Raw genomic sequence first — 72,089 nt, 5'->3', positions numbered from 1 at the left:
GATACAGCTAGGAATTATAGAGCCAATGGCAGAAACCTTGAGTGCATCGACGGGCAGAGGGATCTGGTTTTACTGGTCCACCGGTCACTGAAAGTGGCAACGCAGGTCCACAAGGTAGTCAGGAAGGCATACGCCATACTTGCGTTCATTGGCAGGGGTATTGAGTAGTAAAGCTGGGAGGTCATGCTACAGATGTATAGAACCTTGGTTAGGCCACACTTGACATATTGCATCCAATTCTGGTCGCCACATTGCTAGAAGGATACGGAGGCATTGGAGAAGCTGCATAATAGGTTTACCAGGAAGTTGCTGGCCTGGACGTTATTAACTATGAGGTGAGCTTGTAGAAACTCGGATTGTTCTCACAAGAGCAATGGAAATTGAGGGGCGACTTGATGGAAGTTTATACAATTCTGAGTGGCATGGACAAAGCAGATAGACAGAAGCGTTTTCCCAGGGTGGAAGATTCAATTACTAGGGGACATGGATTTAGGCTGAGAGGAGAATACTATAGAGGAAACGTGCGAGGCAAGTTTTTTTTTTACGCAGAGGAAAGTGAATGTCTGGAATGTACTGTCAGAGGAGGTGGTGGAAGCAGGTACGATAGTGCTGTTTAAGAGGCAGCTTGACAAATACACGAATAGGATGGAAATAGAGAGATACAGAAACCAGAATTGCTAAATGCTTTACTTTGACAGGCAATATGATCGACGCAGGCTTGGAAGGCTGAAGTGCCTGTTCCTGTGTGGTGTTTTTCTTTGTTCTTTGTGGTTTCTATTGAAATAAACATCCAATAACGTCTTGAACGCCTCGATTGAAGCTGCCAAAGCAACACTTCCATGCTGTGCATTCAAAACCCTAATTTTTCACTGTTTGAAAAAGCTTTTTTCTCACTTCACATTTGCACTCACATAGGTGGGGTTATAGGTGGCAGCATGGACCCTAATTACATCTGACTTTTTCGGGGGTGGTCATGTTCTACGTTTCTAAATAAACTCCTAATCAGTCCCAATCCCAGAATTGATTCTTTTTTCCGGAACATTGATGACCGTTTTGCTGCCACTTTATGCTTTCTTCTGGACCATGGGGAAAATAAAAACAATCAAATTTGCTTCCAATTGCTGACCTTTCTCATCTCCACATGTTCCAACTCCGAATCTTTCCTTCCATGACTTTTCTGTCCCAATTGCTGGTGATCGGCTGTGTACAAATATTATATAAAAACCCACAGATTTCCGTAGATACCTCGGCTGTACATCCTCACATCCTGCTTTCCAATATCCAACATTCCTGCCTCAAACATATCTCATGATGTTAGATTTCACGTTTAAAATCCCAAAATGACTTCTTTCTTCCCCTGCCAAGCAAGCTCCCACCTTTTGGCCCCTTGACCATGTCCGACGCATATCCAGAACTTCTGCATTCATTATTTCCCCTCCCTTCCTGAAGCCATGTGGTTCCCCTCGCCCTCCTTCTCCACCCAGCAGCCTGTGTCACATACACGAAATGTAGCATGAGGTCAGGAGCAAACTTATCATCCCTTCTCTAATCTGGCTTCATTCCAAAGGAACATTTATTTCTGTAACCACTTGGACCAAACAACTAGCACCATTAAACCTTCATTGCCATTCACCTGCACTCTCACTTGCAATAGCTGGAGGTGTAATACCTACAAATTTACGTCCTACCTCTTTACCATTAAAGCCTCAGGAAATCCCTCCAGGTGAAGCCATGATTTACTTATACTTCCTTCAAAGTAGTCTACTATATTTGCTGCACAAAACGCTATGTTGTCTACATTGGGAAGGCCGAGATCAGAATGAGTGTACTCTTTGCGAAAATAAATGAATGTTCTATGTCAGACATGAACCTTACCTTCTTGCTGCTTGCTATGTCACTTCACCAGCTTTGCTCTCACGCTCAAATTTCCATCTTCAGTCTGTGGGAATGTTTCAATGTAGGACAATGCAGGCTGGAAGGACACCTTCTTTTGCAGTTAGGCAGTTGAAAGCCTGTTGGACTCAGCATTGAGTTTAACATCTTCAGGCAAAGAATTTTGTTCAATTTTTTTCTGATTTAATTCTACACACGTGCAAGTCTGTAACTTGTTTCTTTGTTTTTGTTGTTGTTGTTTTCAGTCAGAGCTAGCGCGTTTGTTTTGCCATTTTGTGCTAATTCGTTATTCTGGCTCAGGCAGTGCTCACATTTATTGTGCTATCGGCGTCTGGTCTAGACCTAATGATTAAACTTCAGCATTTCCTTGTCGTTCCCATTGTCTTGTGTTTCAGTACATTTTTCTAATGATATTTCTCGTGCCCTCTCACATGTTCCTGACCTCTCAATTTGTGCTCCTGTCCCTTCTTTGCCTGCCCCTTCTTTTTTTATTAAAACAACATTAAACTGATCAGATTTCCACCTCTCTCCTGTTCCTAAGCAATAAGAAATATTGGACTCCTAATTTTATCTATGTTTCCCTCTTCCCAGATGCTGATGGACCATCAGGTATCTTTTCACGTATTTTCAGTTTTTATTAAAATTGCAATATGATATGCTCTTCATTATTTTCCCTGATGACGAGATATAAGTTGACCATAAAACAAAATAACTAAACTGTTTTTCATGTGTGATAACAGTGGTTTGGTCATATTTTGAAAGATGCTTTCTGAAGTTACGTTGATCGCATGATAGCAGGAGTAGATAGAATTGTCGCTCTGATGTAATACTCGCTCGGCAATGGTGAAGTGATGAAAACCTGAGATGGACAAGTGAGCAGTATTTGAGGATTCGAGAGATCTCCGACCGTACTTTTTTTTGTAACGGGTAGAGTCCGAAATGAAATAAGGCTACATGTAGGAAACAGCTTCATTCAGAGAAAGACCTGTATAGAAGAGACAGTAGACAGAAGGAGAAGGAGGCAGTGGCGTAGATAGCTACTTTTCACTCTTTCTGATGCAGCCTTCCTCCACAAGGAGGACTTCTCCCCATTCATGGATACACGCGCCCTCCTTTGGCACCACCCACACAGTTAAACATTAACAACACAGAGATGTCTCTCCACACAGATCTGCCACCTCTCCCACTCTTACACAGAAACAGCTGCAGGCTGAGTTTCTTCAGCAATAACAGACTCCACATGCATGCAAATTCAGAGCAAGGATAGGTCATCGGACAACCTAGATCATCACTGATGTTATTGTGGACTCTACTCCACATTTCACTTAACCTGATCGGCTTCGGCTCCCTTCTTAGTTATGTATGCATTTACATCTGCCTTAAAAATAAATTACACAGGCCCCAACGACACGGCTGGTTGGGCAAGAGAGATCGAAATGCTCATGAAGATCTGAGAGAAACATTCGTCACACGTGTGTCTTAAATCTGAGAATCCAAGTTTTTTAACTGATCCACCGAGTTCTAGACTCTCGCAAGAGGACAGACGTCAATTCACCATTCACCCTGTCAAGTCCTGTCAGGATCTTATATGTGTAAGTCAAATCATCTCTCTTTCTTCGAAATTGGATCCTGCCCAAGACTGATCAAACTTTCTACGTAAGATAACTTGCATTTCCTCATCCCCTCACAAAACAATTAACATATCAATGTTAGTTGCTTTCTTTTCAAAGTATGCAGTAATTGCAGAAAATTGGGTGTACAACACATAGTTTAAAAGTTTGCCAAAAACAGAAACGCTTGAAGGGTTACTTTGTTAAGACGATTGAGTTTAGTTTATTGAGAATCACGTGTATATTTTAAAGTGGATCCGAGGCAGAGAGGGCTGTTTTGTTCCAATAAATATGTGAATCTGACAGACTAAGATGTTGAATCATACAGTCCTTCTGTTTTATAGGAAGAGAGATGAAGCTTAAGGGAAAAACAGTCATGACAAACATGTGAGCAGCAATAGTTCAGATTCAGCTGTAGTGTTGTGCACAGTGTTTAACAGAACACAATAAGAATGACATGAAGGTATTACAGAGGAAGCACAGACTTGGTTCAAAGTGGAGGAATTCAATTATCTGATTAGGTGTGTGAAATTTGATCTGTTCTCCTTGAAGAGGAGGCGATTAATTGGAGTTATGATATTGGTCTTCATAACAATGTGGATCCTGTGCAGGCTGTACAGGTAGAAAGTGTTCTCCTTCGCTAAGTTTATGGACGCTGGGATTAAAGCAAGGGCGAGCACTTCTGGTCTCCAACACAATCCCTGAGATTCAATCATCTCCAAGGAACCAGTCAGCAGTGTGATGGTGTACTCCACATTTGCCTGTGTGAGTGTAAGTCCAACAAAATTCGAGAAACTTGGCAACATACAAGACAAAGCAGGCCGCTCTTTGCTTGCCTTTTCCACGAACATTCATTACCTCCACCAACGACGCAATTTGGCAGCAGTGTGTACCATCAATAGCAAAGACTGCAGGCTCCACAACCCTTCTTATACAGCACCTTAGAATCTCACGCCCACTACAGCCTACAAGTGCAAGGGCAGCTGACAGATTGGAAGACCGCCACCTCCATTTTCCCCAGCATGACACACCATAATTACATGGAAATAAACCGCCTTTTAATGACTTTCGCTGTGTGAATTCCTGGAATTCTACCTCACCGCACTGTAGGTGTAACTACACAACATGGAATTCAGCGGTTGTGGAAGGCAGCTCAGCACAAAATTCTCAAGGACAATTAGGAATATCCAATAATTGTTGGCCTTGCTATCGATGCTCAAAGCCTATGGCTGAATAAATGGTTAACAGAGAGCACTGTGGACACAAAGACCCTTACTTCACAGCGTCACCTTTAACATAAATGGAACTGTCCACTCACAGAACAACTCCACTTTCGCACAACACGCCCATGACTGACTGAGATGTTCGAGGATCAAGTAGCAGCTCAAGCATTAACCACCACCCACCAAACCTCCTCCCCCACATTCCGATCCATCTTGCTGAGTTTGCTCTTCTTTGATTATGATTCAGTCAGTCAAAACCATCACCATCATCAGGCTCCAGTATTCTTGGGCGAGGATCTCACACAGCTAGATGGCCATCATTCGAATCGAATTTTCACCCTTTTTGGATTAAGGTTGAATGGGCGTTTTACATCGTTCACCAACTCCTTTCTGAATTTAACCCGGGTAAGAATGTGAATACATGTGTTGGTGCAATTATTGTGACGCTGCAGCATTGCTGCTCTGATTTCTGTTATATTATCAGTTTGTGAAAATTCAGATAATTGCTATAAACAAGGTAGAATGCCGTTAACAGAATTAAACTGCCAGAAATTCTGAAAATTAAAATGGTGGAAATCCTTCGGCTCAACAGCTCTAGTTCCTAGCGATCCTCTTTCTTATTACAGCCCTGGAGACTTCATCGGATACTACTGGAAACCACAAGATGTCTGATCATTGGGAGATTGAGAAGCAAACTCAGAAGAACATCAAATATACGGATGATACGGGTGAAGTAACAATATATTATCAAGTTTATTTATTGGTTCCCGAATAAAGTACCACGAGATCATTACAAAGCAGCCCACCACGCTCACTGTTCCGAAATCGACATCTTCAGTTTTCTCGGTACAATACTTTGTTCTCAGTTTTTTGCAACAAATGGCCATGAATCGGACAAAGTTGAAAGCGACTGTGAAACATATGGAAAGCGCTGTTGCTTCAAAGGACAAGGTGATTATGAGGTAGCACACAGGAGTAATTTTCAGGAAGTAATCTAGGAAATAAAGCGCCCCTGTCCATTGCAATATCGCTTCAGGTAGAACGACAGGGAGATCGGTCACAGCCTTTCCCAGCTGGTGCCCAGTGATACATTTGGGCAGAACGCATTTTCCTCTGGAAAGGATTGCAATCGCCGCCATGTTGACTTGGAGAGGGGGAAAGATTAAGCATAGAAGTTATTGTTAAGATGTGGGGCCACAGCAGGAGGTGGCACAATCTGTGCTTGAAGTTAGTACTTTACTGGAGCATCATCCGATTCACGCTGTTTTTTTTTTAACCTTTGATTGGGTTTTATTTTTAAAACAAGCAATGATTCATGAAATCTTGAAACAATTTGTATCAATTTTATCGAGGATGGGGAAGGGATGGGTGAACGCTGGGAAGTCCAGTTGAAGCAGACAGATAGTTACGGAGTCCCCTGGGGTCCCGCTCGCAAATCGGTATTCCATTTTGGAGGCTGATAAGGCCCATGGGTCACCCAGGGAGTGCAGACAAGGCAAGCTTCTGTCGCCACAGGCAGCCTGTCTGAACAGGAGGGGGGAAGGGAGGTAGTAATAGGGGATTCTGCTGTCAAGGGAACAGATAGGGGCTACTGTGGCTGTCAACGTGGCTCCAGGACGGTGCCAGCGTCCGGGATGTCACTGAATGGCTGCAGCGAATCTTGAAGGGGGAGAATGATAAGGCAGTGTTTTTGGTACATGTTGGTACCACTGAAATAGGTAAAAAGAGGGATGGGGTCTTGCATCAAGAATTCAGGGAATAAGGCAGAATACTAAACATCAAGACTTCTCCAGTTGTAATCTCAAGATGGCTACCAGTGTCACATACTATCGAGGTCAAAAAAGGAGAATAACACAGATGAATACGTGGCTTTAGCATTTGCACAGGAGGGAGTTTTTTTTAGATTCCGGGAACACTGGGACCCTTTCTAGGGAAGTTGGAATCTGTATAACGGGACGAACTACATCTGAACCAGAGCGGGAATAACATCCTTGCAGGTGGGTTTCCTAGTGCTGTTGTCAGGATTTCAGATTAATTCGGCAGGGGGATGGGACACAGCGTTATCAGGATAAGGACACATCATACTAGAGTACAACAATAAAGTCAGAGGAAATACAATTGCATTACGCTATCAAAGGAGTAAGGCAAGGCTGGATGGCCTCTACTTTAATGCCAGGAGTATTACAGGTAAAACTAATGAGTTAAGAGTGAGGATTGACAAGTGCATTTGTGATATAGTAGCCATCATTGAGACGTAGTTGAGGGAAGGGCGGGATTGCCAGTTCAACATTCAGGGATATGGAATGCTCAGGTGAGTCAGGGGAGGGGTTAATTGAGGATGAGGCATTCCATTATTAGTTAAGGAGTCAGTTACTGCAGTAAGGAGAGATGATATTTCGGAGGGGGCATCGAGTGAAGCTTTGCAGTTAAAGCTGAGGAATAAAAAAAGGGCAGCAACATTATTAAGTGTTTATTATAGACCCCAAGATATTCAGTGGGAAATTGAGGAGCAAGTATGTGCAAAATTTGCGGAGATGTGTAAAAGCAATAAGAAAAGGTTAACTATATTAGGTGATTTCAACATTCCTAGAATTTCAACCATTGAACCGGAGAAAAGTTGCTGCACAGAAGGAGGCCATTCGGCCCATCATGTCCATGCCAGCACGAAGACAGCCACGTTCTCTTTCTAATCCCACCTCACGCCACCAGTCCCATAGCCCTGCAACTAACAACACTTTATGTGCAGATCCAGTTACTTTTTTCAAAGAGTTTAAAGTTCAAAGGAACAAAGGGACATTGGCAGCCGTGTCCGTAGATCTCAGAAGGCAGAGGGTGATATTAGTGGGGTAGTGAAAAATGCAAAACCGCAATTGCCTTTATCAATCGATGAATAGCATGCAAATGCCAGGGACTCATGCTGGAGTTCTATAGAACCTTATTTGGGCCACAGCTTCAGCATTGTGTGCAGTTCTGGTTGCCACATTATAAGAAAGATGTGATTGTACTGGAGTGGGTGCAGAGGAGATTCACCACGATGTTGCCTGGGATTAAATATTCATGTCATGAACAGAGGTTGGACAGACTTAAGTTTTCTTCTTTGGAGCAAAGAAGACTGAGGGGCGACCAGATCGAGCTGTACAATATTATGATGGGCATGGACATGGTGGATAGTGAGCAACTGTTCCCCTTTGTTCTAGGGTAATTCACAAAGTGGCCTAAGTTCAACGTGAGGGGCAGGAGGTTTAGGGGGTAATGAGGAGAAACTATTTTTACCCAGGTAACGGTCTGGAATGCATTGCCATTAAAAGAGTATGTGGATGAGCACTTGGCACAATATAACTTTAAAGGTTATGGGCCAAGTGCTGGTAAATGGAGTTTAGATAGGTAGGTCAGGAATTTCTCACCTGTCGGTGCCGCCTCGATGGGCCAAAGGGCCTCCTCTCGATTTCTGCTGGTCTGAAAACGGCACCTCAAGAAGGAACCCTGAAGAAAAATATTCAACTGGGCCCTGAATAATACGTGGGATGAGTTCCCACCAAGAGAAACATGTTCGATCGTTGCTCGAAGTCACATTCATTCAGTAGCTTTGAATTATTTCTTTCAAGGCAGACATATCTAAATACAAAGCATTACCTAATTCAGAACTTTCCTGGCAAGAAACTCAGAAGTCTGCATTTAAGGGCTGATCCCAAAAAAATGAACAGGTACTTAGATTTTTTTTTTATTTTTGGATACTTTTCGCTCCTTCAGTTCTAATTATAAATATGACTGGTATCGCTGTATTACGGTGAATCATGGAGCAGTGGAACCAATAACTGTGTGTCCCTGACACGGGGTCAATTACAGTTAATATTCAGGATCCCAACCGAGTATTTGTTTTGAAAGATATTATGCACAGGCAATGACATTGTCCTATTGACATACCCTCCATTGCTGCTTCACTGCAGAGTTTTTCTTCTTCTCCTTGATCAGAAAATTATCCCAGCAAAATTAGAAGTGTCCCTTTCACCAATGACCAACCATCCAAACTTTATCCTCCGTCAACATGTCCCACACCAACCAGGTTCCATTCCCTCACTACTCTTCCTCTCAATCACCCAATCTTTGTAATTTCCACTGCGACATTGGACTTGGGCTACAATCCCAAAAAGCGTTTCGCCTTTCCTCACCTTGAGCCTCGTTCCTAAGCCTGTGGTAAACCTGCTTTGATCTCTGAAAAAAAAAAACGGACAGTGCATTATTTCGGTGGGGTTTATTTAACATTACGTCCTGTGGCGTCAGCATCACTGGCAGGTTGAGCCCTGCTGTTCACAGCTTGTCATCATGAACTGATTACCTCCTTTGCCTGCCACCCCACCTCAAACCCCCCGCTCTTCCTCCCTACACAAAATAAAACACACACACACACACACACACACACACAAACACACACACAGACGCAAACACACACACACTCACACACACAGACGCAAACACACACAAACACAAACAAACGTCGCTCCCGTACCAAAAAATAAAGTTTCACTCACCCTGCATTCACGGCTTTGGCTTCCTGTGGGGACCGCCCCTAATGTTCGCCACTCCCAACTTCCACCCTCTGTGCCAAGTGGTATAATTTAAGTTCCGCTTCACTTATTTCAACCTATCTTTGCTTAACTGCTATCTACCATTGAACACAATCCATTTTAATCCCTTTCCAAATCTCTATTCCCCATAACGTGAAAAAGTGCACGAAAAGCTCTACCTGTGTGAAAACTCAACAGAGTTTTGTAATTGTCAGGAAAGCTTTAGGAGGCTGGATGTTATTTCCTGAATATACAAAGTTGCGGGGTGGCATGGTGGATTTCATTAGCATTCTGAGTAAAACATGCATATTGGTAGATGTTGATGCTCTCGGGTCGACCTCATATTCAGCTCATAATTCTTAGGGTACATCTAGTATTCTGATATGGAAATTCACTTCCAGTTTCCGTTACCCAGGAATGATGTAAAACTATAAAAAAAAACAGGCAATGCTGCAAAAGCTCAGCACGTCTAGCACAGATGTGGAGAGAGAAACAGAGTCATCACTTCGATCCCTTATGACTCTTCTTCAGAGCTGAAGAGAAGTGGGACCATGATGAAATTTAAGCTGTTTAAGGGGATTGGGACACGTGAAGTGGGATAGAAGGCCAGCGATAAGTAAGGTCAAAGGAGAGATTGACAACAGTGTCAGAGCTACAAGGACACAAGGATTCTTCATTGTAGTAGTACAGCTAAAAGCGGTGCTCATTGTAGCAAACATATCATAAATCAGAATGCGATAATAGCAGAGCAAGAGTAGCATTGAGTGAAAGAACAACATGTAGCAATTAACAATTGAGGTCTTTGGGGATGGTGTTGGGGGAGCGGGCAGTGCTGCGGGAAAGGGATAGATAATGGGAAAGAAGGGTGATAAAAAAGTTCTACAACAATGGCTAAATGACGAAAATAAGTTGAAGAAATAAAAGTGAGTGTAAAAAAAATGGATTATACATGTCGATAAATTTAATGGGCTGAAGTTGTGAACTGAATCTGAAGTTCAAACATCAGAAGTTGCCTAGTCAGGAGATGAGGTACTGTTCCTCCAGATTGCTTTGGGTTTCAGTGAAGCATTGCAGGAGGCAAAGAATGGACATGTGGGCATGAGAGCAGAATGGGGTATTGAAATGGCAATTGGCTGGAAGGGCTGTGTTATGCTTGTAGACAGAATGGAGGTGCATCGCAAAGCGGGCACACAGCCTGGGTTTGGTAAACATTGTGTAGCAGACCAAATTGAAGGAGGTGCATGGAAACGCTGTTTCACCTGCAGGCAGTGTTTGGGCGCTTTGATGGTGATGAGGTAGAAAGGAAAGTGTCAGATGTTGCAACTTCTGCAATTGCAATGGAAGGTGCTGTGGGAAGGGGATGAAGTGTTTACGGTGATGGAGAAGGGTACAAGAGTGTCTCAGCGTAACTTATTCCGACGTGATGTTGACAAAGAGTTGTGGGGTAGTTGTGTTAGATGCGTTCATCGTGCTGGAGCTGGAAGAAATGGCGGTGAAAGATTATTTGAATGTGGAGAGAGTTTGGTGAAAATTCAGGACCAAGGGTGTTCCATCACGGTTCTGGCAGGGAGAAGATGGTGTGAGGGCAGAAGCGCGGGAGGTGGTTAGGGACTGGTTGAAGGCCCTGTCAACAACAGTGCCTGAAGCACCTCGGTTGGAGAAGAAGTGGCACATGCCCGAAGTTCTGATTTTTATTGTGGAATCAAGGGAACAGGTGTGAAGTAGTTGAAAGAACTGGGAGAATGGGATGGAGCCATTATAAGAAGCAGAGTGCAGTTTAGGAGGTGTGGAGGACTCTTTGAGAGTCAGTGGGCTTGCCATGAATATTGGTGGGCATTCCATCAACAAAAATGAAGACAGAGGTGTTAAATAAGGGTCGGGGAGTGCCGGAGATGGAGCATGGGAGACGATGAGTGGAAGCAGTGGAGTGAAGATCTCAAGAGAATATAAGGTAAGTGACAGTCCTGGAATCAATGGTTTCATGTTCCGTGGTGAGGCAATGGTACAAGGGGAGATAGGTAGCATTGTCTGCGAGTTGGCGCTGAGCTTCTGTGAGGTAGTGGCCATTGTGCCAGGCAACAACATACCGCCCTTGCTGGCAGGTTTGCGAACAAAGTTAGTGTTAGACCTAAAACAACAGAAGGTTCAGAAGGAGACAGGCTAGAGTGTGTGAAAGGACCAGAGAAATTGAATTGGCTGACGTCGCACTGATGATCTCAATGAAAAGATCAAGAGCAGGTAATATGCCAGAAACAGGTGACATGGTGGAGGGAGGGTACTGGAGGCAGTTGAAGTTATCCGTGCAATGGCTGGCCTACTCCTTGCCCAAAGAAATGAGCACAGAGTCGGAAGTAGAAGATGGCAAGTTCAGCATGGGGCCGAGCCCAAAATAAATTGTGGTAAGGATGTTAGGTCATGCAACTGAGTCATTGGCTGGGTACTGGACGTTCAGTGTCATAGAGGGGAAGGCCAGAGAATATTGTGAATGCGTGGCAAGGGCTGGGAGTATGAGACAAGATGGGGTCAGAGGGACACGACCAGTGTGGTTTCTGGTTATCAAGTACTTGTTGGAGGTTGCGTTCCTTAACACCTGAAAAGAAGCTAAAAATATTCCTCTTACCATGTCAGATCAGACGAAAAATGAAATCAATCAGATGGCCAGGGCAGCTTTGAGATAGGATGAGTCAATGCTGATGCGGCGGGAGGGCACCTGTATACATACTGATTGTGGACCTTTGGATGCAGACAGAAGTGCATTCCAGGCTTTGCTGGAAATAGCGCCAATTTTGTCCACACCTGACTGCAGTTTCGAAGGTTGACCATATTGATGTAGCCCATTAAATGTAACTATGGTGCACTCTCAGTGATTTAAGGGTGTATTCTCTAAGATGTTGGTCCAGTGACAATGAAGACATGGTAATATGTACACTAATGATGATGCTGTGCGCTTTCAAGCACAGCATGCAGCTAGTTGTGTACTCATGCTTCTGCTGTCCTGGAGGTAATTGTCGAGGGTCGCCATGCATCCTGCAGATGGCACTCCTTGCTGTCATGTACGCAGGTGGTGGAGAATGATAATGCTTAATGCACTGAGTAAGGTACGCTTTGCTTCCAATCCTCTCGAGCTTGTGTGTTGTCTGAGCTTGGCTGATCTAGGAAAGTGGGAATTAGTCTGTGGAAATGAACAGTTGCTACTTATTGATGGATGAGCAAGCTTTGGGGATGAAGGTGATGAATTACTCGCCACAGTACATTCAACCACTTACCTGGACTTGCCAGCAGAAAATTTAAATTGCTCGCCGGTTAAGTAGCTACATATTAACATTCCTTAGCATATTTCAGGTAGAAGATCTGTTGGTGTTGATGGCAGTGAAATGTAAGAGGAGATGTTTCGAATTCATTTCGTTGGAAATTACCTGGAATGCGCATGGTGGAATAGTCGGTTGCCGCCTATCGGTCAAAGCGAGAATGTTGTCCAGACATGGTTTTATATTGGAATGGACGGCTTGAGAGCCTGTGGAGATAGGAATATTGCTCAATATTGTGCAGCCTTCAGCGAACATCAACACTGATAACTTTATGTTGGAGGGAAAATACTTATAAAGGACCAAACGATGGTTGGGCCTAGGAGACAAATGTGAGCAATTACGAAAACGCTGCCCTGGGGATCAGAGGGTTGTCCACCGTGAATAGAAAAGACTCTGTTTTTTGTGTTAGGTGCGACTAAATCCCGTGCAGAGTGCGCAACACCATCCCACAACCTCACTTCTTATAAATTTACCCCCCGCCACCCCACCTTCCACGCCATCGACTGAATGTATTGACTGAGATTTAAAGAAAGTCTGAAGCTAATTGTTTAGAGAAAACTGTTGGAAAAATCAGTGATCCCATCGGATGTACCTTGCTTTAAGAGAAGAACTGGTATCTACGACAATTATTTCAAATATTTGTTTCCAGGCAAGCATTTGTGATGCAAGGGGGCTTCTGGAGGAAGGTAGGTTCAAATGCTTCATCACTGTCATTTAAAAATCCTGGAAGCAGATGGGTCAGCGTGGACCAGCCTCAGAATGTTGGTTGCTTTATTACCTACGATCATTCTCGAATGATGGGGGAGGCCTGCCGAGTTTTGCGCTGATCCATTGGCTTTAGCATCGCTTAGCTCTGCACATTTCATGCTGATTCCACAATTCAGCATGCAATGAGACATGTGTTGTCACTTCACCGTGTTGGCAGCTCCATTTTAGGTGTACGTGGTTGCTCATGACTCACGTCCTGTTCTCATCACTGAATCAGGAACATTTTCCTTTGAACGATTGGGAGAGTGAAGTAGATTTCGAGGCTGCATGTTGGAACAATGGGGATGAATACTGTTCTGCTGTTGTGATGATTTATATAACCTAATTGATCTCCCAGTACTGAGCTGTCATATCTGCCCTGAAGGTAAAAATAGGAGAAGGATTAAGCTATTCAGACCTTCGGGGGCTCCCACCAACCAATGAAATAGTTGGTGATGTTCGCATTTCACAAGATTTTGCTGCATTTTCTCGTAACCCTTGATTAACCTTAGAAACCTATCGACATCGGTCCTTTGGATACACAATAACTGAGCCTCCACAGCCCTCTGGAGCAGAGATTTCTAACGATTGTACACACTGTCCTTTCAGAACTGCTTCCTCATCTCTGTCCTAAATGGCCTGTTCTTAATTGAGGTAAAGCGTCACCTGTTTCTCGACTCGCGATCCAGGTGAAAAGTCCTTCCAGCATCAGTCTTGGCTAACATTATTAGATTTTTTTTTGTTTCAATGCGATCTAAACTCTGGATATTAAATGTATTTTTATTTAATAATTCCTCACATGACAATCCCTCCATTTAATTAATTAATTTGGTGAAACTTCGTTGCCATTCCCATTCTGCAAATATAACGATCAAATTGCATAAAGAAATATTTTACCTTGCACTCCTTCTTTTTCTTTCAAAAGCCAATATGCTATTTAGCTTCTTAACTGCTGGCTGTGCCTCCATGTTAGATTTCAGTGACTCATGCACAAGTATACCCAATTCCACACTTCCCACTCTCTGGACACTTTAGAAACACTCGCTATTTCTCTTTTTTCTGACGAAGGTGGATAACCTCGTATTACTGCACACGGTATTCCATCTGCCGAACCTGCACCCACTCGCTTAGCTTCTGCAAACCTCCTTGCATCCGTCTTAAAGTTGCGACTCCTACCTTGTTTTTTTGTCATCTGTAATTTTGGAAATATTACCTTTAATCCCCAGATCCGAATCATTGATATAGATTGTAAATAAGTGAATCCCAGGGAATTAATCTTGCAATTCCAAATTAGTCACAGCCTGTCGACCTGAAAATATTTAATGATTCCTGGTCACTGTTTTCTGACTCTTAAACAGTTCACAATGCAGGCTTGAACACCACACCCTCTCCTACCCCCACCATCGCCCCACTCCCGCAATTTCATGCCTCTAATTTTGCTTACCATCTTACTAAAACCTCCTGAAATTTTAAACATACCACTTGCAGAGTTTCACCGTGAACTGTTCTGCTTGAGCACATTCTCAGAAAATTCCAACAAATGTATTAATCGCAATTTCCCTGTTATAAATCCATGTTGACTCGGGCTGACCCTCCGATTATTTCCTCGGTGTATAGTGTTCACGTTCTCCGTTAGGAATACTAGAATTTTCCTTTCTGCTGATGTCAGGCTAACACCTCTTGTTCACCATTTGCTCTCTCCGAATTTTCATAAATAATTTGGTTACATTCGCCACACTCCGATCAGCAGAACTCATTCCAGAATCTAACAAATTTGAACGATGATCGCCATTGCATCTCCTATCTGTAAGCTACATTTTACAATTTATCTGGATGCAGAACCTCACCTCAAAGGGAACCATCTTATTTAAAGGCCTATAATTTCTCCAGTGTTATTTTCAAGACGAATATTAATATCATGAATTTCCTCGCTTAGAGTAGCCCCCTGCTCCTCCAGTGTTTTTGAGAGGTTTTAGCATTTTCCAACATAAGGACATGCATAAGATATTTGTATAGCTTCTCGGCCATTTCCTTATTCTGCATTATAAGTTATCAATAATCCCCGGGTAATGGGCACATATTTGACGTTTATTCACAAGTATTTTCCTTTTTGCTTGCCTATAGGATATTTAACAGTCCATATTTTAATGTTTGACGCTAGTTTAGCCTTATATTCTTGTCCCCTTAATTAATTCAGGTGTTTCTCACGTGCCAGTGCAGATTCGATGGGCCGAATGGCCTCTTCTGCACTGTGGTATTCTGTGTTTCTGTGAAGATTGTCTCTCTTTTTGATGCATCTTCGCTGAATTTAAAATGCTTCCAATTCTCAGGCATACTATTTTTTTGCAAATTTGAACACTTCTTCCTTTGATCGAAAGTAATCCAATATTTAATAAATTAGTCACGGCTGAAACACATTCCTTGCTTGGCCTTATTGCGTTAAATTAATGTATTTTTGTTGTAAATTATGCACGCGTTCCTTAAGGTTTAGCTATTGACTGTCTACAATCATGCCTTTTAACGAAGGTTTGCAATAACAAAGTCAATTTGAAGATCCTGCCCTTACATATTCCTTTGTTTGCCTTTTAGATGAATGTCCCATTGAACGAAAACACGTTGTGAATCAATACTTTTTTTTTTTTAGCAATTTATGGTCTCTCTTTCCTAACGGGTAGTTTGCAACAAAATTATTAATTCTGTCCATTAATTGTTCAATACTAGATCTAAAATTGCCAGTTTACGAGTTGGTTCTTCAATGTGCAAGTTCAGGAAACAATCTTACATGCACCCCAATATATATAGTCCTACACAACATTAGTACTGATTAGTATTTCCCAGTTTATTGTACCTTGAACATCCTCATGATTACTGATATAAGCCAGGGAAAAACAGTCCAGTGAGTCTCAGGTCAGTTATAGGGAAACTTGGAGAAAGTTCTGAAGGAGAGTCTCTCTTTCCACTTGGAAAGGCAAGATTTGCTCAGTGATAGTCAGCATGGCTTTGTCAGAGTGAGGTCATGCATTACAAGTTTGATTGAGTTTTTTGAGGAGGTGACCAGATGTGTAGATGTTGGTGCAGTTGGTGTAGCTTAAATGGATTTCAGCAAAGCTTGTGACAAGGTCTCACTTGGGAGACTTATAAAGAATGCAAATGCACATGGGATTCAGGGTTATTTGATAAGGTGAATTCAAAATTGCTTAAGGTGAAGGAGGCAGAGCATGATGACAGAAGGATGCTTTAGAGGCTGGAAGACCCGTGCATCCAGTGGTTTACCAGATGGATCTGTGCTCAGTCCACCATTTTTTGTTAATAATATAATTGACATATTTGACTATGCGGGGGCTATGATTAGTAATTTTGCGTATGACACAAAGTTTGGCGGGCTAGTTAGCAGTGAATCTCAGTGTCTTGTGGATCAGGACGATATAGACGGGAAGGTCAAACTAGTGTAAATGAACTCCCTAGAATGTGCCTTTCCTGTTTTTCCTTGTTATGATGAGCAGTGTTGGTGTCACTCGGATATGAAATTTGATAATCTGTATATTTGCAGCAAGACATCCCCCCTCCTTTACTCGAATCTTCCAGCTACGAAGGCCGACACACCATCCGCCTCCCCCATTGACCACTGCACTCGCATGCTTACCCTCAGCGGCCAGTGCACAAGGACACCCATAACTCTTTGCCCACTCCCCTCACTCAATTCAAAGCCATTCAGATAACGATCTGCCCTCCCATCCCTGCGACCAGAGTGGACAAACTCACATCCATCCCCAGCACAGTGCTTCTGGCGTGCAGCTGCCCACCCACTCACCCTGTCCAAATCACACCGAAGCATCTCCGCATCCTCCACAAAGCTCACCCTCCCAACCAGCACCATACCATCTGCAAATTCGGAGACACCACACCCAGCTCCCTCATCCAAATCATCGACACACACCCTGAATAACCTGGTTGGCAGCAACGACCCCCGCAGCACTGCTCTATTCACTGCCTGCCATTCGGTAAAAGACGTGCTCATGACCGCTCCCTAATTCTTGCCTGCCAACCAGTCTCCTGTCCATCTCTGACTCTGTCCGATTCTGCCACTGCTTCCCAAGGGCTCACCTACCAAATATTCCAAATTCAACTCCTGAATTCTCCACACCACCGATGTCAGCCCGACTGGTCAACAACTCCCTGCCTTCACTCTAACTCCCCTTCCAAATTATGTCGTTCCATTAGTTAAACTCCAACCCACAGGAACTTTACCTGACTCTATAAAATCTCGGAATATGACCACCAGTGCATCCACCACTTAAAGGGCGACCTCCCCAAGTACACTGGGACGTAGAAAATCAGGCCCCAGGATTCCACCGGCCATCAATCCCATCAATCCCTCCAACACCATTTCTGTGCCCATACTGGTCCCTTACAGCTCCTCCCTTTCACTCTTCACCCTGCTCCCCAACATTTCTGGCACGTCACCCGGGTCCTCCTTTGTGAAGTCAGAACAAAAGTATCCATCTAGTTGGTCAGCCACCCCTTCGTTCTCAATCATAAATCACCTGTTTCTGACTCTAGGAGACCCGCAAATGTATCCACCAACCCTTCCCTCCTCACATTCTATAGAAGCGTTAACAGTCAGCTGATATTTTCCCACAAGTCTACTCTTACACTCCACCCAAGCCACTTAATCAATCCCCTGGTCTTCCCCTGATGAACTCTAAAGTGCTCCCAATCCTCATGTCTTTCCCTTTTTCCCCTCCAACTTGTCTGCCTCTTCCTTGGATCCAGCACTAACCCCAATTTCCCCTGTAAGCCATGGATCAGACAATATTGCTATCTCTCCCTTGCGCCAGACATGAACAAACAAGTGTTGAAGCCACAGAAACGCCTCCCAAATATCCGTCACTGCCCATCCACCGTCATCCCTCCCAAACAACGTTTTCAAATCCAGCACAGGCAGGCCACACCCCAAACCATCGCAGCCTTCTCCATTACATTTCAGGACCCTTGTTTCAGAACCGAATGCATCACTCTCTGTCCTCATGAAGAACTCCACCATATCATAGTCGCTTAACCTCACTGGTGAGGGATGAAAGTGTAGAAGGACTGGATGTCCGCGGAAGGAGAAATGTAGAGGTACCAGATGCCAGGGGTGAGTGAGGTGGCCTGGACAAGCTGGATGTCCGGCTGAGTAATGGGAATGCAGTCTTACTGTGTGCCAGGCTGAGGGATGAATGTGTAGATGGAAAATGTATGTTGTTGAGTGTCCGATGCGCAGAATAACTGCATACCCTGTGATGAATGGAGCTGAGGAGTGACTGCCAGTCATATTGCGGGATGGAGGTGAAGAGAGATTGGTTTTCCTGGTGAAGATGAAGGGGTAGAGGTTATGAATACCCTGTTGGTAGACGAAGGTGGAGAGGGATTGAATTTCCTCTTGAGGCATGGAAAGGTGGAAAGATTGTGTGCCCTAGAGAGGGATGGAGATGTGGAGGAATTTTATTTCCTGCTGCGGCATTTAGGTGAAGAGGAACAAGATATCCATTGAGGGTCTGTTATGCAGAGGGAACTGCAAGACGTGGCGAGTGATGGAGTTATAGAAGGACTGAATGTCGTTGTGAGGGATGTTGGCATAGTGAAACTGGATGTCTTGTTGAACAATGTATGTTCAGAGGGACCAGTTGTATTGCTGAGGTATGTGTGTGTAGAAGAACTGGATGCCCTGCTGATGAATGGATTTGCAGGGGGACTGAATGTTGTCGCGATGCATGAGGCTTACAGGGATTGGGAGACCTAGTGAAGATAGAGTTCTATGGGGATTGGCTGTTCTGCTGAGGGAAGGATGCATCACGTTTTTATTCTTTCGTGGTATGCGGGAGTCGGTGGTAAATTCAGATTTTGTTGCTGATTCCTAATTGCCCTTTAATTATAGAGTTGTAAAGAAGGGAATTCCAGGACCCTTCCATCAACATGGAAGGAACGGTGATACAGATGTAGTGGTATGTCCTAGTTGCTATAGGGGAACTGGACGTCCATTGTGAAACAGAATTAGTGAAGGCCAGGATACTGGAAATGGTTAAACATGTTGCGTATAGTCTGAAGAGAATTGTAAATGACTTTCAAAATATTAGTGATAGCAAGAAGTGGGAATGATGTGTCGGACAGCTACACCATTTTTATAAAGGCATTTGTGTGATGTTGCATAACTAGCTAGGCCACTATACCCTGCCCATTGCCAATTGCCCTGATATTTATGGTGGGAGCCAAATTCCTGTGGTGTAGATACATTCTCTGTGTGGTTCGGTGGGATTTCCAGGATTTTTGCGCATCGGCAGTAAAAGAACGACAATATACTTCCAGTCCATACGGTGTGTGAGACTTGGATGGGAAATTGCAGGTAGCATCACTTCCATGTGCCTGCTGCCCTTGTCCTTCTATGTTGCAGAGCTCGTGTGTGTGGAAGTTTTTGCCAAAATAATCTTACTCAGAATTTGCAGTGTATCTTTGAAATGGTACACACTGCTACCACTGTCAAAGGGAGAGGGAATGATTTATTTAAGGCCGTAGATGGCAGGTGGTGTGGCAATCAAGCGGGTGGCTTTGTACTGGATGTTCTTGAGTGTCTTGAGTGTTATGGGAATTCAGAAGGATGTAGAATATGCTCGAGTAGAGTGTGGTGTGAGGGGGAATTAGTTTCCTGTGTGCATAACTCCAGCATCCATGGTGTCCCGAGAGTGTCTGGGGAAGGATGTCTTGATGTCAACTGTTGGTGTCTCGCTCCAGGTGAAGACAGGACGAAATTCCAAACAGCTGGTGATTCGGTTCCACCAGCTGGAAGATTGGCGACAAACATCAAGTGTGATTATTTTTCCACCAGCCTTTCAGAGAAGGAAGAATTTTGGCCCTGAGCGCACACAGCACAGCAAGTTCACAGGGACAGAACACAGAGTGCTAGAGCTGAGGGTTTACTTAATCAATCCGGCCCATGACCCTTTCACAGACAGGAAACATAAGCACTGTTTCTCTAACAGTCTATGTTATGTCATTATTTGAACATTTTTTCTCTATTTTGTGCGGTATTTGTTATAATGGTGGCCCTCTGCATGTGGTCATGCCTGATACAATCGCCAACCTCATGGAACTAAAATAAGAGCTGCTGGGGGATAGTGCACGGTGAATTGTTTCTCCTGAGTCAGTTAGATCTGAGCTCCAATGATGGATAACTAAGCAGTTATTTTACAAAAGTAAAGTATTGGAGACATATTGAATTCTGAATGTTTTCCTCCCTCCAGACTCAATAACCCGAGAGTTATATGTTGTGCTGTCAAGCAACATCGTGCTGTTTTGAGCTGCTATGAGAATGCAGCTCTCTGTGTCCCACGTATGTGGCAGTCTAGAGAGAAAGCACACCAAATGGATGTAAAACAGATATTTCATTTATTTCCCTGTTCCAACCCTTCATTTGTAAGGCATTTGGAAAGAAAAAACTATTACAAAATGGAGCTGAAAATAACTTTTAATGATAGTCATCGGTTCTTCAATTCTCTTGATGGGTTGTATTGTCGATACAGCGGGGTGTGGTACAGTTTTATTACATACATGAAAATGCACGAAAAAAAAACCTTTGTCCTACAATTCTGATTAGACAGTATTCATACTTTTTAAGATAATTTATAGATTTAAGAAACGAATCTAGATGTCTCCACACAAGGTAATGTTTGCTTTTTTTTTTCTCAAAGCTTTTTCATGTCGGAAAGTTAAGCATCTTCCAGATGGATATATTTATTAAAAACTTAAGGGCGTTCCCTCAGATATTACACAGTTAGTCACATGCGTGGGGCGTCGGATCCTCGATTTATCGATGTATTTTACCTGAAAGATGGGTTAAAATAATATTGCTTTAGAGAGAGGGTTGCAACTATTTCCACCATCATCTAAATGAAAATGATGCATTCATTTTATTCTTCGGACTATTTCCAAATTAAATAGTTTTTTTTTTGTTATTTGTTGAATTGAAAATAAAAAACAGCAAATTGTCATTGATAATTTCAGCATCATTAAAAGCATCGGAACAACTCCATGTAATGATATGGTAAAGACCAGAGAGGGCTGCATAGACCCCAACTATGCGGAACAAGCTTGTAGCCGGTAATAAAGCATTGCTTTCCCAGTTTAATGTATATGTTGTAAAGTTTGAGCAATACCCTCACTGCTTTCTGGGGACAGATTGGGTGGGTTTGTGAATGTTTCACAGAGGACATTGTCATACATATCAGGAATGGGAGGAACCGATAAGGCGTAATCAAAAATAACCTGAGTGTTATGCACTTAGGATGAATATATTATTGGTTGATAATGGGCTGAGAGCGGCTGCATTTCCGGTGTCTGGTGTGTTTGTGCACAAGGGAGTAAGCATGTGTGTGGGGGTGGGACAGCACCATGAAGAAGTTAGAATTTATTTATTTATCAGTGAAAGAGAAATGATGTTTATTTTTGCCTGGGCTGTGTTGTGCTGCTGGGACGCAACAGACGACGTCCTGCAAAGCCTGATGTTTCATGTTGAGCACTCGACGTATTCCTGCTAGGGGTCTGAACAAGTGAGAAAATCACAGCAAACAGCATTAATTTTATTAATGACTAAAGCCAACTCGATCCCAATCAGTCTACTCTCCATCATCAGTAAAATCAGAAGCGACTCATGCTTAACAATCTCCTGCTCAGTGTCGATCAGTATGGGTTCATTATTATTTTCAGCCTTGGATCAAACATGGACAACAAACCTGAACTGCCAAGGTGAGGGGTCAGTGACTGCCTTTGACATCAAGGCGTTATGTGACCGCAGCGTGGCTTCAAGTAGCCCGAGTGAAACTGGAGTCTTTGGGATCCATGGGAATGAAAAAAAAAACTTGCCGTTGCTTGGAGTAATATATACCACACAGGAAAATGGCTGTGGATTTTGGAGGCCATGGATCTCAGTTATGGGGCACCACTGCAGGAGATCCTCGGATTAGTGCCCTCGGCCCAGTCATCTTCAGCTGCTTCATGATGACCTTCCTTTCATCAGAAGCTGAGAATAGGGAATGTTCGCTGTTGATTGCACCATGATCATCACCATTCACAACAGATCAGGTTCTGAAATTGTCCTTGACTAAATACTGCACAATTTTGAAAATATCCACTCTTGTGCTGACATGTGACAAGTAGCATTCACTCCACTAAGGTGCCAGACAATTACCATCTCCCATAAGGGAGAATCTAACCTTGACATTTAATGGCATGGTCATCTCTGAATCCCCCGCTATCAAAATCTTGGGGCTTACAATTGACCATCAATTGAACTGGAATAGCCAGGTAAACACTATGACTACAAGAGCATGTCAGATTCTCGGAACCCTGAGGTGAGCAACTCAACTCCTGACTTCACAGAACCTGTACATAATCGACAAGGCACAAGTCAGGAGCCTCATGGAAAACTCATCACTTGAGTGGACGATTGCACGACTAACAACACCCAAGAAGCTCATCAACATACAGAACTAGGAACTGTGCTTGATGGCTAGCCCTTCCACAAACATTCACTCCCATCACATCGAAGAACAGTAGCATCAGTGTGCACCATCTGTAGGAGGTACTGCAGAATCTCACTAACTCCCCTGTGGCAGCACCATCTGAGCGCTGGACCAGGGCCATTTAGTGGGACACGGGCATAGCATACATGAGATCACCGACATTTGGAATGTCCCTCCAAGCCACAAGCCTTTCTGACTTGGAAATTTATTGCCTTTAATTCAGTGTCACTGGCTCAGAATCCTGGAAAGCTGTGCTCAAAAGCTTTGCGCGGGTACCTACAATAGAGGGGCTACAAAGCTACAAGAATGCAGCTCACGACCACCTTCGCAAAGACAATTGTGTTCGGGCAATAAATGCTGGCCACGCCAGTGTCGCCCATATCCAACAAATTCATGAAATAAATGGTATCAGCTCAAGAGGAGGATACTCCTAACAAAGCTTTGTTCAATCGCCAGTATGAACGGACTTTTAAAGAGATCCAGTTCATTGAGCAAATGTGAGCAGGTGATGGAAGGAATAATCACAAGTAATCATCTACTCCGAAGTCAGTGGCGGGAGATGCAGGAGGCAGATTTCTCCCAGAAGGAGGAGGAAATTCAATTCAGGGATTTTTCCAACGCATCCCTGAAGACACTCAGCTAACCCCGCGACTTATCTGAGAACGCGGTTGGCCGCAATCCAGCAAACACAATCGTGCATAAACTAAGTCGAGATGATGGATGGAGCGCACAACACTTCGAACAACCTGTCCACCCAACCATTCAAGCAGCGCATGTTCCATTAGTGAGAGACTCCGCAGATCATCAAATGGACTATCAAGCATTTCAGAACCGATATAAGCAGTGAGCAAGAAAGTCACCAACAATACAGAGAGACAGTCTGAGAAGATAAATAAATCTCTATTTCACCCAGAGTTCACATATCACCGCCGGCACTTTCCCGTGTGACGAAATCATCATGAACACGGTCCAGCAGCAAGTCATCGCCCTTAGGATCATTGTCTGTAGTCTCAGCATCGTCGTAATCACGGAGAGCTGGGAGGAACAAACGACTTTCATTGAGATTAATTGCTAACAATGAACAGTTAGAATAACATTGAGACTTGTCAACAAAACATTCCGAGGAGAGAACAGTGGTTCTGTTGCACTAACAGGGGAGGGAGTTTAATGTGTGGATATTTTTTGGAACAATTCGCGTCACAGTATTATTATTTTATGTTTTGATGTCACGTGTCTCACTGACCCAATGATCTCGAAAGCCTGCATGCGCATTTCACATTTCACAGGTAACTGGGCCTCGTGATGAAACTAATAATATGATATGTACTCTAAATGAAAGCATTTCACTCCATTATATTATTGAGTACAATCACATGATCTTGATATGATATTGTATCAGCCTGAAAGTATTGCGGAAGCGTTTTTATCTAAAGTCACTGTAGTAGCTGACATCATCGTCCGTGCAACTGAATGGTGTTTTTGTTCTTTTTAATACTTCATATTCGATTGTTGATATTACTGAGTGTGAAGGATGAAAACCAGATGGTCGGAAGTAAAACTTTACCCACCCTGAATACTGGATGAATTCTCGTCAGGATTTGGCGATCCAAGACTTTTGAAATCCAATGTGTGGCTGGTGTAATATTCGATATCATTGAGCGAAACAATGGAAGCAGAAACTGTTAAAGAAAGGGGCAAAATATTTTGGTTCTTGGAGTATTTATTTATATCATTATAGTCTGCACACGGTAAAGAAGTGTTCGGACCTTTGGAGTAGAGGTTAAAATAAATAATCCCCTGCCCAAAACTCCCCTTCCCTTTCATTTTCAGAGACGTTAATTCCGCCCCGTTTGACGGAGGAGAAAGGAACTCATGGGCAATGGAACCAAAAAGAGACCAAGAATTTTATGATCCTTATTTTCAGCATTTTTGGATTCCTTTTGCTCATGACTCGTTTCTCGTTCTTGTAAAGTGCTTCGAGCCTCATCAAATACTCCTCTATATCTTATAATAATATGCTGATCAGAACCCTAAATTATAATCCAAATTCCCTCTAACTAATGTTCGATCGAGGTCCAACAGAATAATATTGTTATTTAAGCACAAATTTCCAGAAATAAATTAGTGTTTGTTTTGGTTTCTTACAACCTGATCATTCTGCATCGATTTTCTTTCTTTATTCGTTTCCCTGAACTCCTGCATTCCACGATTTTAATATTGAATTCCGATTCATTGTTACAGACCGAAAATTAATTCTTACTTTTTATACTAGATTGAAATTCCCCATAATTACTATGTAGGGATTCATTTGCCAATCTTATGTTCTTTGTCGCAAATTTATTAATGTCTGTTTTTAAAATGCTTTCACTGCCCCCAGCCCACCACAATTTGGTCAATAGATAAATTTAGAAAAAAACATTGTTTTTATCCAAAATCTAAATCGTTCAGATTAATTTGTAACAACAGTAATTCCAGCAGAGATGTGTTTTAAATACCCATCCCCACTTTCCTCCCCCTACATAACTACCTTGTATACCACACTCTGTTTCTTGTCTTGCAGGCAGCAGGCTATTCATTCCCATAGGTGTCACTTGGCTCCATGTAAATGTAATGAATAAGAGCAAACAGTGCTTTTCATGATCACCATATGTCCAACGTTGTTTGCAGCTAATGGATACTTGTGATGTATCGTCACTATTGAAATATGGGGAACGTGGCAGACAATTTGTAAACAAAAATTCTTTCCACGGGCAACCACAGCGATGTACTAATTAGCAGATAATCTGACTTTGTGATTTTGCTCAAGATATGCATATTTGTCAGTATACCAAGGGCATGTCTAAATTTTCCAGGAGAAGATATTTTGGTCACCACTTAAACAATGACTCTGAAAGAGAACACTGCCAAGAGCGCATCGGCTGCTCATTTCTGCTCCACCGTGTCTCCTTGATATTTCTGAGCAAGTACTGGAGTTGAACTGGATGCCGGAAGATATTGACTCAGAAGCAAGATTGACATCCACTGGGCATTAGCTGAGATGTAAGCACTTGTCTTATCCATCGGTATATGAAGTGCACAGTTCCAAAAATTACTTATCAAATCCACAGAATGTATGTCCTCACTGCTAACCTTATCTATGCTGTTACCTTTTTGAACATTTTGCTGATGTTCCTAAAGTGAGAGTTCCCATTATCGAGTATTTGCTGGCTGCTATTTTGGTTGTTTGATGCTAATTTGTACCCTTTTAGTCCTTTGTATCAATTTAATAAGTTTTCCTCCCACCAACGTTCAGGCAGCGGATCCTTTGTCCCTGGACATTTTTCTTCTCCATATTTAATTGCACATTTAATTTTAGTTATCTGCCAGGATCGTGGCACTACCACCGCTTGAAATGAATTGTTTAATCAATGTAAATGTGCCTCTGCTATCTTATATTTTTTTCCATAATTAATGGATGCAAACTGTTCTGACCCATGCTTTTTTTGGTAAGATTTTCTTTTTACTTTCTTTTTAAATTGATTTTAAATGAAATGTTGTCACTCCTAACCTAATTTTCCAAAGTCATGCCCTCTTACCCCTGGTGAATACTAAAATAATGTTGTTGATTAATATTTCTGATATTTCATGAATGCTGCTCTTATTCTTTCAGTTCCTTTTTGGATCACTGTCATGCCATATTGACCTACCCTTACTTTGTACCGTTAAATATTCTACTAATTTGCTAGAAAATCCACGAGCATTTCATTGACTAGTCATTATTATCACCATAACTACATTTTTCATCTTTCTTCACGTTCTCCCTTATCCTGCGTGCCACCACTATACATCCCATCATTGTTATTCTTCCCTAATTTATCGTTATTTCTTTTTTTGCCGTGTGCTCTTCTTCCCAATGGTTTGCCCCAGTGTTTAGCATATTCTTATTAGTTATTGAAGTATGTTCCCGTGGATTCAGTTGAAAGTAGTTTGAATGTGTTTTTCTTTTCATTATAGATATTCACAATGTTGGATAAATGATACCCGAATATGATTCTCAGCCCCTGAGATCAGCGGCCCTGTAGGCTATCATAGTTGATGAGAGTGGATTGCGTTTTCTGTTCAATAATCCTCTCTTTGCATAATTTTGTCAGTCAGATACCTAATGGAGGCAGTGAGCAGTCCCTTGGGAAGTTGGAAACACTGATCTGCTCGCTGTTTTCCGCCAAACAGCAAAACACACTTTGAGTAACACAGAATTTTGGGAAATTTGAGAAGCTCATTACTCTTCTCACATAACAAAAGTACACGGAGATAGGAAACTTTCACATGAGTAAAGTGAGTGGAATGCCTGTTGGGCCCATTCATTGCCCTGACTTTTAATGGGGGTAAACGGAAATGGAGTTCCCCAGTGCGCATTGGCTTTGCAATGGAAGTTACAAACCTGAGCCACGGGTCAGAGCTGGATCCTTGACAGGTGGTATATTTTCAATTTCTTCGTAAATTGCTTGGTACAAATCAATTGGTGAACCCCAAATGCCAGTGGCAAAACCTGATGGAGACAATGCGGAGGGATTAACATTTTGTTGCATTTTACTTTGCTGAATATTAAAATGTTTGCAAATTATAACACAAAACAGATGGCGAATGTGAGTGCAAAAAGTCAGTGAGCTGGCTTTGAATGATCTTTTGTTAAGTACGTTTCATTTTACGAGAGAGTGAGTATCCAAATGTGTGTGTGAGAGAGATAAAATGAGAGACAGAGAGAGAGAGACGTTATGTACATGGGGCTGTGTCTGTGTGGGCGTGTGCATGTGTGGGTAACCGCATGGAAGCATGTTCAACTCCATCAGACTAGGGGAAATTTAATTAAGGTCGGAAAAGACGAAACAAGCCATTTCTGGGAGGAATGAATTTCAGCTGAAAACTCTGTTGTGAGACCCAAGGGGATTTTAGCTGAAGAGAAGCAGGGGAAAAATGATTGAGTTCTGCTGAGAGCATCAGGTTGGAAAGACGAGTGAGGAGCTGACGTTTCTTTTATGTATCGCATCACCATTAAAATTAATTTGCTGTGCGCATCAAAAAGGAGTGTGATGGTTGTTCAGATCAGAGTAGTTACTCATGTCAGTGTACACAATATTTAAAAATTGGTGCCGAAAATCCTATCAAAGTCTCACATCTCAAAATTGTGGATCGATTCTGGCCATGGAGCTCGAGAATGGGCATCAGGGCACGGAAAAGCAAGGAGTGGACGGACACTGATTGGATAGACTTCGAATGATGGAACCATCATGACTGGGCACTAAGTCTAAAATGCTTCAAATAACCTTCAGATCTATGGCTACAACAATTGATTGACCTTCAGACGCAGTAGCGATGGAATAATTAGGACTGTGAATGTAGACAGGCAAGTGACTCTTCAATTTAAATGGCACATTTCAATGTTTGACCAAGTACTTTGAACGAAAATTCTCGTTAAATCGGTTAACATTAGTTTCCAACATGACAAGTGACATTCAATGGAAAAGGGCAATAAAGTGAATTCTCGCCAGTGTATGAGGCATGAAGGCACCTGAAAAAAAAAACACTGGAGCCAATAGGATTCAGGGGGGAAATCTTCACTGCTTGAAGTCAGAGTGAGCACAGAACAAGGGAATTGTGGTTGTTGGAGGTCAATCATCTTTCAGTAGTTGGACATTAATGCAGGAGCTCCTCAGCATAGCGTGCTAGGACGAACGATCTGCACCTGTTTCATCAATGACCATATCTTCATCTGAAGGTCATAAGTGAGGATTTCTGCTGATAATGGCACAATGTTTATTACCAGTCCCGAATCCACAGCTACTGCAGCAGGCCATGTCCACATGCATTAAGACATGGACCATATCCAGGCCTGACATTCATAGTGGCGACTAAAATTCGTGCCTCACTAGTGCCAGGAAATGACGATCTACAACAAGGTGCAATCCAACTGTCAGCCTTTGACCTTCAGTGGCATTGCCATCACTGATTCCCCCACTAACAACATCCCGGGCATTTCCATTGACCAGAAACTGAACTGGGCTTGTGATATGAATGATGCGGTGACAAAAGCAGGTCAGAGACAAGGAACCCTTCTGAGGAACTCAACACCAGACTAGGCAAATCCTTTCCATCATCTGCAAAGGACAATCAGGAGTGTTCCTGAATATTCTCCACTTGCCTGTTTGAGTGCAGCTACAACAAAATTCTAGAGGTTTGCCGCCATCCAGAATAAAGCTTTCTGCTTTTTTGGCAGCATATCCACAACCAATCACTCCATTCATCATCCACTTACAGTGGCAGCAATGTGTACTGTTTATAAGCTGCACTTGAAGAATCCAGTAAGGCTACTTAGGTAGGACCTTCCAAAACCACATAAACAACCAAGGGGAACGACAAGGGAAGCAGAGATATGGGAAAACCACTTCCTGGAAGTCACCCTCCAAGCCTGTCACTATTGTTATTTGGATATTTGTCACAGTTCCTACACAGTCGCTGGGTCAAATCCTTAAAAACCCTCCATAAAAGTACTGTGGTGTACCTACGCAACATGGACTGCAATGGTTCAAGAAGTCATATCATCACTACTTTCTCAAGGGTAATTTTGGATGGCCAATGAATGCAGGGCTGCCAGAGAGTCTCAGATATCATTCATGAATTGAAATAAAAAATAAAAATATCCGAGATTTAATGTGAAGTGAGTGGTAATATTTGTCCTCACCTTTCCTTGATGATTGCCTCCGCATTACCACAATTAGTGCGATGAACTCACAGATCAACAGGATACTGATTGTTATACCAATCACAAGAGGGATGGAAGTGATATTGTCTTCATGTTCTTAATGAAATGTTAAAGAAAGATTCAACTAGGACACAGGATGCCTTGTATTGTTAAACGGTCCAACATTCTGAAACACTAAGATTAACTTCAGAATTTTTTTAATAAAAACAAGCAAATGCCAATTATATCAGATCATTCTGGACATTAGCCTTGACAGGAATACTCATTATTCATAAGACCAACCTGCGGGTGTGGGCGGAAAAGCAGCCGATGACAGTTCTGGACCTATGGGTTATTATGCAAAAAATATAGAACTTTAATTTAGAATGTTTTTCATCATTTACGAATTCATGAGACGTATTCAGCAAACAATCACCAACCGCCAATCTCCCGACCCCAACCCGCACCATTCTGCACTACCCTTACCGGAACAAATCACACTGGCGTCCTCCTTGTGATCACAGTCAGATTGAGCAGATGCTAAGGAAGGACAATCAGAGAGAAAGGATTCGCTTCCGGTACACCTCACCTCATCAAACCACATGTCACCTTCACCCTGTCCAAATGCAGCCCCTCCTGTGGCCAATAGAGCAGAGCCACAATGCAGCTGTCTGCAGACAACATTGGCATCGGCCATATCCCAAGAGTCATCACACACTGTGCTCCAGTTGTTTTTGCACATTATCTCCACTCGCCCGGAGCAGTTGGTGTTACCTCCAATCAGGCGCAAACCTACATCTGAATCTGTCAAAGATAATCAATCACTATTATTTCTGCACAAAAATACAGGTAAACAACTCAGATAATTGATCTATTAAAGTGGAGCAATCACCTGATTCTCGACCACAATCCTTTTCACTTTTGGGCTGGCCCTTCGTTATCTTTCTTTCTGTTGAGGAAGGAAACGTGCTGACTCATTTGGACATCAATAAATGAAATAACACTCGCACATTGGAAGGTTTGTTTTGTTACCTGAACATGAAACTCCTGCATCTTCTCTGTGATTACAGTTGTGTTGTCCCCACGGGTCTGTCTGACACTGCCAAATGGTCGACTCGTGTGAAATACATTCTATTTCATCGAGCCAAATCCGTCCTGAACCTTCTCCGAATGTCCTAGAGCTATACTCAATAGAAACGAGAGGGCCGCACTGTAACTGTTTACAGATCACCTCAGCATCTTGGCGATCCAGTGTTTCCGAGCACACTGTTCCCCAGGTACCATTGTAGAACACTTCAATTCTCCCCTCACAGCGATGCTTTCCTTTCACCAGCCGCAGCTCCTTGTGCTCTATCAACGAAATAAGAAATCTCCAGATGTTTCCAGTGATAAATCGAATCAAGTCAACAGTGCCCCCTCAACCCATGCTGTGCCAGAGGTGTTCACTGAACAGAGATAATTATTCCAGAAATGTAACAGTGATACATGTACAATCCAATTATATAATCAATGATAATCACAGATTTCAAAAAAAAACGAACTATAGATCTTCCAATTCATTGAATTACTTGAAGAAGTTTCAGAAAGATTATCTGGAGATAATAATGTCCATGTAATCCACATGGATTTTGAAAACAATAACTTTGAAAACGTTTTCAAACGGCTGCACTAAGGCTGAGATCAGGGAAATGAAATTACCGGCAAAGTATTAAAAGAAGAGCCAACAAGCAACAACGCAGGATTTCATATAGAATAGCAGAAGTTGGGGCGTGCTGTGCACATGGATTATTGCTGGGGGTCACATCTGTTTCAGATTAACATATTAGATTTGGTATTTGGAATTGAAGTAAATGTTCAAAATGCAGTTAATACCGAGACAGGCTCTAATAACTGCAGGAAGACGGTCAAAGTCAGCAGGATAGGCGTGTCAATGCTGAAATTATTTCAATGCTGATTAGAATAAAGTCGTGATTTTTTTCGGACAAAGAAACACAAGAGCCAAACAAATTGGGATTTAGGAGCATTTCTGTTTCACTTTCTATTACCCAGATAGAAGGAGAATGTGGAAGATGGAACATGTACTTTTAGTGGGGCGAATTGTGGTGATGCCTTGAATGTGACGCTTGATAAAGGCACGAGGGGAAAATACAGAGTGCAATACAGCTCAGGCCAAATGAAATGATGTAAGATTATGAGCAGAATAAGCAGCAGTCAGACGCATTGAGCAGAATGTGCAGTTGATTTACAGTTTCTGGGCCATTCAATAAAATACCATCTGTCTGAATCTTCTCGTATAAAGGAAATAAGTGCATTTAGGTCACCCTTACCTGAGCACATGATCTTCACATCTTCTTTATGAGAACAGTCGTGGGCACCCCAATATTCAGAGGGACATTGCCAGAGATATGATTCCTCCCCTGAACACTCCAAGCCTTCCAGCCAAACTGGACCTGAGCCTGGTCCGCAAGAGGCAGGAAGTGTCACGTCCAATGCCTTTCCACAATGCAGCTGTTTGCAAACTACGCCAGCGTCTGTCAGATCCCAGGAATCATCACAAACTGAGCCCCAGGTCCCGTTGTAATAAATCTCCACTCGGCCTGCACATGGGCTTCCACCGTCTGACAGCCTTAACTGTTTGTGCTCTGATCCAAAGAAGACAATCTTTATTAAGAGGATTCAATTACGCATTTATGTCGTAACACAAATTGAAACTATTGGATATTTTCCAGCAAAAGTAATAAAACAAATCACTTGAAAATGACAGGTAACTGTTTCTATAGTTGAGACCATGTATCTCTAATTACTTGAAATTTATAATGTGGAGTGCACAAAGATTTCAAATATTCCTACACCTGACTCCATCGATATTTTGGCTTGCAGTTCACGTATTGTGTGCTCAATGCTGTGTGCCCTGTTTCAACCTGAACTGAACTTTATTGTATTCATCGTTCCACCCAAACTACTTATGAACGTCAATTGTACACAGCTTTTTCTTTCCCCTGCACGCATCTCGAAAACTTATTTCAGTCCAGTTCTGATTATCTCGCTTTTTTATTTTGATTATATTGAAAAAAAAATGCTGCAATTCCTCAGGGGATCTGGCAGCTTCAGTGGAAAAAGAAACCAAGTGACTTTTAAGAAAGACATTTCATAGAAGCTCAGCCTTCTGCTGCTGAAAGGCCTGTAAGTGCATCGTTTTTTCATGGATTGAATAATGCAGAACTCCCATGAGCGGCCTGTCGCTCTGACGAGTATGTGAACGGCAATTCTATGAAAACGTTGTTAAATTAACACACAATTTCGCACCAAGCTGTAAGGCCCCTCCCAACACCACCGCCCCGCCCCCTCACAACTCCCCCCACCGCCCCGCACTAACAGAAGTGCTGTCAGAATTTCCTGTTTGAGAGAAAATTTAGAATTCCGTCGTTAATAAATGCACAGCAAAAATGCATGTGCTGCTTGTTGATCAGTTCTGTGCGTGCCCAGTCTCTCCACAGAACATTTACCCTCCAGTGCTAAGCAGCTAGCTTAAAAGAACTCTAGAAACAAGTGGCGTATATTCACACCTCCCTCCTTATTAGATATTTCTATTTATGTTCCGGTAAAATTGAACTATTTATTCACCTGAACACAGAACCCCGACGCCGACACTTTCATTGAGAGAAGAGTTCATTGCAAATGAGCTGCAGTTGCGGAGATGCGATTCGTTTCCTCCACACTGGACATCATTCACCCACACAGGCCCTTCACTCTCTCCATAATTTGCAAAGGTATAAGCGGCAATTGCGACACCACATCCTAGTTGCTTGCAGACCACGGTAGCATCACTGAGGTCCCAGAGGCTGTCCTGTACTCTGCCCCAGCGACCGTTGTGGTAAATTTCCACCCGACCATCACAGCGGCTTCCCCCATTCGTCAATCTCAGTGACCAGCTTTCATCTACAAGAAGAAACCCTTTGAGAGCAAGGGGTAACATTCAAACAAATAATGCACATTTGATTCAATATAACCGGGGCAATGATTATTCACCTAAATGTTCTGACCCTAGTGCCAAGGTGAGGCAGATCACTGCGACCCTGCTGAGCACGCTGATGCGGGAGGGTGAGCAGTCAGCATTCGTGCTCCGTTAGTGGAACAATTTCAGAGGCAGGAAGAGGGGTGTAGTCCTGCAGATGATTTTTAAGGATGTTGCAAACAATCTAGTAAATTGCCATCAACGGAGTAATATCCTGATAGTATTGAAATATCCCAGCACAACGTACGAGCGATAGAACTGATGAACATGTCGCCAGATAAATGGTGCACGAGAGTCCTAATGAAGCTCATGTGACTTTGTGACCTGTTCTCATGGACTCGTAGACTCAGTTCTGTGAAGAAAGGACCAATGGATGTTTTCACGTTGTTTCACATGAAAAAAAGTCCGGGGGCAATGTCCGTCTGGTTTATTGGTTGGACAGTACAGAACGAATTTGTCAGGGATTTGGGAATGGGCAGATATTGTTAGAGAGAAAAACCAAACTGCACAGAAAAGTAGAAAAGAAAGATTGCAATAACGGAGGAAATAATGTGGTGTTATTCAGGATAAGCACAACCGGGGTTGTATAATGGCCTCACTTATATTTACTGTTCAGCTGTGTGAACGTACATTGCAATAAATGATGTTCGTGACGTGCAGGCTCTGAAAATGACTGAGGAACAATAATGGAAAATTGGCTTAGACAAGTGCAGGACTATGCAAAAGCTCAAAGGCTCCCTGGGTGATTAAACAGATGGGGATTAAGGTGAAGCAGAAATAAATATATATGAATAGGATACTGAATTTGGATAATGCAAGAGAGATCCAAGATGAATGTACAATATCCAGACCATATAAGAGACTCCCACTAACATAAAACGGGATCTTACAGTCTTATATAGGCACAAAACCGACACCAGGAAGGAAAAAGGCATATAGAGGCTGATGTTATGGCTCCGCTGCTGAATCAGCATTTTGAGTTCGTTTTTTGCCAAGGAAGAAAATGCTCCTCAATGGTGGACAAAGAATAGGCAGATGAAATAAAATGGAGTGGCTAGATATTTATAAAGAGGACGAATTGGCTTGGGCAACTGATGTTGAATTTGACAGGACACATGGATTGGATGACGTGTATTCGGGGAGCATGACCAATGTCAGAGCCGTAATCACCAGATAATGGTCATAATGTCCCCATCCTTCTTCAATGCCGATAAATGAAGTTTCCAAATATTACACCCTTGTTCAATAAATGGTGTTAGGATAAATGCAGTAAATTCAGACCAGTGAGTTTAATATTGGCTTTGGGAAAGCTTTGTTTCCTTGGAAAATATACATTGGGGCAGAAGTTAGAGCCAGTTGAAAAATGTGGTTTCATTAACAATCTAGGGCGGATTTGGTAAGAGACAATTGCATTGCACGGACTTGCTAGAGTAATTTAATGAGGTTAGTGAGAGTGTTAAAGAGGGTAATGGGGTGGATGTGGCTTTGATGGACTTTGAAATGACCTTTGGCAAAGGGTCACGATAGATGCTTGGCAGAAATGTTCGCGCCTGTAGAATAAAATGAAAAATGGCTGATTGGAGATGGAATTGCTCTTTGAGAGGGAACAGGATGTCGTGTTCAACGTTTCTTCTTTTCCAGACCAGAGGAACAGAACATTCCACGTGGCTAGAAACCCTGATTTCCCGTTAATACATGATATCTACCGAGAATTGGTTGTAAGAGGAACAATTTCATTTTTTTCTTCAAATTACACAGAATTTTTAAGTATTGTAAAATGTTGAAAGGTTAAAATTAAATCGGACACAGACAAGCTGTTAGAACGGGCCGGAAAGTTATAGATGAAATTCAGTTGAGGGAAGCATTGGTTGGCCCATTTTTGTTGGAAGTAAAGAAAATGCGTATTTAAAGTAGATAAGTACTTTTTTCAAAACTACCGGATGTCTCAACGCAAGTTACAGTCACTTATTTGCATTGTGTAACGTCATCACTGTTGCAATTTAAGGAAAGCGGCAGCCATAATGGGTGCAGTAAAATCGCACAAAAATCGTGTGATAATGACCAGATGAGCTACATTGTTTGATGTTGATCAAGGGATAACTTTGGATAGACTCCCTAGTTTCCCTCAAAGTAGACCCATGGTAAATATTTTTTATTAACCTCCACTGATGCAGATATGGCATCGATTAAACCTCTTACCTGGAACAAGCAAAAATATAGAGAACAGTATTCCCACAGCACTGCACTTCATTCACAGACTTGACTGCTCTGGTAAATAACTTGAGTCATTCTTGTAACAGGCCCTGTGCTTTAGAAGTGAGAGTGTTTTTAAGTGAGGTAAGGCTGGCAAACGAAGGACTAGGAAAAGGAACAATAAAGAACTGGATCATTTCTGAATGAGTTTCAGAAGCTGACGAACCTCAGGTGCTTTTGTAAGAAACATTGTACTTGACAGCGCAGGTTGCGAAATGGCTGCTAAAGTTTGGAGTTCTCTGGTGTATAACTAAGGCACAGAGTACACTGCAGGGAAGATGTGATGATTCATTTCGGCCTCATCTGGAATAATCATTTCATTTCTGGGCTACAAACTTTAGGGAGGGTCGGAAAGCATTAGAAAAGATGCAGAAATGCTTCATAAGATCATTCCGGTGATGACAAACTTACTTTTTTCTACATAGTTTGAGGGAGCTACGAATACCCTACTTGGAGAGGGAATGCTAAAAATCCTTCGGGTCCTAGACATTATGGCACAGAGAAATTGTTGCCATTGGCGGAAGGATGAAGAATGATCAGTACAGATTCATGGTGATGGACAAATTGGAAATGGTGACGTAAGGATGCTAGTTTTGCATGTTGCGATTAATTAGGTTCTGCAATGCACTGTCTGAGAATGTGGTGGACGAGGATATGCAATGCACTGACTGAAATTGTAGTGAATGAGGAAATGCAATGCACTGTCTGAGAAAATGCTGGCTTAAGATCTGCAATGCAATGTCTTAGATTGTGATGGATGAGGATCTGTAATGCATTGACTGAGAATGTGGGTGATCAGGACCTGGGATGCAATGTACCAGAATATGCTGGATGGCAATCTGCAATACACTGTCTGAGAATGTGATGGATGATTGTCTACAATGCACTGGCTGAGAATGGGGGTAGGTGAGGATCTGCTTCACGCTATCTGACATAGTGGTGGATTTGCATTTGAAATGCAATTTCTGAGATCGTGGGGGGTGAGGATCTGAAACACACGGTCTGAGATTGAGGTGGATGTGGATCTGCAATGCACTGCTTGAGAATGGGGTGGATTTGGATCTGCAATACACTGCCTGAGATTGTGGGGTATGTGGATCTGCAATCCACTGCCTGAGATTGTGGGGGATGTGGATCTGCAATCCACTGCCTGAGAATATGGGGGATGTGGATCTGCAATGCACTGCTTGAGAATGTGGTGGATTTGGATCTGCAATCCACTGCCTGAGAATGTGGGGGAATAAAGATTTGCAATGCACTGTCTGAGAATGTGGGTGATGAGGGTCTGGAATGCACATCTATGAGAATGTGCTGGATGACGATCTGCAATGCTCTTTCAGAGAATTTGGTGAATGAGGACATGGAATGCACCTTCCGAGAAGGTGGAGGATAAAGATCTGAAATATGCTGTCTGAGATTGTGGTGGATGTCGACCTGCAATGCACTGTGTGAAAATGTGGCGTATGTGGATCTTCATTGCATTTTCTGAAAATGTGAGTGACGAGGATCTGGAATGCACTGTCTGAGAATGTGCTGGATGACGATCTGCAATCCACTATCTAAGATTGTGGTATTTGATGATCTGCATTGTACTGTTGGAGAATGTGGATGATGAGGGTCTGCAATGCACTGCCTGAGAAAGCGTAGTATGAGGATCTGAAATGCACTCTCTGAAAATGATGGTGATGAGGATCTGCAATTCATTGTTGGAGAATATGGTGCTTGAAGATATGAAAAGCATCGTCTAAGAATGTGGCGGCGAGGATCTGAAATGCACTGCCTGAAGATGTGGTGGATGAATATGAATCATAGATTTTAAAATATATATGGTCAGATATTTGAATGAAAAACAATACACGGTAATTGTAAATTTGCAGGGTTGTGTGATTGGGTGAGATACTTTCGCAGAGAGCCTCCACGGACAGAACATGCTGAAAGGCCTCTTTCAGTGCTGCAGGGAGATTATTTTAATCCATGATTACATCGACTGAGAGGTCTCACCTGAACAGATGACACTGGCGACATTTCCATGTGAGCAGTTAAAATTTTCCCCGGATGTAACCGGACACTCTGTCACTCGCGATTCATTCCCGCGGCACCTGTAATTTTCCTTCCACACGGGGCCTGTTCCCTGCCCAAAGGGAGAGTTTCTGGGGATTTCCTTTACAGCCCCGCACTGAAGGTGCTCACACACCACACTGGCGTCTTCTAAACCAAAGTGAATATCACACAGCGTCCCCCACTGCTCTCCGTGCAGCACTTCCACCCGGCCGGAACACCTCTCCTCACCACCAACCAGTCGGGGTCCATGCTTCCCTGTTTTTAATGAAAATAAGGACGAAAATATTTTGTAAATGAACATTTGAATATAGACATGGCGAAACAAAAAAAATGAAGAGATGAAAATTTATAAATTCGTGTTGCACAGCACTGTTTACAAATCTTACTGTTTGAAACTCACCAGACTGCGATAAGCCCTTAAACGAACGTGTCTATTTGCTCAAATAGAGTTTATCCAGGAAAAAGCTAATGGAATTTTGGACTTTGTCTCAACAGCTTTGAAATACCAAAGAGACGACGTGAAGTTTCAGTCATACCCAGTATTGGCCAGAACCAAGCTGTATAACAGCTCTCAGATTTGGACAGGGCACTCCGGAAGAAACTATTCGTCTTGGAGGGGATGCAACATATATTTAGAAGGATGCATAATTTATTTAAACATTGTATTCTGATTCCAAATCGAACAAAAATGTCTTGAAGCTATTTACTCTGGAAGGATTAGGGCTGATTAAACGATGTTAAAAATCTTAAATGGATTTCAAAGATTTGACAAAGAGTCAAAGTCCAGTAATCCAGAACAAGGTCACTCAAGGGATGAAGTTGTTATTGCCGGGGACAGGAATATATTTGACACGGCCTGCATTTATTCCTGTTTTCTACATTCCCCTGTGGAAGCGCTTGGAATCCATTCTCTTGAACGGCTGACGTAGGCACATAGAACATACAGTTGCAATGCTGCTACGGAGATAATCCCACTATTTTGAGCAAGAAACAAGAAAGGAAATTTTCTCCTAATCATTTACTTTATTTCGGTCAATTCATTGAAACGCCTCTCTAAAATAATGCAACCACTGTTAAATATTGATTCGCCTACTTTTATAATTAATGAAGTCATTTCATGTTTGGCAGACAGAAAACAACTTGAGAGTTCAATCGATAATGGGTGTTCTGGCAAATGTGAATGAAAAACCTATGTATGGTGCAAGCATTAATTTAGCAATAATAATGCGCTATTTTCAGATTACGTAGAAGTTACTGACTTACACATAATTATGTTATTCCAGAATCATAAAAAGCGACAGTGAACTATAAAGAAGTGCTTGGGAATGATCATGATAGAAGGAAACAGCAATGGCGTTTTCTCAGTTTCTGAAAAGTTCACCAGAAAACTTTTATGTGTTTCGGAATCCTTCTACTCACCGGAACAGCTCACACCGACATCGTTCATGTGGGTGCACACGTTTTGATTTACTGGAGAGATAGGGCAGTCTGTTAGGCTTGTCTCATTCCCTTTACAATCAAATTTAATGCTCCGTAGAAGTCCAGTGCCCTCTCCAAAATAAGTCCCTTTTCCCACAGACACAGCGACTCCACACTGAAGCTGTTGACAAACCACACTGGCGTCATTCCAATCCCAGTGAAGTTCACACACTGTTCCCCAGGTTGTGCCGAACTGTATTTCCAGTCTGCCCGAGCATTGGGAATCCAGTGATACCAGTCTGGGAAACCTGTGATCTGAGTAACAAGAATTCATGATTGTCCCAATCATTTTCAATTTTGTGCATACCTGTTTAAGCAAAACCTGTGATGATGACTTCTGATAAGGGTTTCATCCCGGCACAATAGCGATTAAGCAAAACCCCACAATCCTCCAGAAGTTATTGCTTGTGAAGAGGCCACATGCATCCTTTAACACACTTAGATTTATTGCTACCTCAGTACGGTGTTACAAGCATGCACTATATCTGCAGAGAGAACTTGGCTAAACATCTATTGAGAGAGAAGTGCTCTTTGACGTCAAACAATCTCTGCACTACCCGCAGCAACATTTCTTCATTACATATTGTTCTTATACCGGTTCCCGCCCGGAATCCATAGACTGAAATGCAACCATACCATCCTTCACCCCAACACACATGCACACCTATGAGGTTCGGTCGATAGATCTCATTGATGAAGATCACCAAGAATTCGACTTTTCACAGCTGGTATTTCATTGGCACTAATGCCCAAATAGAAACTACATCAAGTTGCATCCAGGCAACATTCCCCCCACCCAACCACCACCCCCCCCCCCAACCCCCCACCCCCCGCCAACCCATCCATCATTGCAGGAAAACATCTGATCAACAAAAAAATTCCCTTTCTCTTACATTCCGCATTTTCTATCGAGTTGTATTTAATAGATTTAAATATATATTTATTTTCAAAGTCCCAATTTATCTACTTTTACTACCGCTGGCCCCTCATTTTTCAATCCCCCCTCTTGAAATTATAAGACCCACTTTTCACAACATCTACTTATATGGAAGCAACAGCAGCTTTCTCTTCATAACACTTTCAGGGCGTAACTCTTCCCTGGAACCGGGCGACTGTAACTAAACATATCCTGTGTCACGCCAGAAAATTACTCAGATAAATCCAGGAACCCTGACTTGTCCTCGAATGTTTAGAGTCTACCATTTGATCTGCTGGCGTTTGTTCTTTCGTCGATGGAGCATATTGACGAACACAGACACCAAATAACCTCAAACATAAAATGATTGATCTCACAATACCTTCCCAGTGAAAAGTTCCAAAAAGTGGAAGCACAAAGCAATGTTAAGTGCCATTTTGAATATGTCAGTAAAATGTAATGGTCACATACAAGGGGCAAAAACAGCCTCGTGCTATTTTAGCATTTTTAAAGTATTGACAGCTGAATCTAAACGAAACAATCACCGGATAACCATGTACAGTTTTGTGAACCAAGCCTTAGTTTTAATACGCTGATCATTTAAGGAGTGCATTTCGGGCTCCCCAGAATGTTTCCCGTCTTCCAAGTGCAAACTTGAAAGGACAGCTTATGTCGATTGGTTCATGTTCCCGTACATCGCCTTTTGATTCCCGAAGCTTTAAATTTAATAGATCACTGAAGCATTTCATACATATATATATAATCAATCACATACAAAGGGAGCCTCTTAAGGCAATAATCAATGTGCAATTGAATGGGGAAACAGTGATACTCCAACAATATTCTCTCTCTTCCTCACTCAGACCTCACTTCTAGTGTAATCAGGTCAGTGAGAGGCAATGAGAAAGCAAACTCATTGCAACCAAATAGTCTTCACGGGCCTTGGCAATGAATGTCCGGTAACCTTCCATCTGTAGCCTGAATTACATCGTATAATATAGGGGTGAATGGATAAAAACAAAAATGACCCTCAATAATTATGGGTCATTGGATCCAGGACACCAATTACACTGTCAGATGCATTAAAATATTTGGATGACAGAGTATCAGATCGCTGCCTTCTATAATGGTTACCAATGTTGTTCATGGATCGTTTGTCCATTAACGAATGTCGTCTCTGATTATCGCTTCCACAGTTGTAGTGCCAAAATCTTACTGGTGTGAAACGTGAACATTGTTTGTCCACAGGTACCCCTTACCCAAATCAGTGGTTTTAACATCTTCTGTTTTTTTTTTTCTGAAAAAAAATAATTACATCGTTTCCTTTACATTTAACAGTAGACTTTCTGTAGTGTCATGCAGCAGAAAAAAAAAAACAGCTAATTCCGTGTGAGAGACGATGTGGAGCTGGCGGACAGCTAGCAGAATTAATCCCAAACTGCATAGCAAACAGCCATCAGTAATTAAGGATGGATGTTAGATATTCAGACCAGCACAAAGGTAGTTCGTTGTGTTCCAACAGGACTGATGCCAGGAACAATACTGTTTGCCGTTTACAGAAACAGATTATCCACAGGGAATAGTTCAAAATTAGTCTGTGGAGTCAAATTCAAAGCGCAGTTTAAACTCAGGAAAACTGTGAGGGGGTACTTACAGAGACAGAATAAACAGTAAATGCAATAAATTCCCAAAATGTGCACTTAATTTGCAAATGAATGTTATAATAGTTAAGGGCAATGCATTATTTTTGTGAGAATTAATTCAGAGCTCAGGTATTCATTGGAAAATGAAAGTGCACATTAGGTAGATGTGCCATCGGATCTCAGTGTCTCTGCCATCATTTTTGGAGGGAAGGAGTTAAAAAGCTTGATAGTTTCATTATATTTCGGTCAGCCCACTCTCGCACTGCTGGCATTTTCCTGTCCCGCTGAAGTCAATGGACATTTGAATAGCTCATCTCCATTGACACCAATGGCACCACCACAATGGGGCCATCAAATTCTTTAGAGACACGAGAAAAGTTGAAAGTTATTTATATGGATTTTGACCGTTCTACGAGAAAGGTTGGGGGAAATGAAATGAATTGCCTGGGTAGGTAACCCGAGCACTGAAATGATAAAGATCTTTTTGACGATTGAACGAATTGACAGGATAGATGTTGGTTAACTGTGGGCTATGGCCAAACTTGCAAACTTAAAAAAAAAATACTAAAATTCCCAAATGCATTCGGAAGAAATGTTTTTTTTTTACTAGACAGTTGTTAGAATGTGGAACTCGTGGCCACGGAAGATGAGGTGATTGAAATGGATTTATTTATGATTGATGAACAGATGATGGAGAATGGAACCTCACGTTATATTGATGAAGATAGATGATAAGGTGTTGTATTGCCTGGAGGGTAAAGTGGTTGGGGAGGGGGGATGCTCGATTAGGTCATTAACCCCGAGATTGACCGGTTGGCCTATGGAGTCAGTAGCTTTGCCGTCGAGAATGTGTGATTCTGTGTAATGTTTACAACAGAACTACAATTGTGAACTTCGCTAACACGACCTTTACTAACTGTCCATCCGAGTTTGCTTGAGAAGATATTCTGTGTTTCATAAAAGCAACTGCCTTGTGTGTGCTGAACGGGCTACCACATTGCTCTTAGATTGGGAGTTCATGGAACTTGAACCAGCGAGAAGAAGGCCGTTTCTTTGAGAAATGGAGAAGAGAATATTTTTAGAGGTGCTGCTGTTCTCCCTGCACATAATTAAGATTGCCGTCTTATTACCGCACTGAGGGAGAGAATGGTGGTTGATGGTGGTGATTAAACACCCAGTCAAAGACAGAACTTCATCTGGGGATGGCAAGTCTCCTGTCTAGTGCCTTAGCAGAGCCTTTACAGGTCAAGTGCAGTTTCCACGATTAGCGATAATTCGGGAAATGAGAAACACTGGTGAGACAGTTGAAGACTGATACTCACAGAACATTCAGCCTCTGGCCTGCTGAAGAAGCCACGGCATTGGCATTGGCTATTGCAAATGAAAGTTCAGTCAACGGTGTTCCCCAAGTTTAAGATGATGAGGGACTGTTTGACTGTAAAGCAACTGAATGTCAAGTGGAATCTCTCTTCCATTGGTGTCATTAGCCGTTTGCAGACACGTCTTACTTGTCTTTTATCACTTGGGGCATGGATGTTGTGCAGGATTTGCTCTGTGTGGCTATGGGCTGCTTCCTAATTTGATGAATTGCGGATGGATCCGAGCACTGAGCAGTCATGATCAAACAACTCCTCTTCTGAACATGTAACATAAAGGAAATGACTGAAGCAGTTGAAAAAATTACAACATTGATCAGTAACGTAGAAAGTGCAGTTTCCATTTAATCTCCATTGAGTTTAGTTTTAAAAGGCTGATTCAGTTTTACAATTGCTGCCCTTTCCACCGAAATCCTACAAAGGGTTAAGTTGCTAATAGATCTGTTCCGATGATGGCTAGATTAGGTCCATGTGCCAGGATTTCTTGGGTGCGCTGATGGGTAACTCTCCATTTTTCATCCAGTAATGTAACGCTTTTAAGATTATTCACTGCAATTGTGCCTTGCATTACACTTAACATATTGGTTTGAAATGCTGCACTTGTTCCGATCTCAATATAAATTAAATATTGAACTGAATGGTCTGTGCAGTTAACATCAGGATTATGTCTGCAGATTATCCCTTTGCTGCCCCATAATTTAGACTCTCCCCAGGCACAGAAACCTTCCTTCCCAGTTCCGGTTTCACAACCTGTAAAATATCAGACCAATTATTCCGTACTACGGAATTTGGGAAACCTGAGGAACGGCAGAGATGAGCATGCGGACCCTGCGAAAGTATTGGCGCCTTGAACTATGTGTGAACAGCCCGGGAAGTTTCAACTTCATCTGGGGAATTCCCCTGCTCTCTGGGAAACTCCGCAATAGAGCTGAATCAAAGACACCTGCATGCTCCGATGTGCTCCCCAGGATCGTTACGCCAGGGAATTTATACAGGGAGTGAGAACATAAAACATTGATCTAACAGCCGGGCAACTGAATAACAGGACTCTGCAATCGCTCTCACTGATTACCGCAAGAGCATGCCGAACCATCCGTGCGAGTGGTGAGGGAGAGGGTATAATGCGTGCGGGATTTTCTGAACATTCTTCGCTATCCTTGGATTGTCCGGGTCACCTCACAGCAAGAAGCCAGCAATGATATAAAGCGGGGTGCAACGTGCCGTTCTGGTACGAGCTTATTTTCTTTAAATTAACACAATTACTGACATGAATGTATGACACGCAATGATTCTAATTGAATATAACATTAACTCCAACTAGAATATCCTGCCCTAAGTCTCATTCTTCAGCTATCGGCTGTCCCAAAATAACATCTCTGCCTTTATTCCAGGGGAATGAAATCGGATACGACGGGCGATGAGAAGCAGAAGAAATATTTGTACCTGAGCAGATCGCGCTGGCATCAGCGCTGTGTGACCAGGAATAGTGATCCCAGGAAGCTGATTTACAGTCTCGCAGGGCGGCCTCGTTCCCGCTGCACTGAACATTATATGTCACAACGGGTCCGGAGCCTTCCCCAAAGTGAGCACTGCCCGGTGCAGAGACCGCGGTCCCGCAGCCCAGCTCCCGACACACAACAGCGGCGTCCTGCAGGTCCCAGCTGTAATCATCCACAGTCCCCCACTTCCCCCTGTAGTGAATCTCCACTCTTCCTGCGCACCGACTGCCCCCATTCGCCAGTCTCAGTTTCACAGCCTCTGTAAAATACAATAATAAGCATAGAATTACAACCTATTAAAACCGCGAGACCCAGCTAACCGGTCTCCACTTTCTGCAGGTCAGAGCAAAAGAATTTGGCCCAATCTCCCATTGAAACCCGATTTAAATATCAAACCTTTCAAACACAAGGCTATAATTGTATTAAACCCATAAACGAGCTGGTATAAATTGGAGAGATGCCCCTTCTGGGACAGTTTGTCGATACGTTTAGAATTTATTCCAGTCCCCGGAGATCAGGAGATGGACGTGCATATAATAGCGAACCCAGTGATTGGCGGAGACTGAGATCCATTCAGAGTACCAGAGCACAAATTGCAATCTCCTTCTCCCAGTCAGCTCCACCCTCCCCCAACCTCCGGAACTGGAACGTCATGTAACCTTTATCTCTGTCTGTAGGTAATTCGCGAATTGGCAGCCCATTTGGGATCGAAAGCAGTATCAGTGGTTATTGACATTCTCCTCTCCCGGACCCAAGTCATGGTCACTCTGCATTAGACAGCAATTGTCCCTCAACAGGGTTTAAATATGTTCATTATCAGAGTGCAGGAAACATTCCATTCCTCCCTGACAGGCACATGGAGAGCGAGTTAATCAATCATCAAGTCGGTACCGCAATTGTCTCCAACAGTTAGTTTTAATTCACGTAGAGTGGACAGAAAAAAATCAGATAATATGAAAATTGAGAGTTATTACCTGATGGATCAGCCTGACTGCTCCCAGTTCTGCCTGAAATGAAATGTTGAAAATTAACGTTTCATGGGGGTAAGAGAACGATGAAACGGCCAGAAACGTTGTTTGTTCAAAGCAACTGCGAGAATATTTTGTCATTTTTTGAACATGAGGTTTTCAGGAACATTATGTTAAAAAATTCAACAAACACCCAAGTTTCCATCATTATCTGAAGGTAGATTTCCCGTCGCTTTTCGGAAGAAATAATCCCACTATTTGTGATTTAATCTGTTTTCCACTCCTAATGAAGCGTCCACTACAGGCTCAGTAGCAGGTTCATGTTATTAACTGGTCAACGTTTACCCAGGAGATCCCGAGAATACCCCATTACACAGATCACCTTCTCACCATCTAAAGTCCCTCTAACATACTAAAGATAGTATGTTTACCACACCCACTCTCGGTGCTCGAAGACATGGTGACCGGCCTGTTTTTGGACACTTTCCATTTGTTGGTTTCACACCATTGATTGTGCATTAACATTTTCCAAAATGGGCTCAGTTTTTTAGTTTAACCAGGAGAATATTCTGGTATCTCTATATTCCCTGTTTAAAGATTTAAAGAACATTTCACATTGATTCCCGCCCTCAGTTGAATTTCTGCAACCCCTTGCATGATTTCCGCCATTCCAGCACAAAGCCTTCACCTTCCTAGATTATATTACTCAGGACTTTATTAGAATTGTCTGTGATTGCCTGGGTAATGTAAGTCGCAACAATACTCAAGAAGCTGCGCACCAGCTAGTTCATAGCAACCCCCTTGAGCGGCAGTCCAAACATCTCCACATTAAGTGCCTCATGTACAAGATGCACAAGATATAAATGCGACCTAAAGCCTGATACAAAACGACACAAAGCAATGCAAGATTGAGAGCTGAGATCTGATATCTCATTAGCTACAACACGATCCTGTTATAAAAACATATGAAGCATGTGGAAAAGGCTGACAAACATTCAGGTTCACAAAAGTAATAAACATATAAAAGTTTTCCTTAGGTAAGTGATTTAATTAAAACAGATTTCAGGCACCCAAAAAAGAAACACATAATCAAGCATGCTTACAGGTTAATTGCCTGTAAAATGTGAGATCTTATGCTCTCCTCGCCTGTCAGCATACAATTAATACTCATTATAACCATAATTATCCTATCACAACCAACATTGTTCGATCACAATTTACAATTTAAATTTGAAACAAATATAACAGTCATTGTCCATAATTCCAAAGTTAAGTTGAAAACACTATTTGAAATCTTTCAGCTCATTATAGCACACTACAGTCACAACCCTCTGCCACTGATAAACATCTGTTTTAAAAAATATGCGCGGGTTCAGTTGGCAGAAACGGCAACTTTAACAGGGTTTGTACAGTCGGCCGGTGACCTTACATCCCAGAATGTGATCCACGCTTCTCTAAGAGTAAATGCGCTCTGCTTCTAGGACTCTGGGATTGAAAACATTCACAATTGACGCTGCTTTGCCTGTGCAAGAGCCGCAGGGGAGAACGTAAAACTAACTGACTCGTTTTTGGAGTTGTATTCTGGATTACATCGAAATGTGATATGTATTTGGCCATGTAATCAACGTTTCTGTTAAGCAGATGCAAGTTAATATTTAGAAATCACAGTTATTAAGAGAATTTGATGAATTAATTTCCCTTTTTGATGTCGAATGAACGGGAAATAATGCAGTCCGTGATATGCATTCAATGGCATTTCCACAATTTAATTAAACAATTTCAAATCTCTCTCCATTTAATCTAAATGTTAACATAGGCCCGCTTTTGGGGATTTAAACCTGATCTGCACTTGATTTGTGAAAATGATTCGGGATTATATGAATTTTGTCTTCTGTCTCCTTTCTGTGCTGTGCAGGGAATGTTCGTTAAATTAGCGACACAATTAGGATTTTAGAATTAAAACTTTTTTTTTTATTTTTCATGTTTTTTAAAAAAAATAAAGTAAACAGCCAATGTAAATATTATTCGATAAATGAAAAATGTATCTGATAATAATTCTCGAACTTATTCCCTGTCAGTAAAACACAATTTATTTTTGCGCTTTTGACCGCCAAAGCAGCAGCAAAAAAAATCCTCGCCCCGATGCAAAGTAATTGAAAAAAAAAAATCCCGAGATCCCCTTAAGTCCACATAAAAGTTATCGGGAATGTGGAAGGAGGAGGATAAGACTTCATAATTTCCTGAATCTGTACACAGATAATGAGCGAAGCAGAAACTACAACTTCATATCAAACAGTCATAATATTGATGAAAGTAAAAGATAAGAAAAATTCTGATCAAATATGTAAATATAAGAACATTTTTAGCTAAGTAAGTGTTTGTAGATTGCAGGTAATAATTATACATATGGTAAAAGTTAATTCAAGCAATGTTTAAGCTGACAAAAATTAAGATTTTATTCTACTCTATTCAAAAATATTATCCAACCCTCTACTGCTGAATAAAGCATTTGCATGCTTCTTATTTCACTGTATCACAAGTAGGTTTGATCGCATTTCTACTGAGGATATTCAGTTACTGAAACATCTGCAATGGTTCATTCACCAGTGAGTGCTGCCCTGACCAGGATTTTGTACTCATTGAGATAATTTACATTCCAGAATTTGATCCGTTCCTTTCTAACAACGACGGTCTCCATTCCTTAACCACTGAATTTAAATAACCTGGTTCGAATTGTATGTCTAGTCTGCTGTTTCTGTCCAAGAGGCGCAGAGGTGAAGATAAAAGCAAACTGCTGGGAGTGTGATCACTTTCGACCTTTTGACACCCATGTCTCAGTTTCAATTCGAAATAAGTAAAACATGTTAGCCCAGATTACGGCCACCAAAAGCAATGGTCAACATTTGGCCTTTTGAACTTGGCGGATTTAAAATGAAACAAATGTGCAAACTGTCTAAGCTCAGAATTCATCGCAATTAAATTAACTGTTTCAGGATTCACTTCCACAACCCAAATTAATTACGGATTAAGGAAAAATAATCCAATTTTCCACAAAGAATTTTGTTCATTCCTGGATTTGTGAAAATATTTTCTGGAGCAATATATAATACATGCTTCCAGCAGTGCTTTTATTTAGAAGACATGTCCCTCAAATAAATTACAATGCCTGGAGTTTAGTGTCAGTCATTTATTTCTAAATAATTGAAACTGATTTAGGGAGCCATATGCCTTTTACCGTGTACCTGACAAGAATGCAGCGAGGTTTCCCTGTCACTAAGGCAGCATTTCCTATTGTTAATAAGAGATTTATAATTGTAAAAGAAGACACGCACTGGAAGCAGCAACTAATCTCAACCAAGGCATCGACATAAAACTGAATAATAATATCAGGCAGGTGAAAGGAAGTAAAGGCACAAGACTCGATACCTCATTAAACACCACAGGGGACCGTGAAAAACAATGAGAATTTGGAATAAATGTGAACCAACGTACTTATGACATAAGCCTGAAAAACAAACAATTCAATGGGAATTTTAACGTCCATACAATGTGGTCATACGTCGAAGGTTGTATTTAAAAATTAAGCAAGAGCATTGATAAGTACCATTTCCCATGAGTTAAAGAAGTTGCAGTAACTATATATTTGGAGAATGCACTTAATCGCCAAAAGAAAACATTATAACATTAATTGTGCTCTTTATTCCTATTTCAATATAAACTATTTTTCGAACTTGCAAAACACTCTAAAGCTGAACCAACTGTTATAGATGCTGTAGTGTTTGCCCCGAGATCACACAGAATTCAGGCGGAACATCGATTGAGAAATACCCCTGACAGTAATATGTGTGGAGGCTCACACCTTTGGAGGTGCAGTTTCATACTCAGTTAGTTGAAATGAACAAAGACTCCGCTCCATGATATTCTAACAGGGACGGCTCTCTAGGTCGTACCAGCTCTGCTGAAATTGTCTGATCAGAGTGCAAATCTTAATAAGTTGAGCGTGAGGAAGAGTAGCAGGAGACTCAATAAATTCAGCTGCTGTGTTATTTATGTTGTATTTCGGATTTAAATCGTTCTGACCTAAATATCACATTTAAAACAATCACCAACCAGGTGTAAAAACCTTTCAAATATGATTCAAAATGATCGATTTTTAAATCAATTGAAATACCTAAAATATTAACTGCATAAAATTTTGGCAAATAAACTCGACTCGTCAATCCTCAATCCATACGATCTTAATGAAGGGCAGAAATAAATGTAAAAAATCCGTGCTCGATAAATAAAACCCAGACTGGATTACTCTCTCGGGAAATCCATCTGTTTTATATCTGTACAACTTTCTCAGTTAGGAAGGTTTTCAACTCCGAACTAGCCAGCCGGTTAAGGGACCTCAGGTAAACGCCGACAGAGAACAGGGACCTATGCACACGGGTAAGGCCATAACAGTTTGCGCTCAGAATGAGGGCCTTCGGCTGAATGGGCCTGCGCGGGTCGAATAATCGGATACCGCCTAGTCACCCTTTCCAGTTTTGGTCGCTTCCTTTGTGCTCTACCATAATGTAAATGCTCAAGCGAACATGTTTTAAATGTGAAGAGGGTTTCTGCATTCAACGGCCTTTCAGGCAGCGAGTTTTCTTCGATCTGCGTATCATTTTGAAGCAATATCCCATTACACAATAGGCAAACATGTTAATATGTGAATAAACATCCAAAACTAACCTTACAATATAGCTCAATGTTTTCTGCAGTAAATATCAATATGTGTATTGGTAAGATTCATTGTTTTATAATAGTGGAAGCCTCAATGTAGAACATGATAATATTAATTTGCAAAACTTACATTTCAGAAGCTGCAGTGCAGTTAGAGTCAGAAAGGACCGCAGCATCGTCCCGGCACTCGATTCCTGCGCCGGGAATTGAGCGTTAACCGAATGCTGTGAACAAATGCCGGGCTCTGCTTCGAACACCTGCCAAAAACCCGGTTGAGGCGGCAATTAAGTGCTTGAAAACAGTTTAAACAGAGTTGACTCTTCCTTCTAAATAACATATAGATGTTATGATGTGACAGCATTAGAGTGCCGCCTAGTAACAGGCCAATGAGAATGAACTTGCCCATTAAAGGATAAAACCAACCGAGGACACATCCATCGTCTTTTCCTCTTCGGATGGAAAGCAAATGAGTCAACAACACTGTATCAGATCATTGAATCATTGAAAGTTACAACAGAAACTTACAATACAGTGGGCTCTTACACCTACTGTGTCACAACTGCTGTTATCCCTACATGCATTTGCAAATGAGTTTTCTTAAAGCACATTCCAATTGCCTTCTAAAGAATCCTGTGGAATATGATTACACATTATGTCTTGTGGTGCATTCCAGGGTCTTAGCCAGCCGCTTTGTGATTAAATTTCTGTTCAGTAACAATATTGCCAATCTATTTAACTTCATAACATCTAGTTAATGACACAAAAGCCAGTTGGAATCCTTTTCCCCACTCGCCCTGAGATATATCTCTTTATGTGTGTTTGTGTGTGTGGGTCTGTGCGATCGTCTGTGTCTCTCTGTATCTGCCTTGTTCCTGGCTCACTCTCCCTAATTCAGTCTCTGTCTTTCTAACCACGTGACTCTCTAACTGTCTCTCCATTTCTTTGCTCCTATTACAAGACTTGCCTGTTCAGTACAAAAAACGGGGGAAAAAAAAAACAAGTGTGGGTGTTGATGTAAAATACAAACAAAACATCTGCAAGAATGTACAGCCAGTGGTGCATCAACCCCGGAAAGAAACGGTTATCGTTTCATGTCGAGATGACCTGCCATTTTAACCAGTTCCGAACCACACGGAAAGTCATTTCAACATGAATCATTAACGCTATTCGTTACTGGTGGCTTTGGAATGAGATATTAAATTAATTTGAAAATCAACGGACATTGCAAGAAAAAAATATGATTTTTATTTCAGGCTAGAAGTCGGGTATACAAATGAGAAGAATATGCCTTCAGGTGATAACAAAGAATGTAAGGAACAACAACATGATTATGTACTCATTTATCATTATTATTCTAAAATCAAAATCAGAATGGCCAAACTCAGTAGCCTCATGGGAGCTATTCGGTTATGTTTGACAGCTTTAGGATTTTAATTTTTAAGATTAGTGCGATGTATTTTTGCATCCTGATTATAATCTGTGTGAGCTGGGGAGCGTGTGCTAACTTTAGCTACCTATTGAGATTGAAAAAAAACCCTCAAATCTGAATACCGGCTGCATCTCCATTGACTTCTAATTGATTGGTGGCCATTGTTGTCACACTTTGAGAAAATGCTTCATTTAAAGGGCAGTTTCTTGATTACTATTATCACCAATAACAGATGTGTAGAAAGCATCATTATAACTTGGGCGGTTTTCCCAATTCACCCAGTCGGAACTAGGCCACTCCTGAATCATTCTCGAGATGCGGCCGAAATGTAGTTGCACCTTCTTCGGGAAATGTTACCAATCGTTTGAATAAATGTTTTCCCTTCAATCAGCGCTAGTCTTGGGGAGATGTAGAGACCATAGTGATATTTGTTGCGTCATGTAATGTGTTTTTATTTGCAGATAAGTAATTAGTACTGAAAATGTTTGTACGTAATCCCACAGCAGCTCGTAGTGTGCAGATTCACAGAGCACTCGCTGTATGTTTTGCTGTTGTGCAAAACTGACAGGAAACACCTGGCGTTGTGGTGATGGCTGCACCAGCAACTTCGTTGCTCCCTTATAATATTGACTTAACTCTTGTGAATATTGAACGTGTCCAGGCCAATGAATCGGGGCTGTATATTGGGATAACAACACTAATTCACGGGAAGAAAAAACATGACAGAATGTCGCCTGCAAATAGTCCTAACCAGTGTCATTAATAGTTGTTCAGGGAATAAGATGTCGGTAAACTGTCGAGACAGTCTGGCGTCTGCAACAAACAAGACGTCTACTTTGGCGGCTTTAACCGACTATTGGCATTGCTGAGGCTGTGAAAGTCTACAGCCAGCATGTCGGCATTTATCACCGCTCCCACCCCGCCCCCAAATCCCTCCCTAACGTCACCCTCCTCAACAACACCGCCTTCAAGCGACTGGCGGCCTGGGTCTCTGCTGAGTCAAATAAATGATTCGGTGTAGAAAAATTCCCCAGAGCAGACTAGGGGCAGCACTTTACGGATGGGATTCCGATGAGGCCTAAAATTTACCTCGGATAACGAGCATGCCTCATTTTGTTTGGGTGCTGAGTATTTTTAATGTGTTTTTGTACAGTGTGCAGTGTATCAGTTTAAGTTGTAATGGATGGTTTGGTAATATGAAAAGTGATAAACACTGGAGAATTTCTGAGATGCTAGTTCACTTTCAGAGCATTTGGTTACCATTTCTACATTGTATTCATTTATTAGCGAGGGATGAATTGATGGGTCGTGGTGACTTTGTTAAGTGAGGATTTTTCAATCCACTGCTTGTTGCTCAGTAAAATGAATATTTGGACATTGAGGTGATTGTTGTAGCAGGTGAGGTATAATTCTTGTAGCAGGTGCTTTTTTTTAAGATTCGTGTGCTTCGAGTCATTTTATTGATGTTGAATCAGCAAGGAATACAAACTTTTATATGGTATTTGCATGCCACGGTTTATATAAATTATATTTTGCCAAATGCCAATTTACCTCAAAATGCATCACTTAGCAAAGCCCAATGCAAGATTTAATTTGTTATTTGCTGGCTCACCTGATCACCGCTTATATACAATGCTGAAGGATTTAATGTTTCACTTCTGATGATGACTGCAATGCCTAATTATGAGAAGGAACCCCTAATACATACCCGTTCGGAGCAGTACTGGACTGCTGCATCATGTAAAATCAGTGACCATTCAGGATTGCTCCATGCTTTCTGTCCCCCCGGCGTATTTTCGGCTAGTTGATTTTGCTGCTTTGCTTAATGACTGGCGTTTACCTCTATCCAATATGTGAAGGTGTTTCAAATTCAAGGTCGCCAATTTCTTCTCTCATAATCACACGTTAGGAAAAATCTACTCTCCAGCACGTACAGATTCAAAGTAGGTGTTTAGTACAAAAATCATACGCTCTGCCAACAATAGAAATTTTATTTTTTTAGGCCCTAATCACCCCTAGCCATCATTTAAAGCCAATTAATGAATTAAGCTAATGTTCGAACCATTTTCACATTAGTCCCAAATAATCCAGGGTCTTCATCTGAAGTCCACGCAATGCCTCTGCCTCACGTTCAAACCGGTTTCAAGTTGGCCCAACCGCGTCCCCGGCCTTCCGGCGAAGGTCGTGCAAAGACCTTGCCTGTGTTCACACAGTTTTCGCATGTTTTTTGAATTGGTAGTTGATTCAATTAATGATGTCCGGCATTCATACGCCCAGCTGATTTATGCGAGTCAGTCTACAGAAGTTGAGTAAAGTTTAATCAGGAAGCTGATACAGTTAATCGTTAAGTTCAGGTTAAACCAATGGTTGAATTACGTCATTATTGATATTTCTTTATGAGCGCTAGTTGAATACTCAATTCTACTTGACCATATTATTGTGCCTGCATTTTTAAAAAGCTCAATGTGTCATGGAACATTACATACGATTTTAATTAGAGATTATTCGCTTTATTGGAATAGTTAAGTTAATTGATAGTGCATTGTTTTACAGTTTTTTTAAATATGAAATGAATACACCATTAACTACATCGACGGTGGTACGGAAAGACTGTTGTTTCTGTGTGGGTCTGCCCTTGTCCATATGGTCACGGTAGTATCAGTTGGCGCAGTATCAGTTCACGGTTTTTCCGTCAGACTATTGGCACATATTGCAGGGGCCCAACATGGGAGTTGTGTCAGTACAGCTTGATTTTATCAGTGGTGCTTCATCTTCTATTTCAACACATCAGACTGAGGCTTTGTTGACTTTTTTGCGTTGTTAGGACGAGAGTCGCAGTTTTTGGACTGGTCGAAGTTAATGTTATTATATTGGTTGGATGAGGGTTGGTTTGTGGGGAGCTTGTCCTTTTGGAGGAGTGAGGGAGTTTTTTGGTAGCAAGTCAGTTTAACGACAGTTGGGTGCATAATGTCTCAGTGTTAGCTTAGAGGTAATGAACGGGTTAATTTGACAAGATTACTTGCTAATCATCGGGAGAGTGCATCGACAGGGCAACGATTTCTAACTCCTCAATTAATTTGGGACACGGATAATCTCTTGGTTTTTGTTTGTTATGCTAGAAGTGAATAAATATGCTATTAGTGCTCAAGATTGAAGATAATGGGTCACTTTGGTGTTGATTACTAATTTTCCCTCTTTCTGGTTACTTTATAATCACAACGTCAGTTTATAAGCCATTATGTCAGCTAATAGCTGAGTGTCGCTGTAGAGTCACACCGGCAGATAAATTAGTTTTGGCTTTTCTATGAGCTTGGCGTAGAATCACAATCTTCATCAACATGTAGTTCTGTGTGACTGTGTTTTCAGCCATTGACATTGATGCAATGAACAAAAAAACAAAGTTGACAAGCTCAAATTGGTGCGCATGTTGCCTGGCACAACGTCCTTGGCCTTGCAGAGTCTGTGGACCTAAACTCAGACACTTCTTCACCCCATCTGGAACAAAATCCCACCAACAAACATCAAGCTATAGTTTGCAAGCCTGCGACTGAAGTCAACTCCAAAGGAGACCTTCCCTCTAAAGTCTCCAGCCTCATGGTGCGGCAACTCTGCAGCCCACTTGCACCAACTATATATATATATATTTATACCCCCAAAAAGGCCTTTCCTATTAAATACATTGTCTCCACCAGTGCCAACCCCGATGGAATTATTTCTGCATATTAGGCTTTATTTTTCTCCCTACTGTGCATAAACCTCCTACCTAACTTTGTGATTATTAAGATCCCCTACATCACCTCAAGATTTTCCATTTACATTGCCCTGATGGGCACTCTTCAATATGTCCTTCCAATCCCTCTAAACCTGTTTCCTCCACAGGGGCGTGTTGAGGGCTCTCGGTTTCTTTAATGAATATAGGCCCGAACATTCCACCAACACTCACCACAGCCTGGCTCAACTCGTTCTCTCATTGAGGAAACAAACATTAACTTGTTTTTATTTTACTTACGCAAAATAAGAATCACAGAATCAACGAACTGTAAAGGTGTAGAATGGCGGCATTAGGCACATTCTGTCTATGTCGGCTCCCTGGACATTTTATATCAGTGTGAATCTCCTGCCTTTTCCCTGAAGCCCTGCACCTTTGTTTCATTTTAAGTAATCATCCAGTGACCTTTTGAATGCTTATATTGAACCTGCCTCCACCTCAATTCTTGGCATGGCATTCCAAACCCCATCTACTCACTGCGTGAAAAAGCTTTTCTCTCATGTCACATTTGCACTCACATCGGTGTGGGTATGGCTGACAGCATGGACCCCAGTTACATCTGCCTTTTTTGGGTGTGGTCTTGTTCGATGTTCCTGAATAAAGCCCGACTTAGGCACGATCACAGGGTTATTATTTTTTTTCTGGAACATCGAAGGCTCTTTTGGTGCAAAATCATGCTTTTGCCTGAACGTCTGGAGACAAATATAATTCATCAAGTTTTCTTCCAATCATATCCCTTTTCCACCATCACATCATCCTTCTCTGATACCTGCACTGTGTGATTTTCCTGTCTCAATTGCTGACATTAGGCAGTCCAAAAACATTCTTTGCGAACCCATTGATTTCCAGAGACTTCTTGGTTGCAAATCGTCACATCATTATTTCAGTTAGGACTCTCTAATATTCCCAAATATCTTGCCTCCCACATATCTGATTATGTTACCTTTCACAATTAACATCCAGAAAATCCTCCCTTCTTCCCCAGACCAGCGAACCCCGCTCTTTCGCCCCTAAAAAGTATCCAATGCATATCCAGCACTTCTGCACACATCTTTCCTGAAACTAGGACGTGGTTCCCCATGAAGCCATTCACCATCCCAGTGGCCTACGCCACTTCCACGAATTGTAGCATGATGCCGACAGAAAACACATCACCCCCTCCCTAGCCTGTCAAAATTACAATTAAACAGCTCCTTCTGTTACACCCTGGTGCCATCCATTATAAATCTCAACACTTTATTGCCTTTACAGGGCAATCTCACTTACAATCGAATGCGCTGTAACATCTGCACATTTACCTCATCCCCCTTTGCCTTCAAAGCGTCAAGCAATCCCTCCGGGTGAAGCAGCAATTTAGTAGTGCTTCGTTCACTGTATTCTACTGCATTCACTGCTCGCGATGTAGTCTCATCTTCATTGCAGAGAACAAAAGCAGACTTGGTGGTCTTGTGGTAAATAAAATGATTTCTGTCCGGCATGATCCCGATCTTCCTATCACTTGCTATTTCAATTCACCAGATTGCTCTCGGGCGCAATCTCTTTCCTCAGCCTGTTGTAATCTTCCAATGAAGACCAGTGCAGGCTGGAAGAACAACATTGTATCTTCCAATTATGCATTTTAAAGGCTTTTGGATTCAGAATTAAATTTAACAACTTCAGGCAAGGACTAAGTTCAAGCTTTTGATTCTCTTCTTCGCCTGTGCCAGTCTGTAACTTTTTTTGTTGTTGCTTTTAGACAAAGCTGTTTATTTTTTTTTGCCATTTTATGCTAAACTTTAATTTTGTTTTAGACAGTGCTGACATTTATTGTGCTATCGACACCTGGTCTAGATAAAAGTATCAAACTTTAGCAATTTGATGGCCATTCCCTTTGTTCCAATGCATCTTTCTAATGCAGTCTCTCCAACCCTCCGGCTTATTGCTGACCTCCTAATTTGTTGCTCTGCCCCCCTTTTTTTTACAACATCATTAAGCTCATCAGAATTCCACTTCTCTCCAGTTCTTAAGAAATAAGTGTTATTGGACTCACATTTTTATTTTTTTTTCTGTTTCCCTCTCCACAGATGCTACCAGATGAGCAGAGCTGTGTTCAGGCATTGTCAGTTTTTTTTTTTTTAATTACAATTTTGCACCTTCATCTTTATTTTCTGAGAAGACAGGTTGTAGGTTGAACTTAAAATGAAGTAAATTAACTGGCTTTCATCTCTGATAATAGTGGTTGAGGTATATTTAGAATGATACTCTGCAAAGTTCCATTGGTTGCATGACAAAAGGAGGATATATGATTGTAGGTAATTTGTAACCCTGACTCCTCAATGTTGAGAAGATGAAAATTTGGGTTGGACAAGGGAGCAAAATTTGAGCAGTTGAGAGATCTTGGATGGTGTTTTTATTTTGGAAATCTAACCTGGTATGAAATAAGGCCAGAGGAAGATAACAGAGAAAGACGTGCACAGTACAGTGAGAAGGAGGAGGATACTCTTATATTCATCGCTATTTTTCATTTTTGCTGATGCAGCCTTGCTCCACTGAGATGAGTTCTTCCCATTCACGCACACTAGCGCCCTCCTCAGACACCATCCATACAGAGAAACATCATAACACAGAGATCTCTCTCCACACAGAACTACCCCCTCCCGCATTCTTAAACGGATACTTCAGCCAACAGATGTTTTTCAGCAATAACATATTCCCCAGACATACTAACTAGGAGCAAAAGTAGGTCATTCTCACATTAGAGCCTGTTCCGCAATTCAATAAGATCATGACTGATATTCTTGTGGCCTCAACCCCACATTTAAGCTCCCCGTGATCAAATTCCACTCCCTTGTTAATCAAGTGTGCTTCTATATTCGTGTTAAAGCATGTACACTGGTCCTGCTGCCACTGCTCTTTGGACAAGAGATATTCAAAGTTTCAAGATCACCTGAGAGAAAAAATCTTCTCACCTGCGACTGAAATGGGAGGAACCTTAGTTTTCAAGCTCTGCAATCCAGTTCCAGATGGTTCCACGAGGTGAAATATCCGTTCAGCCGTCACCATGTCAATCTCCATCAGGACCTTGCAAGTGTAAAAAACATCAACTCTCATTATTCTACATGGGATCATCCACAAGCCTGACCAAGCTTCGCACGTACAATAATTCCTGATCTGCCCTCACCTCACTAACTGATGAATATATCAACGTTAATCGCCTGTTTTTACTACTATGTAGTGATAGCAGATAATTGACTGCAAACACAGGATTTAAAAGTTTGCCAATGACACGAAGGTATGAGGTGATTAACTTGGCAAGTACCTGGAGGACAGTATATAGAAAATACTGGATACAATAAATATATGGTTACGAGGCTGAGAAGTCTGCTATATTACCATAAATTACTGAATCTGATAGACTATGATGATAAAGCATACAGATTTTGTGTTTTATTAACAGGGATATGGATTTCAAGAGAAAATCAGTCATGTTAAAATGTAAGCAACATTAGTGCAGATTAAACCATAGTGATCTTGGCATATAGTTCACAGGTAACTGAGAGCAGCAGTTCAAGTAGACAAGATTGGAAATGATCCATATGGAATGCTCTCCTTCATTGGAAGAGGTATAGCATAAGTAAGGATAAGTTGTTGGAATTGTATGAACTTTTGTAAGGCCTCAACTGTGGTATTGTGTGCAGTTCTGGTCACTGCATTACAGGAAGGAGAGTGCAGGGGAGGTTTCCAAGAATGTTGCCAGATTTAGAAAAGTGTAGCTACTAGGAAAGATTGGATAGGTTGGGGTTATTTTGCTTCAAAGAAAGAAGTTTTGAGAGGTAACTTGATTGAGGTGTACAAAATTATAAGGTGAATAGGTAGCGTGGACAGGATAAAACTGTATCCCTTGATGGACAATTCTAAAACCAGGGGACATAGATTCAGAAGGTATAGGGGGTGAAATGGGGAAGACATTTTTTAGACGGAGGGTAGTGGGTGTCTAGAATTCACTGTCTATATTTGTGGTAGAGGCAGAAACTTTAAACTCCTTTAAAAAACACCTGGATGTGCAACTAAACTGCTGTAAACTGCAGGGATATGGGCCGGGTGAAGGAAGGTGGGATTAGAAAGGACAACTGGGTTTCCTCTGGGTGGCTTGGAAAAGATGGGCCGAATGGTCTCTTTATGTTCTGCAACATTTCTATGATTCTGGGTTACTAGCTCTGTTGGATTCTTTCATAATCTACTCAGCTCCAACAGGGAAACAAAAAAAAACAATTCCACCAATCTCTCCACATAACAACAGCTTCCCACCTATAAGACACACCGGGAATGGAAGATGCCATATGACTCAGCAGGCCTTCTCTGCTATTCAATATGAGCATGGTTGATCTGATTTGAGCCTGAAATCCATGTGGCTGACATAACCCTTCAAAATAACACAGCTTCGCTAGGGATCTTTCTAAGTCTGACAAAACTTCAATGCCCATCAACCACTGCTCTCCATGCAAGAAACTTTCAAAGACTAACATCGTTCTCAAATCAGACATTCCTGCTCATCTGCAACTTGTGTGAGACATCCCATGTATTTGAACATCGCTCCCTAGTTCTAGGACTTCATGCGAGAGGGACGCCTTCCCAATATCTACATTTTGAGGCCAACGCCAGAATGTTGTCGATTTTTCTTCATGATGTTATTTAGTTGCCATGGTGTCTTCCTAACTACTTTCTCTGTGCCTTCTGCAGGATCGTCACATCCTTCCGATATTATGGTGACTAAAATTGTCCGCAATATGCCAACTGAATAATAGCAATTAATTTACAGATGTAATGAATGATTCATTAGATTTCAATTTAATACCCATGTTTACCAAAACAGTAGAGTATGTTTCATTTGCCCCAAATTCCGTGCCACTTTCAAGTAACCATGGACATGCACATCATCATAATTGTGTTCCTTTCCCTCTTCAAAGTGATTACATTTATACTTTGATGCCACAAGACGGAATGTTTCCTATGATGCATTGCTTCTCACAAAAGCACAATAAATTCAAGCAGCCACACGTCTGACCCCTTTACCTCTTTGCCTGAGTCCGTCTTATTTCTGTTGCTAATATGTTCACAATTTGCAACATTATAAAGTTCCGTAACCAGTTTCTTGCTGTACCCAAACTTATATTTATATTATACACATATGTGTAAAAAAAAGATGAATGGTGTTACACCCGATCCCTCAGTGGAACAGACTCTCCCAACTCGGAGGAAAATTCATTTACGACTATTTTCATCCAGCCCCGTCTTGGTCAAGCAAACAAGCAGGTTAATAATGTTGTTTCATGCAATGCACTTGGACTGACTGTGAAAATCTGCAAAGAGGTTTTTTGACAAAATTGAAAGCCCACGTCTTACTTATAATAGACAACAGGCCCTTCCTCGCAATGTCTGTTAATTCACCAAATAACTCACAGATTATTCAGACATGATTAGCCTTTAACAAATGGTCTTGTTGACATTGTTAATCCATTCTGCAAGTGAGAATTATTTTCTCCTTGATGTCTCTCCAATGTCAAAGAAGTTAGGAAGATGAATCCGCTATTCCAAGAGTTGCCATGTCCCGGTTCATGTACAACACCGTAACATTTGCACTAATTCATTTCTCGAGAAGCTGTATAATTCCCAAAGAAGATTGAAACATTTTCCTCAAAGCTTCCTAACTTTATTATTGTTCTCTCGTCATTGAAATATTTTGGCTGGTAACATAACTGTTTCTAATTTGAATGTAGATGAATCATAATCTTCCATTCATCAAACGCTTAAGAATTTACGTATTGAATGATGTACACTGTTCCCCACTTGATACCGGAATGTATCTTCACCCTACCCGAGCACTGGTAGATCCAGACACTAGACTGGGAAAGCTGGGAACTGAGTAACAATAATTGATAATGAAACTGATTATTTTCACCAATGAACACATTTGGTTAATCAGAAACTGTCAATGGTTTGTTTTGATACTGGTTCCATTCTGAGGTAATGCCAATCCTGCTGCTCCCAACTTCCTCCAAAAGTTATTGTTATTCTGTATTGCTATTGATATATTGTCAATTTAGCCAATAGCCCTCAGTTTGATGCTACACACGTGCGGTGCATCAGCAGTGACATATCGAAGAAATATCTGCAGATGCAGATGCGGAAATTCAGGTCAATAACTATCTGCTCTTCCCGCAGCCACGTTTGTTCAGGCACATGTCGCTCTCATCCAAATTCTCCTCTAGAAGCCATTGACGGAGACCGAGCCACTGAAGAAGCAGCGACAATTTCCCTGCACTGAAAGATGCAAATGAAAAGCTTCCCTTTCCCTCAAATCATACCACCTGACAGCCCAACATACGGGCGCTCATTGACGATGAGGCGAGAGGTCTCATTAATCAGAATGACCCGGAATACGACTTTAAGCAGCTGGTATTTCATTGGGTCAAACATCCACAACCAAACTACATCAGATTGCATTCAAAGCCCCATCACCCCCGCCAGAAGAAATCCCATCACCAAAAATATTTTACATTTCTCTCTAATTGTATTATCTTTCGCGAGGTGCTAAATAGGTTTATTGAAGGAACTATTCTCAAGGTCCAAATGTACAACATTTACTCCCTTTGCCGGCTCACTTTTCAACAACCTCACTTGGATTTATAAGGCTTACTCTTCACTCTATCGGCGAATATGGATGCCAATGTAGCTTTCTCTCGATACCACTTTCAGGATATAAATGTTGCCTGGCACATGCTGACTTCATCTATACGTTGTGCAGTCACCGTGAGGGACTAAAATATCGGTCGCTTCCACCAGGAAACCTGCGTTGTCCTCGGATAATTATCGTCCACCACTTGATCTGAGGTCTCATTGTGCAACAAGCATATTGACGAACAAAGTCACGATGCAAACTCAGGCATGAAATGATAAATCCGGGAATGTCTTCCACCTGAAAAGTTCTGAACATGGTAATTCCAAAGTAATGTTAACACTTCATCTAAACAGATCAGTGAAAGTATTGGTCACACACAATGGAAAAATAAATTGAAATGGCTGGTGTTATTTTTGAATTTGTTTTTATCTAGGCAGCTATCATATAAAGAAGCTTGTTTGGCTGCACATTTAAGGAGCCTCAGTGAGGACATAACCGGAATACATGTGTAGTTCTGAGAAGAAAGCATTAGAAAACGTACACTCATCGAAAAAGCTTTAGTGCGGGCTCTCTAGAATTTTAACACCGTCTTCTCAGTGTAAACTTGAGAGGGAAGCGTATATGGATTGTTTCATGTTCTCTTCAATTCCCGCAGTTTTAAATTTAAAAGATTCCTGCAGCATTTCCGACTTTATTTCCTGAGAGGGTTTCAAGCGGACTCGTCTGAAATAGCCCGGTGCGGTCATGTAGTTACAGAGTGTTCACATCAGATTCAAAGTAGGATGGAGATATTCCTGCAGACGCTTAATTATATAATCAAACACTTCCACCTCTTAATGCAATAATCAACGTGAAAATGAGTGGGATAACAGCAGCTATATTCTCTCTCATCTTCACTCCGCCCTCTCAACTCGTTTAATCGGGTCACTGTGAGGCGATGAGAAAGCAATTGCATTACGCCCCTTCCTTGGCAATTACTGGCCGGGAACTTTCCATTACGTGACCTGAATTATATTCAATAATGTAGGGGAGCAGAGAACAAATAGAAAAAGCCTCAATAAACTAATTTATTTTTAATCCAGGACATCATTTACACTGCGGGACCCAGGCAACATTTTGGATAACAGATTATCAGATCGCTACCTTCCAAAATGGTCACCATTGTTGCTGAAGGATCATTTCTGCGATAACAACTGTATCCCCTGAATATCCCTTACGCAGCTGTAATGCCAAAATCTTATTGGCGTGAAACGTGAACACCGCCTCTCCACAGGTACCCCTTAGCCTAGTAAGGGTTATTAGCACCTTCTGTTTTTTTTTTTTCCTTCTTCTGATTTCCAGGAACCACAGTTATATCATTTTCTTTTAATTTAGCCGTAGCCTTTCTATCCTCTCGTGCACAAGGAAAAAAAAAAACAAGCTACTACCGTGACAACCCATATGGAGTTAGGGTACAGGTAGCAGAATCAATTCCAAACTGGTTAGCAAACAGAAAGTATTGATTAGGGGTTGAGCGTAGATATTCAGACCAGCACAAAGTTAGTACGTTGTGATCCAGAACTACAGGTGCCAGGAACAAAATTCCCCACCGAATTATTCACAAGAAACTTTTCCAAATTACTGGATGAAGTGAAATTAGAAGCACGATTGAAACTCAGGACAATTGCGGCGAAGTTCTTTAGAACAGTAATTACAGTGACAGAATAAACAGTAATTGCAATAATTTTACAAAATGTGTGATCATAGTTAAGGGCAATGAATTCATTTTGTTAGGCTTAATTCAGATGTCATGTACTCGTTGAAAAATGAAAGTGCAAATAAGTTAGGTGCAGAATCGGATTTCGGCGGAGAGATAAACAAATCATCGAAAATATAGATTAAGATAAACCAAACAAAAAGGATAGAAAATACTGGCCTTCATTACTGGATGGACAGAATTGAAAAGTTTGATAGTTTTTTTTTTACCTTTCGGTCATCGGACGCTTGCGCCGGCGGGATTTTACTGTGACGCCGAAGTCAATGGACATTTGAATAGGTCGCTGCCATTTACGCCCCCGCCCCCGCTCCCGCCGCAACGGGGCCGTCAAATTCCAAGAGACAACAGAAAATGTTGAACACTCTCTGTAAGGATTGTGGCAGTTCTGCGAGGAGGGCCTAGGGGAAACAATCAATAGCCGGGCTTTATTATATTTCACTAATGAAGAGAACCCGGGACTTTGGGCTATGTCCAAACTAGAAATCTAAAAAAAAACACACAAAACATCCCAACATGTATTCAGAAAAATTGCTATTACGGCATAGTTGTTTGAAAGTGGAATTCGTGACCCCAGAAGATCAGCTGGTTGACATGGATATATTTAAGGGGGCGATTTATGATCAGGTGTGGGACAAAGTATCCTCAAGTTATACTAATGGCGACAGACGAGGCGGTGTTGTTGGGGCGGGATCGGTTGAGGGTTGGTGATGGGGAGAGGCTCGATTCGATCATTAACGCCGAGATGGACCAGTTAGCCCACGTGGACAGTAAATTTGTCCTCCAGTTTGTGTAGTTAGGTGTCATATTCCCAACAATTCCACATTCGTAACCTTGGCTAAGAAAGCCTGTATTTATTGTCCATCCTTTGTATAATTGAGAAGATTGTTTGGTGGTTTTTAAAAACAGCTGCATTATGTGCGGAGCAGGGGCTCCGGATTTATTGTAAGATGGATAGTTCATTGAATTTGAACTCGCGGAAAAAAGGACTTGGCTTGGAGATACGTTAAAGAGAATGTTTGGACTGGTGATCCCGTCCTCCCTCTATATAATACATAACGCAGTCGTCTTGCCCCATTGAGTGAGAGAATGGAGGTTGATGGTGGTGAATGAACTCCCTGTCAAATACAATATTTGTCTGGGGGTGGCAAGCCTCCCGATTGTTGCTTCAGCGGCGCCTATTCAGGGCAAGTGGAGTTTGCACGATCTCTAATGATTCGGGACATGATAAGCTCTGGTGAGCGAGGTGATGATCGAAATTCACGGCATATTCAGCCTCCGGCCTGCTCAAGTGCCGAAAGCATTGAAATGAGTCTTGCAATTGCGAATTTAGCCAAAGGTTTTCCCCAAGTTTAAGATGGCGAGGGACTGTTTTATCGCGAAGCAACTGAATGTCAAGCGGAGGCTTTCATTGTGTTCTTGTAGTTAGCCCTTTGCACGTACCCGTGTGGTGCACTTCTTACTTATCCCCGATAATTTGAGGCCTGTGTGTAGTCCCGGATTTGCACTGTGTGGACTTGGGCTGCTTCCTAATTTGATGAATTTGTAATGAAGCTGAGCACTGAGCAATCATTAGTGAACAGCTACATTTCTGAATATATAACGTCAGAAAGGACAGTGATGAAGCAATTGAAGATAGTTCGACATTGAGCACTAATTTAGAAATTGTAGCTTCCGTTTAAGCCTCATGGACATTGATTTAAATAGACTTGTTCAGTTTTACAATTGCTGCTCTGTACAGCAATATCCACCAATTTTGTTAATTTGGTTTTTAATCTTTTCTGATGACGACCAGGTGAAATTATATGTGTCAGGATTTCCTGCGGTTGGGGATGGGGATCTCTCCGCCTTTCATTGAGTAATATAACGCTGCTAAGTTTATTCACTGCAATTGTCTCGTGCACAGCACTTGACATATTTTTTGAATTGCTGCACATCGCACGATTTCAATATTGATTCAATCTTGAAATGAATGGGACTGTTCAGTTAACATCGGGATCTTGTTGTGCAGCTTATTCCCGTCCTGCCACATGACTCAGACTCTCTCTGTGCTGAGGAACCTCCCTCCCCAGATCCTGTTTCAAATTCTGTAGAATATCGACTCCAATCTTCCGTACTACGGACTCTCAGACACCAGAGGTAGGACAGAAATTCGCATCGGAACCCTTTGCAAGTATTGGCGCCTTGTCCTACTTGGAAGCACCGGATTGTTCTGATGTAACCACCTGGGTATCCAGCCAGGACATTTTTACAGAGAGGGAGCAATAAACAATAATGTAAGAGCTGGGCAAGTGGACAACCGGCCGCGCAATCGCTCTCACTGAACACGCCAAGAATATCCCTAAACACCCGGGCGAGTGAAGAGGAAGAGTGTATTTTGGTCCGGGATTTTCCGAACATTACTGCCTCTGCTTAGAAAATCCTGCTCACCTCATAGCAAGCGGCCTGCAGCGTTATAAAGAGGGGCATCACATGCAATACGGTGTGAGCTCTTTTTATGATAAACACAATTACTTAACATAATTTATTACATGCATTGATTCTAAATGAATAAAGCATAAACTCTCATTGTAACATCCGGCCCGAATTCTAATTTATCACCTTTGCCCTTGGCCATAATAACTTTTCCTCCTTTATTGCCGAGAAAATAGTGAGACATGGCGGGCGAAGAGAGGCAGAACATTATTTTTCTTTTTCTTGAGCAGATCGTTATGGCAACATAGGTGGGTGCAAGGAATGGTGATCCCAGTCACATCATTCACAACTCCCACCCCCACCCCCAGAGAGTCCGCGTAACCTCTGCACTGAACAGTGTGCACACGAATGTTTTCCGTGCCTTCCCCAAACTGAGTCCCGCCCGGTGCATCGCGCGTGGTCCCGTAGTCCAGCTCCCGAAACACCACAGCGGTGTCCTGCATGTCCCAGCTGAGACCAAACTGAGTCCCCCACTTCAGTTCTGTTGAAGGGTCATGAGGACTCGAAACCTCAACTCTTTTTCTTCTCCGCTGATGCTGCTAGACCTGCTGTGTTTTTCCAGGTAATTCTGTTTTTGTTACAGTCCCCCACTTCCCCATGTAGTGAATCGCCACTCTTCCTGCGCACCTACTGCCCACATTCGACAGTCTTATCTTCACTGTCTCCGTAAAATACCATAATACGGGTAGAATTAAACCTAATAAACAAGAGATCCCAGGCAATTGGGTTCGGATGGTCAGTGCTGAATAATTTGGAATATTGGCCTGTGCCCAGACTCCCATTCAAAATCGGAATAAGTATAATACGTGTCAAAGATGAAATTATGATAGTAATAAACCCTGTGAACGTCTCGGTAATAAATGGGAAGTACACAGCATCAGAGATGTTCCCTCAGGGACAGCGTGTCCATAATTCACAACATGTTCCAGCCCCCAGAGATCAGAAAGACATGACTGTAATTGCTAACTGACTGATTGGACGCGAGAGATCCCAGCCCGAGTGCAAATTGGAAGATATCTAACCCTTCTCCCAGCCCGACCCCGGAAATGGATCATTATGCAATCTCCATGACAAGGAAGTTGTAACTCGCAAAGTGGCAGCCCATTTGGGATCGGCAGCAGCATCAGTTGTTTTTCGCATTCGCCTCTCTGGCGCCCGAATCATTTTCGCTCTGCATTGGGCACCAATTCCCTCTCAACATGTTTTTAATATGTTCAGAAACAAAATTCAGGAAAAAACTGCATTCGGCACTGATGGGCATATGGAGAGCGAGTTCATCAATGATCAAATAGACACTGCAATTGTCTCCGGTATTTAGTTTGTCCTCAAGCATGACCCAGACCTCCCTGTCGCTTGCGATTTCAACAGTCCGCCCTGTTCTCATGTCCACATGTCCTTCTTTGGCCTGCAGCATTGTTCCAGTGATGCTCAAGGCAAGCTGGAGGAAGAGCACCTCATCTTCCGAATAGGCACTTTACAGCCTTCCGGGCAGAATATCCAGTTCAACAATTTCAGGTTTTGAACTCTGTCCTCCATCCCCAACCACTTTCCAATCCCTCTTTTTTCCAAATATTTATATAGGTTTTTATTTTCCCACCTATTTCCATTACTTTCATTAGTATTTCCATCCATTGCTTTATCTCTGCCTTTTAGCCTATTTCGATCCCATCCCCACAATCCACCCCCACTAGGCCTATCTGTATCTTTATTAGCACATTCCGTAGATAATATCACCAGCTTCAACACCTTTTTGTCCTTTTGTCTGTGACATGTTTTGGCTATCTCCACCTATCTCTGGTCCTCTATCCAGCTCTACCTGTCCCACCCTTCCCCTCTAAACCAACTTATATTTCACCACTTTTCTTCTTTTCCTTAGTTCTGTTGAAGAGTTATACGGACTCGAAACATTAACTGTGCTCCTCTACGCAGGTGCCCTCAGACCCATTTAGGTTTTCCAGATATATTTGTTTTGTTTTGGATTACCAGAATACGCAGGGTTTTTTTTTGCTTTTATCTTTTATTTTAGTTAGTTTTAATTGACGTGGATTAGAGCAGGAAGTTATCAGATAATATGAAAATTGAGAGTGATCACCTGATGGATTTTCCTGACTGCTCCCATGTCTGCCTGAAATGAACTACTGAGAATTAACGTTCGCTGGGTGAAGAGATAAATGGAAATGCAAGAAACGTTATTTCTTAAAAGCAACAACGAGGATATTTTGTCCTGTTTTGAACCAAAGGGTTGCAAGAACATTATGCTAACAAAATTCACAAAGGCCAAAGTTCCCATTGTTATCAGAAGGTAGAATCTCCGTCGCTTTTCTGAAGAAATAATCCCAGGTTTTGTGATTTCACCTGTTCCCCACTCCCAATAAAACAACCGATGCAGCCTCAACATCAAGTTCATATTGCTTACATGTCAAAATGTTTGCAGGAGTTCTGGAGAATACGCCATCCAAGAGATCAACTTCTCACTATATATAGCCCCTCCGACATTCTATCGATGGTACGTTGACCTCATCCCCCCTGTTCGTTTTTGTTGACATTGTGACTTGTCGGTTTCTTGGTCACTTTCGATTTGTTGGTTTCACACCAGTGACAGAGCGTTAACCTTTTCCAAAAGGTGTTAGCTTTTTTTTTAATTTTACCTGAATAACCTTCTAGTCTCTCTAAATTCCATATTTGCTGTTTTGTAGAACATTTGACACTGATTCCAGCCCTCAGATGGATTGCTGCACCTCCTTGCAAAATTCCCAGTTTTTTTTCTCCCGCTTCAAATGATCCCATTATTCTCTGGCGCTACCGCATTCTGAAAGATTAACCTCACGTTTCTGTCAAAACAGAACACAAGAAGGGGGATTTGGGGGGCAATCTTTTCTGTCAGTGTAGAGTTGCTAATGGCGTGTGAGGCCTTCCTGTAGTTGAAGTAAGTCATGCACTTTGGACATTACAGAATGCAGAACGACAAAATGCCAGCCACGTTGGTCCTGCTCAATGATCCTGCATGAAATGTTGAACCACCTTAATCCAGACCTGAAGAAGGACCATATAGAATCGAAATGTTGACTCTCTCCACAGATGTTCTCGTGTCTGCTGGGTTTTTCCAGCAATTTCTCTTTTGATGTTGCCAAAATCCAACGCCTTCTTTTTTATTTTCTCCTTTAGTTTAAAACTACCAGCAAGTACATATCAAATTCATTCTGTACAAATTTTTAATGTTCCATATTGATTGATTCTTGCACCGTATCACAACATAGTAGAATTCCATTAATATGTGTGACATATCCATTGTTGAATAACCTGCCCCAGCAACCTTGTGTCACCTTTCCTGGAAAAATGGAGTAGGCTAAAATATTTCTGCAGAAAGCCTGCGCCTAGTTAGAATGTATAAGTCATGAGTGCGATGCAATAGTTTGTAAATGTTTGGGTAATGGAAGTCGAAACAATGCTCAAGGAATTCCACACAATCTGCGTTACAGGAACGCCCTTGATTGGCTGTCCAAGCATCTCCTATATCAGTCGCTATCGCATTTACAAGATTCACTGCAACAACATGCCAAGTCTCTTTCAGCAGCTCTTTCCAGACTGGTGAGCGTAAATGCCTCGCTGAACATGAGCAGCAGGCGAATGGTAGTACCACAAACTTACGGTTCCCCCCAACACCCCACGCACCAAATCTCCACGCCAGTCACAATGCTGACTTGGAACTATATCGATTTTCCTTCACTGCACCTGACTTCCCTCCTTAACATTATGATGCGTTTAAGTGAACCTCAGACATTGCTGGGCTTCAAAAAGACGATTTGGAACAGTTTTACCTAGGGCAGCTGGGGCCAGGCAACAATTGCTGGCAGCTCTAATGACTACATATCCCGGGAGCCACAGAAAAACAAATAAAGGCAAGGATGTCACGGGACGCATCCTAAATTACGAAAAGATGCGCAGTTCCTTGCACGGGAATTTAACTCCCAGAATGAGACTTAGGGCCACGGATTATGTAGATCGTTAACATTGATTACAGGACTAATATAAGGGTTATAAATCCAGCTAACACAAAATGTTAATGAATATATTTTTCTCATGAGGGATTATTCGATAGGTAGTGATGAAAACACTTCCCATACAAAGCTATCAGGCCTGATTTCAATAGCTCTCGCAAACTGCACGGTAGAGTTGTGAGCAAAATGAATTAAAAAAAAACATTATTCGTGTTATGTTCTCCATTAAGCTCAGGACTGATGAGGCTCGCAATCTATTATTGCAAATTTAAAATATATATATATATATTTCCTACCCAATGAATTTATGTTGGATTAATAGTTACTAATGTTAGAAAACTACTAACCATTTATCCAATGCTTACAAAACTAAATAACATTTTCATGCATTCTAGATACAAATGAGTTTAAAATCCTGATACAAAGTGACATGGAGCGTAACGAGATTGAGAATGGAGACCTGATATCTCATTAAATACAAGATGATCCTATGTAAAAAAATGTTGGGTATATGGAAGAGGCTGATGAGTATTCATGTTCACGTACATAACATGCATTAATTGCATGTCTAAGGAAACTTGATTTTAATTTTAGAAACTCCGTAAAAAAAAGTCAAAAAATTTTCCTCGGTTAATTCCCGGGAAGATGTGAAATCTTTTAGTCTCCTCATTTTTCAGCGTGCAGATGATACTTATTATAACCATAATTATACTTTCAAAGCCAATATTGATCTATCTCGATTTAAGTTAACTTTTTGCAAAATTTACAGGCATTCCCAGAAGTCGAAAGCTGAAAACATGATTTATAATCTTTCCACTCTTTGCGACTCACATTATTCACACAGCACTATCACTGACGAATATATTTTTGAAAAATGTGTGTGTTGTTTCAGTTGGCAGCAACTGCAAAATTAATTTGGTTTCTACAGTCAGTGAGTGAACTTACATCCCAGAATGTGATACATGCTATTCTAAGAGCACGTTGGGTATCACAAGATTTGCAATTACATTCTGTTTTTTCTACAAGAACTGCAGGGGTCAAAATAAAGTAACCCTCTCGTTCGTTGAGTTGGATTCTATATGAAATTTATATTTGATATCAAATTTGTCACGAAGTCGAACTTTTTGTTCCTCAGATGCAGGCTACACAATACACGTCACAATTGTTAATCAAATTGGAGAAAATAATTTTTCTGTTAAAAGCCGAATGAACCGAAAATAAAACAGACCATAATCTGTCTTCAATGAAATGTCTAGAAATTAAATAAGACCTTTCAAATTTCGCTCGCCCTGAGACAACCTATCCCAAATTTGAACAGAACAGGCCTGCTTGTGTAATTTGAAGTTGATCTGCGTTGGGTCTGTGAAAATTAGTCTGGATAACATAAATCTCCTTTCTACCCTGTGCAGAAAATGGTCATTAAATAACCAATACAATCAGGGTTTCAGAATTTAGACATTTATTTC

General features: G+C 41.7%; 1 protein-coding gene across 5 annotated transcripts; it reads right to left on the bottom strand.

Annotated features, from left to right (window-relative positions):
* Window positions 1-20,829: 20,829 nt before the first annotated feature.
* LOC121292446 (deleted in malignant brain tumors 1 protein-like) lies at window positions 20,830-50,899 on the bottom strand. 5 transcript variants are annotated; one of them, XM_041214385.1, is made up of 16 exons: window positions 50,672-50,896; window positions 45,835-45,867; window positions 44,805-45,119; window positions 39,367-39,681; window positions 37,888-38,202; window positions 33,243-33,557; window positions 31,946-32,260; window positions 30,651-30,968; window positions 30,511-30,567; window positions 30,105-30,422; window positions 29,922-29,963; window positions 29,619-29,735; window positions 27,321-27,428; window positions 24,469-24,579; window positions 23,810-23,935; window positions 20,830-21,203 (listed from the first exon to the last, which is right to left on the bottom strand). In XM_041214385.1, the coding sequence occupies exons 1-15, from the start codon at window positions 50,715-50,717 to the stop codon at window positions 23,817-23,819; spliced, it is 2,844 nt and encodes a 947-aa protein (XP_041070319.1). In that variant the 5' UTR covers window positions 50,718-50,896; the 3' UTR covers window positions 20,830-21,203; window positions 23,810-23,816. The 5 variants fall into 5 exon arrangements, with proteins under 5 accessions (XP_041070319.1, XP_041070320.1, XP_041070321.1 ...); XM_041214386.1 differs by lacking the exon at window positions 24,469-24,579 and having other exon boundaries at window positions 50,672-50,897; XM_041214387.1 differs by lacking the exon at window positions 29,619-29,735 and having other exon boundaries at window positions 50,672-50,897.
* Window positions 50,900-72,089: the final 21,190 nt, after the last annotated feature.

The sequence above is a fragment of the Carcharodon carcharias genome, chromosome 20 (assembly GCF_017639515.1).
Source record: "Carcharodon carcharias isolate sCarCar2 chromosome 20, sCarCar2.pri, whole genome shotgun sequence".
Lineage (NCBI taxonomy): Eukaryota > Metazoa > Chordata > Chondrichthyes > Lamniformes > Lamnidae > Carcharodon > Carcharodon carcharias.
The sequence above is the reverse complement of the archived record's forward strand: the minus strand, read 5'-3'. Positions and strand labels throughout refer to the sequence as shown.

Excerpts from the sequence above, each read along its gene's own strand:
- LOC121292446 (XM_041214385.1), bottom strand. The coding sequence starts at position 50,717 with ATGCTGCGGTCCTTTCTGACTCTAACTGCACTGCAGCTTCTGAAAT. Across the intron at positions 39,682-44,804 it reads TGCCAGCGCGATCTGCTCAG|ATCACAGGTTTCCCAGACTG; the intron begins GTACAAATATTT and ends CTTGTTACTCAG. Across the intron at positions 38,203-39,366 it reads TGTCGGTGTGAGCTGTTCCG|GGAAGCATGGACCCCGACTG; the intron begins GTGAGTAGAAGG and ends CATTAAAAACAG.